Source organism: Apteryx rowi, unplaced genomic scaffold, assembly GCF_003343035.1.
Source record: "Apteryx rowi isolate R43461 unplaced genomic scaffold, aptRow1 scaffold_125, whole genome shotgun sequence".
In the NCBI taxonomy this organism is placed as follows: Eukaryota; Metazoa; Chordata; class Aves; order Apterygiformes; family Apterygidae; genus Apteryx; species Apteryx rowi.
Window position 1 is genome coordinate 705,756 of NW_020447475.1, and position 72,089 is coordinate 777,844.

General features: G+C 40.4%; 1 protein-coding gene across 1 annotated transcript; it reads right to left on the reverse strand.

The window, feature by feature from the left end:
- Positions 1-16,391: 16,391 nt before the first annotated feature.
- On the reverse strand, positions 16,392-31,992 carry TNFRSF11B (TNF receptor superfamily member 11b). The gene is made up of 5 exons (XM_026055696.1): positions 31,932-31,992; positions 22,315-22,684; positions 18,487-18,681; positions 17,938-18,162; positions 16,392-16,781 (listed from the first exon to the last, which is right to left on the reverse strand). Exons 1-5 carry the CDS (start codon positions 31,959-31,961, stop codon positions 16,393-16,395), a joined length of 1,209 nt encoding a protein of 402 aa, XP_025911481.1. The 5' UTR covers positions 31,962-31,992; the 3' UTR covers position 16,392.
- Positions 31,993-72,089: the final 40,097 nt, after the last annotated feature.

Here is a 72,089-nt window from a genome sequence, read left to right on the forward strand (position 1 = left end):
TTTCTGTATGCTGGTCATTCCCACGGAGGTCAGCTAAATCAGGAATATAGAGGGTACTGTAGTTTTTTTAATGTTTCTCTTCTTTGCTAAAACAGACTACCATAATTCAACAGCCTGAAGTCTGGGGAGTTCACATGAGATACAACATATTTCAGTGAGGTCTGTACTTTGCATTCAGACTGTGTACTTGAAGATTGTTCTACTCCATTGCAGGCAAGTGCCCTCGTGCCAAATTATTGTCTGTCCTCAATTAGGGCTCTTGTAGTCTCTCCTTTTGGAGCTATTCTGCTTTTCCTCACCAGTGATATCTTCTTTGGAGCCAAGAACTTGAGTCTGAATCACCCACACTCCAGGTATGTGCCTTGATGAACAGGCTGTCGTGGAGAATGAACAGCTTGTTTTGCCTGGAAATTCCAGGTAGGCACTGTGAAACTCTTCCTGGGAAAGCTGCTATGTGTGCTCCCACAAAAATGGGCAGGTTTTGACAAAACACACTCTCTAACATAATGGAAAATTCCATGCCACCCTGTACTTCCAAAGATGCAGTTCAAGTGCAATTTACTTGAGTCAACAGTGCAGTAGTGCCGAGTACCTCAAGAAAATGAAAGAAAACAAAATGAAAGTGAAATGCAGATACAGCACTCATAACACACGGAGCTAAGAGCGTTGTGGTCAAATGACCAGGCAAGATGACAAGTTACACTTCTTTCTGAACTTCATGCTCACTTTTGATGACAAAGATCACGTATAGTGTTGGTCTGTTCCCACTCTCATATGCCAGGGGTCCCTTTGCAACCACTGGGTGATGAGATCCTCAGATCCTCCTGTACCAGGCAGACAGCAGATTTTTCTCCTCATCCCTGTTTGATTTTCTGGTCCTTAGTTTGATTTCCCACCCAATTTTCTGTGTTCTGTTTCTCCCTCTTCTGGAGCCCCCTCACCAGAGGCTGCCTGCTGCTCAGGTTGAGGGACATCCATCCACTGGAAATAGCTTTCAAGTTGAAAGAACATAGACACAAAATTAGAGTCATGTCAGCAAGCAAGGAGTTCTGCAGGAGGAAGAGGGAGGAAGAGTTTGAAGGAAATACCCTAGCCTTTCTCCTCCATACACGAGTGGAGTGGCATCGCCAGGGGAACAGCTCTCCACAGTCCATTTTCCTCTTCTTGCCCTACTCCACTGCTCTAATCTGCAAACGGCCTTCATCAGGCTATGCAAGCACTCCAGCATAAGAGCAAATAATCAGGGGACTGTTTAATTTGGAAACAAATAAGAAAGGACAGTCAGGTAAAGGACACCTTATTTGCCTTCTTGCAAGAACAAGGAGATATTCAACCATATTTAAAGCAGTGTAGTGTAAATCTTACCAAAGGGAAATGATTTTACATTATGCAGAAGCACTAATGCACAGCCACAGGATTTCACTAAAGCCAAGGTCAATAGGAATAAAGAGGGGAATTCAACATTTGTATGAGTAATAAGACTATAAAATTATGTCTGATGGGAATTTGTGTTTTGTTTAAAGAAACATTAAAACAGCATGTTTTTAAAAACCATCCGAGGGTGTTATTAAATATAACTCATAAAAGGAGCCAGTGAGAAATGGAGAAACGACTAATATGCAGAAGGAGAAGGGGAAACTGATCTGATTCTCTTCAAATATTTCAGCCTGTGCACAGTACAGGACAGAGCTCCAGACTCAAACATCCAGCTAATCTGTGTGCACCGATGAAAGAGCTGGCATGAAGCACGTTGTCATTCTGCACTCTCTCACCGCCGTTGCAAGGTGCTTCAGTCTGGTCAAGGTCGCAGTTATCATGGCCTGTTACACAGCAGAAATGCCTAACACCAGAAAAGAGCATCTGGTCTTTGTGTTCATTTTGCCAGATTACTGGATTTGTCACATCTTAATAAATAGAAATTTGAACAAAATTTCCTCAGTTTCGCTTTCTGTAACATCTTAAATAACTGTTACACTTGATTTCTTAACCCATCTTAATTCTTGTATTTCATTTGTTCTCCATGTAAACAGATTGACAAGACTTAGCTTCCTAATGAGGTAGAATCCCCTCATCTTAAATCTCTGGAAGCTTCTACTGTCTAGGAAACAGGCTTTTATGAGGAATGATTTCATTCTTAATCCATTTTTATCACTACTTTATCTTAGTGAAATGAAGAAAACATGAAAGTAGTTTAAAGTTAATTACTTAAGCATGTTTTATTTGAGTAAATGAGGGATTTGTTGAAAAATATGCCCACAGAAACTGTAAATTTGAGGAACATTAAAAAAAAAAAACAAGACTAACAATAATATAATTCTGCATGCATCTATAGCTCCTCTTCAAGCATATGTTTCTGAACATTGATCTGAATATAGACCACATTAGATCTACATTGTAATTGCAGCATTAGAATTGAAGAATTACGGATAGCGAAGTTTGGAGTTCACTCCATCTGAGCTGAAATTTCACATTAGTAAAAAAGCGAAATCTTAAAAAAAAACAAGCTATATTTATCCATCTTCTTTTAAGCAGCTTTTGCGCGTGTGTTAACGAAGTAGACAGTGCCGTCAGAATAACAATCATTCTGAGTTCTGGGTGTGTAACAGGAAGGAAATATTTTTTTTTTTTTTTGTCCAACAGAGAAAATAGAAAGATTTGCCCACCCTGGTGCTAAAAATACAGAATAATTATCAGCTGAGGCAAATGCACTTCTGACCTAAGCATACATGCACACCATCTATTTTCAAGTCCACTTTGTTATAATAAACAGGAGAATTTTTCCTTCAAGTACACACTTTAAAAGCAAACACAAGTGACTCTCCTGAGGAAGGGAGACTGATTCCAGAGTAACGGAGAAAAAGGGAGTCCAGCCACCTTCAACACCATGTTGTGCTATTGCTCCTACAGCAGAATGAAGGCTGAGACATATACACCACAGTCTCTCCGGAGACTGTGCCAGGTGATATGGGCCTTAGACCTTCTCCCACATATGGCCTTCTGGCCAACGTCCAGCAGGTTTCACAGCATGGACATACTTGGTGGCATTGGGATAGTCTGTCTGGTATTTTGCTATTGTGAAGGGTCCAAATAATCTATGCTATGAATGAAGGATGATTCCTGATTTTCAACACCATCTAGGGCAATACACAGCTTCTCTGATTTCCTAAGTGGGTACTAAACCTTCAGAAGTCCAGGATTGCCATCTGTAAGTAAGTAGGTGTAAAGTCAATGCATAGTCATCTTGTGTGTTTCTGGTAAAAAAAGGCAAAACTTGCTGCTTTCTTTCTTCTGCTTGTACTGTTGTTCACTTTGTCAGTATGTCTCAGTTCTGCTTTTTCCCAGTTTTCTTTCTTAGGGCCCAGCTGCAGTCTTTACCTCTAACCATGCAGAGCACAGACAGCCTTCTTAGGAAGACCCTTTAAGACCAACATAAAACCAGACATTGGAAATACAGAGTCTCTAACAGGCATCAAATATGCCTTATGAGAACTGATCACAGAATACAAAAACATATTGCCTCTTTAATTATATTGTATTTTATTTTATCCTGGCTTTTCCTTCACTGTTGCCTACTCCTCCTTCAGAATCTCTCTTTCAGGAATTCTACTCTCCCCCCTCTCCCTCAGACCTCGTTCGCTTCTCAACTATTTCATAACAGAAACTTATTTAGCAGTGCGAGTTAAGCCATGGAGCTGCCACTCAGCGTGGGCAGTTAAATGAACTGCCTGCCGGAGACAAACATCTCACAGTGCTTCTGGCTGCCTATGAACCCAAATGAAGCTTCAGACTAGAAGTCAGGATTTTGCTCAAACTTTCCCCATGCTGAGAAGCTGACAGGTGGTGGAAGGAAGAGGCTTTGCTGTATTTGTTCGTAGACACCAGGGTAGAGCTGCAAGCTCAGATCCTAATCACAGTTTTGCCAGAATGAAAAGATGGCTCAGACCCAGGATATGGGTCTGGGCTCAGCTCTTTTTAATATGTTGACTCTTCTGCAGCCTCATTACATCATTCCTCACCATCTATTCCAGTGCCAAAGGAAGAAGGACACACAGGTTACACTTCCCAAGTGCAAATACCCTTTTTTGTTCAGGGCCATATGAATGCACATAGACTGCTAAGCAAGAAGTTCAGCAGTTTTTAAGAAACAACAGGCCTCTTTCATAAAGTGCTAAATAACTGATTTCCTCAATGAATGCGCTTTCCAGAATTTTTACAGAAGTGACAATTATTCATTTGTGCCATAGAAAAGAGCTACACTTTTGAGTAACAGACAATGTTATACAACATCAAATAAAAGCCTCTTTCATTGTTTGTTGAATATGAATCAAGTAATTTCTGCCTGAAAAAAAAATAATGCATAACCCAGGTGAAAAAAAGCAAAGTAAGTATGTCTGTCTTTGAGCTCTTTTGAAGGTAATCACTTCAACACTTGGTTGTTACTCTTTCTTGTTAAGAAAAGCTCCTTTTGATATCTTTTGCCAACTCTCTTAAAAGTTTGGCTTGTTTTCTAAAGAGATACAGAAATGCAGGAAAAATCCTTCTTACTTTGTCACTTTGGGCCCTGTTGGTTTTGAATGTCATGATTAGTGAGTTTAATTTACTAATTTGACTTTAAAAAGGGGCAGTTCCCAGCTATGCCACAAAGAAGAGCCTGTAACGCAGAGAAAGACAGGGAAGCAAGCACCAGGGCAAAAACTGGGACAGTGGAACCGTATAAGTTTGGATGTACCATGATGTAACAAATTTGGGGCATTTTTAGAAAAGGGATCTAAGCCAAGTGGAGCTCTAAGCCACTTTCTCCACATTTCCTTCCCCACCATCGTCCCTGGCAGAAGATGGAGGCAATCAACAGAAGAGCATCTGCCATAATCAGGGACGTATAGATGCTTTCAGTCTCTGTCATTTCTAGTCCTTCTTTACAGTAGGCAGCACTATTTGCCTTTTTTACACAGAGGAATTAAACAGTTCGGTGCCTGCCCCAGAAATTGTCTGTGACAATGCCTACTGAAGGAAGGGTTTCTGTTTCCATTTAATCTCAGAATATATATCCACAATATTTACACAGTATAAGATATAAGATATTATTTTCTGTCTCTCAGTCTTCTAAGCAATCAGATCTATCCATTCGTTGCATAAACATCAACATATTATTTAATTATTTCTAAAGGTTTAAATACAATTTATATCCTTTTCCATTTTTTACAGTGATGCACATCTATTGTGTGAATTGGAACTGCTGCAGTTACTGAGTTCAAGTAGTGTGGGCTTCCATTTTAGCTCAGTTTAGCTCTTTTATGCTTAGAAAATGAGAATGGTTTTATGAAAAGAATTGATTTTTTCTTGCTTTTTTTGCATATTAATTTAAGTTTTAGGTTGAATATGTTAAATTTGCTCTTGCTTGGTTTGGGGGGGGGGAAAAAACAACAACAATAGAATTGCTTGCTTGATTTAAACTAAGTGGGTCTTTCCAGAAGAAGTTTAGCTTAACTGTGGGCTTTGAATCCAAGAGGGCTTTGCAATTTTCCCATGTGAATGACCTAAAAGTGACAGTAGAGTATTCTCAGTTGGGACTCCCTCAGCCTTTCCTGACAGAGTAAGGGGAAGTTACACACAGGGAGAAACGCTTAAACACATTTAGCCTCTCTCTGCCAGCCACAGCGTAGCAAGCTCTGTAACCGTGGTGGCTTGGTGGTCGTGAGAGAGGAACAGAGCACTGCACCAAGCAGAGGCAGTTAACAAATAACTAAGTCAAATCTCTCTCTTTTGCTGTATTCAAACAAACCGTGGCACCAAGTCTTTCTGAGCACAAATGTATTGGGCTGAGCAGCTAAATGTGAAGTGTTAAATACAGTTAACATGGAGAATATGAAATACTTGGGTTTCCCTCTTGTAGTGCATTGATATTAGTTTAATTAAGGATTTAAAAGGAAAACAAAATTTTTTCTCAAGTTAACATAGAAAAAGTGACCCACGAGCTGAAAAAATAATGACTTTAGCTGAGATTTTTTTTTTCTGCTCCTGTCATAAGCAAGCAGATGCTAATTGTTTCCCTGGAGTTTCCCTACTTGCTTCCAGCAGTGAATAAGCTTCAGTAAAGGAGTTCCCAGATCACTGCTCCCAGTGGTAACCACTGTTTTCTCCTCTAGCTAAAAATGTATCTCCAGGAAGCAGATAGTTAATCTGCTACTTTTTTGTATTGTCTGTGGCTCCTTACCACTGATGGAGTTCCAGTCGTGTGAAGAAAGAGATTGGTATAGGTTAGGTTGTGGAGCCCCGTCATTCCCTTACACTTTGAACAAACGAAATAAAACTCCGAATTAAGGCATTAGAGCCTGCAATACCAGTCCAAGCAAGATTAGAATAAGGCTTCCACTGAAAGATTCAATTTCTATTTACAGAGAAATTCACAAAGAAAAGAGGAACTAAAACAAGCACAGAAAAGAAAAAAAAAAAGTCTGCGGAGGCTAGACTGAAACCAGACAGATTAGCATAACCCAGAAAGTCTTTGGGCAATCAGGTGCCTGTCTCCCCGGGCTCAGAATTCCCCTTCAGCGCAACCAGCAAATGCTTGTCTGGGAATGATAAGTGAAAAGCCAGTGGATCTGCAATCTGAGCTTCCACAAGAATTTCTTTGGTTATTGCTCGGTGTTGGAGTCAGGGGATTAAAATGGCTCCGAGACAGGATGCCGAATGGCTGGGCTGGCTCCCAATGGCTGCGGTTATTGCTTGGGTAATCCTGCACGGTATAGCTGAAGTAAAATTGAATTGGATTCATTTCGCATTGGCCCATCTTTCCAGAAGCAAGATTTTCTTACTCCAAATAAACATCGAAACAGCATTTTTCATTATAATTCTCTGTCTGAAGCCTGGAGCTGTCATATGAAAAGTATTTCCTTTAGTAGCAATAAGTACCTATGCTGGCAGTGGTACAGACTGACTATTTTACTGCCTGTGGCAAATTCTTTTTAAGGGGGTGGCTCTTTTCTTTAGAGCATTCGCACATCTTACAGAAGTATGTAAGCCTTGGACGTGCAAAGAATACTGGATACAAACCTTAAATTGTAATAAAAAATCTTTAATAAGTAAAACTGCTTTTTTGCTCAACAGGGGGCTAAAGATTGCCTTCTGCTTTAGTTAGTGAGCTGTTCTACTGATGTCAGAAGTGACACCACACCATATATCAGACGTCCTCCCACAGAGGGCAGTTCTAAAACATCCATTGTAAATAAGTGTTTTCTCATCCATTTCGGGTTTCACTCATGGAAAGGAGGATTGCTTGGTTTTCAAAGTCTGGGTAGGGAGAAGGGAGGGGAAGATTTAATTCATGGCATGGGATAAGAACAGAGCTAGATGCTCCACAGCATAAGAGTCAATACTGAATTTGTGTTCTTGAGAGCATGAATCAGATACATTCATGCAGATCTGCTATACCACAAGTGAGTTTAAACTCACCCTTCTTGCAGGGTGTCTTTAATCGCAGGAAAACATAAAGTTCTTCTTTCCTCAGACCTTCCCCTTGCTTCCCATATCTATAGCTTTCTTCTTCCTGTCTGAAAAAAGCAACTCTCCTACTTCTTTGTGTTGGTGCTGTGTATGGAGCCATCAGTATCAGTGAGTCAGCATCCTTTCCCAGAAGATTCAATACTTGGGATTTTTCAGGAAAACACTGCCAGCTTGTTATGCCTCAGTGGGAATTTTTTTGGAAAACACCTTACATTTGGAACATGAAGAAACACTGCTGAGCATTACATAGATGACAGCCAAGGACCCATTATCTCCAACAAGGATAACTTACCAACAAGGCAGTAAACTGCACAGGAGGTGGGGAAATTACTCCAAGCCTCCCTCCAGTGTTGACAAGAGGCTCCCTCCAGGCATCTCTGAATTCGACCTATTGAACATTAACTCCCTCCAGAGCAAAAGTGAATATCACCAGGGCCCAATTTTAAATCCAGTGTTCTCCTACAAAAGAGGAACACAGGTGGCTATTAAAGAATTGTAGGAATTCTTCTTATTGTTATTATTAGAATTGTAATTATTTTAATATACAGTTTAAGTTGCCAACTTTGAAAGCATATATTTATTTCTACCATTAAACTTTCTCCGGGAATGGTGTCTCTGAGGCTTAGAGCAAACCCAGGAAATTGCTGATTAAGTATTTTCAGTGCTGAATGGGCCTGTCAGGATTTTAGCCATAAGTAAGACTTACCAGGCAACAGGACTGACCCTCTTTGTGTCAGATTTATTGTTGATCCAGCAAACCTGAAGCATATGTCTTATAATATCTGCACCGTGGGAGCAATGATGGTTCTTCCTAGGATTGTATTTTCCTGGCTCACGAGTCTTACTAGTCATTACCCTTCATATAACCCAGGTTTTTTGGTTGTCCGATTCTTTTTAGCCTGTATTCTGTGGGTGTTCTAGTTTGTCCTATACCCTTTAGAATTACATTGTGGGATATTGCAGTAACCATCCTCTTACAGTGGTGTCAGAGTGAGAAGGGAGATTTGTGTGGGAATAGGTGCAATTTCTGCAATTTCAAAGGAGCTTGTAAATACAGCATAGCACAAAGCAATTGCACGGTGCTGATCACCCGTCATGAGCCACTGATAGAGCCTTTACATTGACAAAGTATATTGAATACGTTCAGTTATTTAAGGTGTGGTGGCTCTGGGGCTAAACCAACAGCTCCCTGACAGAGCTAGTGTTGCTCCTTGCAGCATCAATTTGTGTCTTGCAGACTTTCTGCATGGTGACAGGAGGGTGATGGCATGGCTGGATGGGAAAAGGGTCAAATGCAGCGTAACAGTAGAGCCGTTTACACTCCCAGAGTGGATGAAGAAATGACGTCAATAAACTGTCAATAGCAGGAAAGCAGAAACAGTGGTAATAGGACTCATCAAAAGTGTCATCAGAATGGTTTTAAAGCAACAAGGACTAAGTGAAGTGAACAGAACTGCRTGTTTCCCACTGAACAGTTTCTTTTTGAAATGCTTCTCTTTGTGGACATAGAAATACTTTGCTGTTTGTTTAATTGAAGAGAACACTAAACTAATGGTAGCTGATTCTGAGTGTGAACTTACAATGATGAACAGAAGCTTTTTGTTACTTCCTCAGGCAGAAGTCCTACATTTAAACCTCAGTCCTCATTACAGACTTTGCCCAATATTCCTTGCTCAGTCTGTGAGATAAACTCCCTGCCGATTAGGCTGGTATGGTTTTGATGTGCCAGAATTCCACATTATTACAGTGAGAGATTAGTTTGTTCTAAGAACTTTCTGGAGTTATTCTGACGTTCTTGTGTTTAAAATAAAGAGATCTTTTTTCCTTCATATTTAAAAGAACAAAGAGCAAAGTGTTAGGTCTTACAATCCTTCCAGATTTGTGCAGCCATGTAAAACACCAATGTTCAGTACCCTGCTCCAAAATCTTAAGTTAGTCATATAAGAACTCCTGTGAGTTGAATAAAACTTCACAGATGCCCTGGAACAGGATATATTGTATATCAAAGTATTATTAATGAAAATGGATTACGTGGGGCAGTTTCAAGTTTACTAGCACATTAGGGGTACAAAATTAGCTACAGAACTGACTGTCTACTCTGGCTGCTAAATGAATCCACCCCTCCTAGAGTGAAAGATATTTTTCTCGCCTCTAAAAACTGCTGGCTCCCCAGGGTCTCTGGAATAAGGTTTTGGGGTTTTGCCTTTTTAAAATTTTACTTTAGATAGACTTAATGTCCACTGAGTTCTGCAGAGTCACTCTAGATTTACACAGGCACAAATTGCAGGGAAATCAGGTCCACAAACTCCTTCAAATGGCTCCTATAGCACCGGGCCCAATTGTGCTGGCCACCACATCTCGCTGCCCGTATGCCATTGCCATCACCTTCATCCAGAGCCGCTGGGACAAGCAACTGTCCGGGAGGCACAGAGCATCTCCAATACATGCATGCCTTCCCACATGCCCACCTTTGCCAAGAGAGGCTGCTGGACTCACTCTGTGCCGGCCAGATGTGCTCCAACAGGCCCGGTCCCGCAGGGGCAGCCACCCACCCCTGGTGCTGGGGCTGATGGGACCAAAAGCCATGCTTGGGAGCGCACCCTCGCCACACCGTTGTTTTCCTCAAAGGCCAAGAGTGTTGCAGGTCCCGGTCCTGGCTCCCCATGCTGGGTATGCCCTTATTTCTATGCCTGTTTAATACAAATGCTGCTTTTGGGGTGGCCCCATTCAGCAGAAGAACGAAGGCTGGAGCATTCCACGCTGTCCCCAGCCTGCACCAGGGCTCTTCCCTGCAGCCTGTGGGCATGGCCCAGGAGGGAGGGAGGGAGGGAATTAACCCCTGCTGCCTCCTTCCCAGCTGAGCACTTTCAGCATTTGGAGGTGGGCACTAGCAGCCCCACATGTGGCAGGAAAGTGAGGCAATTCCTGCACCCAAAGGGATTGCTTGGATGCCTCATCCCACCAGGAGCATCAGGCTGCAAGTCCAGGTTTCACAGGGATACCTAAGCCAGCAGCAGGGCTGCGGAGGGAGGGATGAGGGTTTCAACATGCAGCCCATCTGCAGCGAGTCCCTCGGCAAAGCTGTGCATCTCTGTGGGCATCCAGATTCATGGGTGACCCCCAGCCAGGTGCAGAGCCTGGGAGAGTCGCTGTGATCACCGCTCCGCAGCTGGGCATGTAACAGCTTTGGTGCTGCCATCGCTTATCTGCAAACACACTCTGTCAGCGTAAAATTAGCTCTTGGTCATTAGCTGTCAGAGAAATCTCTTTCCTCCAGGGAGGAGATATTTGCTGTCAGTATCCCAGTTTCTGTGATTATTTCAAGAAAGTCCGATTTTGAGGCAAAAAGTGTAATTTCCATGCACGGTTCTTCCAGCTTCCTGAGGTTTCACTGTTGACCTTCTCGGACTTTCAAAACAATTCAACAGCAGTGACAGCCCATTCCTTGCATCCCTGCTCCAGCTTCCAAACCCACACCGCATCTGCCTCACCTCACCTGCCTGCCAGCCACTCTGCAGCTTATTTTGTTGCAATTAAAAACATCCTTCTTCAAGCACTCACCCATCTCCTGGGCTTGGGCACGCTTCCTGAAAACATCAGGTTTCCTTCTCTCTGACCAGGCTCCTGCAAGCAGTGAGGTATTTATGCACCCTGATCTTTGACTTCTGTCTCTCCTCTTCAAAGGAAAACAAGAATCTGACCCATTTTTTACTGACATTGAGCTTCCACTGCATTAGGTGGGAATAATCATCCCCTAGGATCTATTATTTCACTCATCTTAAGTGTCATAGACCCAGCTAAGGCACAATACAAATACTAAACCATCAATACTATTAATAGAAATAAATTCATGTTTTGTGTGCTGACAAAATTTTGCACATCCAGAATGATATATGTCTTAGTTGCTGGTAAGTTTATTTATTTAGAAGTGAATGAAGACTTTCTTTCTTAGATTAAGAAAAAAAGAAGAAAATATTTTCTAGAACACTCTGTATTCACAGTTATTGAACCACGCCCTGTCCTCTTCATATATGAAATATTGCCAAAGCCACAATCTTTCATCATGTGGTTCCTTTTAAATAACCTCCTAGGTACTAAAGGTCAGGATGATTTAAAAAAAATAACCTGTTAGCATGAAAGAACTTTTTTTAAATACGAAAAAACAAACAGAGGAATCCTACGCAAACTTGCCATAAATATAAGACTGAGGATGATAAGTGGAATAAACTACTTTCGCATTACAATCACCTGTTTTGCTTTGTCTCAAGCTTTGTTCAGTCTAAAACTCTAATATAAAAAATGAATTATGAAATTCATTACAATTATGAACCCATTGCTATAGCCCTAGCCCATAGATTTGTCCTTTGAGTCCACTGGAAATATTCACTTACTCGAGGACTACAGTGTTAGCTTTGTAGATATTTTTATCTCCTTGTTACTCAGCATGTTGCCAATATTGGTTCTACCATCTAGTTAAGATGAAGGAATAAAAAAAAAGTAAAACTCTTCTTTCAATTATTTTCCCCCAAATTATTTTGCTTCTCCACATTATTTTTAAAGAAATATTTTGGAGGATGGGTATTTCCCACATGTGACATTTCCCCAAAATTTAGTAATTTTTGATAAACTGCAAAATAAATAAAAAATTTAAACAAGTATTTACTTATTTCTGAGCCTCAGTCCTGAATTACGTTAAGGCTCAGAAGTCATACACTTGCAAGGTGACTTGCAAGCAGAGCAGTTGCCTCTGCCTCGGAGGTGGCAACGACCCGCACCGGGTCATGCAGGATGGGTACCTGAAGGCAGTTAAGGGTCTTGGTAATTTTACTACGAAAGCATCAACGAGTCAGTCAGGGGCCAGGAATCTGTGATGTCCGCTGATAATAGAAAATAGATACTGAGGTCCTTAATTTTGCTCCTACTCCAAGACATCCTTTTTTTCCAAGGCCCCAGGCTCTGCCTTGCTGGGGAGAAGTATGTATTAAACAAAACTACAAATTGGGACTGTAGAAAATTTCAAAATCCTAAGGTCCTGCTTTAAATTTGTGATACTTTAAGATAGACAATGCCCTTTTGATAAGCGAGGGCTGCGTGGGCTGCCCAAGAGCATGGCTGGAGGGACAGCGGTTGAAGCACCTGCCTCCGAGAGCCAAGGAAGAGCCCCGCCAACACCACGACGAAGCGTCCGGACCGCGAGGGCTCGGCCCCCTCCTCCTCGGGAGGCTTCGTCTCCCCTGGATGACCACAGGGCCTGAGCGCTCCTACAGAAAACCCCGTTTCRGGGGGAAGGCCGCACGCAGGGACGTGCCCCCCTCTGCCCCGCTGGGGCGGGCGCAGGATGGCTGCCGACCTCGTTCGCTCGCCTTGCCTCTGGTTTCGGCCTCCCCTTCGCCCGGCAGTGCCCCCACGGCCCCGGGTTTTGGCGGCAGCTGGGCAGGACACAGCACGGAGGGACACGTGTGGGGCCAGCGCGAGCGGGAAGGGGATGAGAGCGAGCTGAACCGCCCYGCACGGGGCCAGGGGCGGCCGGGCATGGCGCCGCGGCCAGCACCGTGGGGCACCGCCCGGCAGGAGCGGGGAGGCCTCCGCGATGACGGAGGCGCAGCAGGGAAAGGCCTCGGGACGCCATGAGCCGGAGCGGACACGGCTGCTCGTCCAGGCAGAGGCCCTGCCTCCCTAGGAGCCATGTTCTCCCACGTCTCCAGGTCCACAGCRCGCTGGGGCCGGAGGCAGAGAGCGGCAGCGGCCCTACCGTGGCCCCCGGGCACCAGAGGCCCCCGGGGAGAAGCCGACACTGGGGCAATCACCRCCCTACCGGGAGGCAGCAAACACATCTCTCCTCCCCTTCTCCCCGAGGCCGGGCAGCCTCGTCCCTAACGCGCGGGCTGCTGGAGTGGCGGCCTCTCCTGGGGCTTGCCCCGAAGCCGGGCCGAGGCGCGGGCGGGCACCCCAGGCAGCTCGGGGCGCCYGGGGGGCGGCAGCCCTGCCTACGCCTCCCTCGCCCGGTTTTCCCTGGCGGCCTYCCCTCTCCGCCAGCAGCACCTCCTCGGAGCCGGGGCCCCCTCCCACGCCCGCTCCCTCCTGCCGGCTTTCCTTAGAAAACAAACAACCCCCAAACCCACATTTTTATTTTATTTTATTTTTTTCCAAGCAATCCTCCCACCTTCTGTTTGCCTCACCTCTCCCTCATTATCCTGGGTCTTGCTTTTGTTTGTCTTGGCTATTTTGGGCTGCAGGCTCTTTGGGGAAGGGAAAGCGGCCCAAGTATTGTGTGCGCGTGCTGTTCAGGGTTTGATTCCTTCCAGCTGAGCGGAGCTCAGGTGATAAATCAGGCATAAACCAACTGAGACGTGTCAGCCTGGTTGGCTGGATCAGCTTTAAAAGGTATAATTCATTAAACAGCCCTAACCTTGTGTTTAGGCAAAAAAACAAAAAAAAAAAAACCCAAAACAAAAAAACTACTCTATCTTAAAAGGCACAAATAACAGTTTAATGCTGAATTTTCAGAGAAAATCCAGTAAAGGCTGTACTCTCCTGGAGTTAAGTATAGCATATTAGTATAGTAGCTATAGCACACCTAACTGTACTCGGTGGCTCTGACCATCCCCTTCAGTATTGTCACCCATGAAGGACCACAAACATTTACAATGTTATTTATAATGAGAGTTGCATATAATTGCAATAGGAAGTAAAAATATATCCGTTAAAAAGGTGAAAGCACTATGGAGTAATAAGCAAGAAGCAACTGTGCTTTCTGCTATCCAATTAACTCTGTTAAACTGATTCCATTTGCATATTTTTTAACCATATTGCTATTTGATACTACACTACCAATTGCTAAAGAGTTGTATTTACAGGACTTCATTTAGGAAGGATTAGAATGAAAATGTTTATGAGACATTTGTGGGATTCCTCTTCATACTGCTGCCAGTAAATGATTATTCTAATTTTATATAACATCCCAAACTTCCACACCCAGCAGCATCATGGAAAGATCTGAGTTCTGCTTTCCAAATTTGCGACTCTGTTGCGATCGTCTTTTAAACTCTTTAACTATACTTTAAACCAGTTTTTGCTGTGAAAGTATGTAAATGATTTAACATGAATCAACATGAAAGTAGATTTTTTTTATGTGTTCAGCACCATTTTTTAGAGCTACACTGATAAAGGGGATTCTAATTTATAGCATGTGATATATAAAAGGGAGCGTTGTCTTGCATACTTGCACTTTGATGCAAAAAGTGATGAGACATTCTAGGGAAAATTAAAACCAAGTTTTTAAAGCAATATGTCCTGTTTGTACTTTCTGCAAGGACACTGCTTTTGATGCTTATTTCCAAACTTATCATACCTAACAGGAATCTTTCTCATTCTTTGCTTAAGATCCTCTCATCTGTTATATAGGAATTTTTGACATATAAAGCTAAATGCAGATAGCTTTTCTTTTCCCCTTCTCCAGGGGAAAAACTATATTGAATACCCCAGGTCTGTATGGGTAGTTTAAAGAAAAAAGAAAAAAAATCCCAAGAGTGCAGTCTCTCTCCCTGGCCGCCCAGTGCCTTGGCTTGCGGTGTGAGTGATCAGTGACCCTTAGCGTTATTTGACCTTTCAGTAACAGCCGCAATGTTTGTGACGCTCTCTTTCCCCTTGTTTTGGGCCCATCTCTCTATAGATGCCTCATTCTGCAGCTGAGGGCAATGGGTAGTGATTTTTTTTTTTTTCAGTGTGACCTCTCTGTGCTCCCTTCCTTTAAACACAGTGGCAATATATGAGGCATTCCAAGCCCAGCGAGGCCAGTGCATCATCTTTCCTCCATGAAATTACAAGCTGTGGTTAGGGCAAAGGTTGCGAGCTCTCCAAGAATGACACTGGGCCAGGAATGACACTGGGCCAGATATATCTATGGAGTTGTAGCTGGTTGCAGCGCATCTGGCTGTGCCCCATCAGCTAGAATCTTTCACRCTTTTTACGTTCTTTGACACCTGCACAGTGACCGTGACAATCCAGTGTTGGTCAATATTTACTTGGCTCACGTATTAACTACTAGACCAGGCAGGGGGTAGTAGGCAGCCAAGCCCAAGATAAGCAGCAAAATTCATGCAGCTTGTCTTTGTTGTTCCTGCCCGCTTCAGAGTCAAGAGTAAAATGTCAGTCAAAAAGTAAACTGAAAAATTTAATGGTTTTATAAAATAAGATTATGAAATTCTGTGTAAAAATCCAGCTTCTTAAATATGGTACATTCACTTTCTCACAGAATATTTAAATATTCAGGTCACTTATGCTATATTTTCACCGTATTTGAGTTAAAATCATTGGATAAATTAAAACATCCCTACCAAAAGATACCACAACTTATACAGATAAAACTAAGCAATTATACTTTTCAAATATACAATGTAAAGAAATTAAGAACTTTTAGAGCATGCTACAAAATTTTGCCAGAAAAATATAGGAGATCATTTTTGTTTAACTAGACTATATACAGTGTGCTTTTCATTTCTCTTCCTGAAATTCAGTCTCATACAATTTCCATTTAACTTAATAAATATGTACAACAAAAATGTTTATACCTTAAAGAATATAAATAGCAAATACTGTATTAGAGCCTGGTCCAGCATTCTTTTCTCATCTAGTGACTATAGTGGGGCTTTTCAATTCTGAATGTGCAAAATGCAGAATCAGGCTCTTAGTGTTACCAACAGGTTAATAGCTTTTACAAAAGTGATTTTATAAAAAAAACTCCAAGAACACTGCAAAAGACTTAGAGCTATTCCAGTCAGGCATTTCTATAAATAGTAAGACATAATGTAGGGAAACAATGTTCCAGTTTAATTACTGCTGGCAGTAATTAGGGAAAAATAGTCAGTGGAGAATGAAAAGTATCTTGAATTAGACACATCTTACTTTCACTGATTTAACTTGGTTCCCTATCATTTCTAAAAACAGTTTTTGGTATAACCTATACATTGTAAATCTGTGAAGAAACTTTATCACCTTCTTCAGACTCTGGATGGTTGTTTTTGGAAAGTGGTACGTTTTCAAGTGCTTCAGTCCATACATTAAACCTTTAATGGTGTCTTGGTCTCCATTCTTTATTCTCCACAGATTGAGCAACTTCAGAATTTGTTCTGTAGGTTGGCACAGTTTCATTGTGCGCTCGATATCTTCTTTTCCCACTTTCTTGCCTGGTAAGCTTGCCATCAGTGTGTTGAGATGTTCAAAGGTGAGATTAGGGTGGCCAATATGTTTTAAGACACTATTTTCRCAAAGATCGATATCTATATAAAGCAAAAAGAAGAGCCATAAGTACAATGCATTACAACTTTATGGTGGTCTGCAAAAAAACTTCCAAAGCATCAAGGTGAATATTCCTTCTCAATTTTTTTTTTTACTTTATTTCAAATAATTCTATTAACAATGCTATTTTAGGTTCCAGTCTTGAATAGCACTGAAGATTGTAATTAACTTTGCAGATACAAACAGCCCCAAACTACACAAAATTACTAGCGAGTATTTATTTCTATAAGCTTTTTTTCCTGCATCTTGTAAAATGTTCTCTAGACACGGTAGGACTCCTAATGTTTGGTTCCAGAATGAATAACTTGCTCTTCTTACTTTGGAAATGTCTAGGCAAGCTTTGCTAAAATGGACACTGTCATTTCAGTTTCTGAAGCATTTTAGACACTTCACAATCTGACATAAGCATACATATTCAAAAGGTGAGGAAAAACAGCAGCATTTTTCTAGTCTATTCCTTGTAGACAAAAGGTCATTAAAATGTGGTGGTTGTTGATGGTGGCTTACATGAAAAGAGGTAGCCTGGCTTTCATAAAAATCTCAGTGCTAACACTGCAGCACTGTTTCACCTTTGACACCAGGTATTGGCAGATTCAGCACAAACAAAGCAGTGAATTGGCATGACAAATATCTACCAGAAGGCAAAAAGAAGGGAAAGCACTTCAGTTGTATTCCTTATTCCCATGTTGTCCCCATTCTGCAAATACATGTATCAGTCTGAGCTGTCAATCAGCACTAGTAGTGCTTTATTTTAAAACAAATTGGACTCTCAGTTGTATATATCCAGCTCCCTCTAACCTCAAAAGCTGCTGCTCAGATATAGCTGCAGGAAACGTTTTTGTAGGCTGTACAGTCCCCAAAGGGGATCTAGACTCCAACACCACGCGCGCTCCCAAAGGGGCCATGTGTGGCAAGTCTGGGCAGAATTGAGTGTAAAAAGCTGAATCCTGCTCCTAGTTACACCTCTACAGCTGCCCTCAGCGTCAGTGCTCCTGCACCAACACTCCTCAGCCAAACCCACCCCTGCACCTCCCCGTCAGGGCATACCCCATCACCAGGAGGAATCTGACCCCCCACAATTTGTAAAATGCCATTTAGAAGGTTGCTTCTAACATATGTGCTATCAATATAAGGCACCTTGGATAATCTTCTTGACCGTATCTTGTTCTTTGTTTTGCTGCTTCCACAATTTCAAGAGTTGGAAGGTCTGCTCTTGAGAACTGTGCCTTTGTTTAATCCTTTCTATATTTTCTGTGTTAACCTTTGTCCCAGGCAAACTGTCTGCTAGTATGTTCAGCCAGTTAGGTGTGAGTTGATTAGGAACAGCAAACCTAAACAAAGCCTCCTCGCACAGGGTTACATCTAAAATAAAAAAGAGAAAAAGAATACGTCAATTGTTTTGATCTTGGTTACACTGCTTATCTCTGAAAAAGAATAGTATGCAGCAAAGATGATAAGAAAAGTGCTTAAAAAACCATTAAAAACTAAAGAGTGGTCTTCACAGTTGCCCTCTGTGCTTGAGTTCCATTCGCTCTGACCTACGGTAATTAAAGTTCTACTATGTCCATCACTATAGCAGGTAAATGACTAACCACCTAGATGCTTTTATCATAAATGGTGATACTTTCATTTTAACAATAATCAAAGGTATGTTTTCAGGGCACTCTTCTGTAATATGATACACACCTATGCCACATTTTTGAGCTGATGTATCTGTATTTTCCTGGCACACGTTGTCACGAACTGCATTTCCCTTCAACGCTGTTTTCAAACCCAGTGCACTACAGTTTGTGTGTTTTTGACAAGCTGCTTTGGATGATGTTACATTCGAGAAAAATCCTTCTGGACATCTCTTACATATGGTGTCACTCTCAGGGGTACCTTTGGAAACAGGAAAACAACACATCCATTTACATATAACCTGAATTGTTAAAAAAAAATACAGGACTACAAAAATGCCAGAAAATATCCCTCCCAAAATTGTGACAACTTCTGCTTTTCACGTTCCTCATGTAAGAAAGAAGCACATTTAGACAAAGAAAAGCTTTAATTTTTGAAAACAAAAAAGACTTTCAGAGAATGATGTTCCTCCTGGAGTAATAGAGTAAATAATACTCTTACATATATCCCTGTTACCAGCATCTGTAAGCTCTTGTAAATCAGTAATTACTTGAGTCTATTTAGACATGATGTCTGACCTTCATCTTTCATCCATACAAATATCCTAGAAAACAACGAACTGGCACAAGACACTAAATACTACTCAGTAATACTTGTGCAGAGCATTACTAGAGTGGATTATTTAGTTCTAGCCAAAAATATAACTCAGCTAAAGATCAACTAAGACCCTCTGAACTGTACTTTCACCTTTCAAGTATGAAATTATACTGAAAAATATAATTCAAGCAATATTTTTGAACTTTTTCTTGGATTGAAAAATAACTATTAAAAGCAAATAAAAGATATCCAATACAGCAAAAATTTTTAATATACATAGATATTTTTACTTGGTGTTTGGCTACCATAATCACATGGTTATTACTCCAGAATTAAACATATGATACAACAACCGAACAATATTTTATGGTTCTATTGAATTGACTTAGAGGAAGAAAATGAAAGCATGAGATCTGAAATAATGCACTCTAACCACCAGCGACAAGAAAATTACAGCACCAGTAAATGCTTTATATTCACCCCAAGTCATCTTTATTCATTGAACACTTATGCAAGTGTCTAAAATCTAATATCTAATATTGCATTATTGAATATGGACTTAAGCGCTTAAAATTCTTTTTTATAATTGGAAACTACATTTGAATATGAAAATGCCTCCATCTAGTGTATTTTGGGAGTATTTACATGTGGATGCTTATTTTAATGTTAGCTTTTAAGTAAATTTTATATTTTGGGCATTTCTTTAGAAAAAAAAAAAGACTATGAATCTCAAGATTTCTGATAGCCAAGAAATAAATAATAATATTTGCATATACATGATCTAGCACTTCATTCAATAGATAAGTGAAAACAAAGCAGGAATTTTTAGTTTTTGTGCATCAAAAATCAGAGAGCCTATATATTGCTTAGAAAACAAACAAGCTCTGCTTCCAGCCCCCAACAAGCAGCAGCAGCAAACGGTGGAAGGCTGCATGCAGGTCCGCCCTTACATTTTCCTGTACAACATACGCTGCTTTTGGATCTAGATTATACAAAAGTCCAACCAACATACGGCTGTCTATTGCACCTGCACAGGGAGCAATTAGCATTTTGGGGAAGTCTGAATTTTTAGTAACTCTCCCTACTACAGACATGTTATTCTTGTGTTTCAGCAGCTAGGAAGGGGAAGAAAGGAGAAAGTTCTTGCAAATGGTTGATCTCCCTTTTTAGAGTTTCCCGTGTAACCTTCTCCATACAAGAGGGAAATAAAACGGGTAATCGTCAGCATTCTCAGGGTTGAATATAAAGTAATCTGCAGCATTTGCCAGCTTCTTCTTCACTGCTTATCTGGTGTCTTGTGTTCAGGGCACAGACTGTCATGGCCCGGCCTGGCCGCCCTTCTGCCGCTCCTTTCAATTTGCCTGGAATCCCCTGTTCTCTCAAGGGGAACAGCAGATGCTGCAGGGGAGATAATGCTGCCTTGTAGCAGTGCTAATTCCCAAGCAAATTGCTACCAAAAGCTCTGCCAGGCATAGGGTTGGCCACTGCAGAAAGGAACAAACCTTAATTTGCACTCACAAATGGGGACTACCGCAGTAAAGTGATCTGCCCAGCATGATCATGAGCAACTGGCAATGGGGAACCACAGTCAGATTTCCAGTTCTCTAAGTCCTGAAAGAGGCACTGGACCACACTATCTTGCTATGTTGCAGTGCAAGCTTATTTTTATACACTTAGGCTTTATTTTACCCGAGTTTACAAAGGCATTGTTTCATGGTGCCACATGGCAGAAAGTGAGAACACAATGTGGTTCATGCTTATTAAATTCTTATTCAATGCCTCATCTCAAAAACTGAATATTGACACAGGGGGACACAATTATTATTACAATGTTTTTATTCCTTGTTTGACGTCTGCTTGGGTTTAGTCTGTTCATTCTGATGGGCTTTTGGAAGCCAACTTTCCAATAAATTACATGATTCAACAACTTATCTTCTTCCAAAGTTTGCTTCATTTTGAACTCAGGGATCCAAATTTGTAGTCATGATTTCAATATTCTTTCAGGGATACAGCAGGCTGCTTGCTCGATTTATTTTGTGCACCTCTCACGTGGGCTTTCTGAGAACTTTGTTTCTGTCCCCTTTTGACTTGCTGCTAAGGTGCAGTGAAACCTCATTGACCCACGCCCTTGGATAAAACAATTTAGGTGAGTGAAGGTTTCTAATACTGGAATGTGGTAGCTGCTGGAGGAACTGCATGGAAATGCTTAAAAGTGTCATGAGCAGATGTGGCACCAGGTTAGCTTTTAATTAATCAATTACTCAGGGAATAGTGACGCTCTACAGCAGCTACATTACTCATTATATCAGTTGTTCTCCAGTGAGATATAACTGGAGAAAACACTCTTGACCTACTACTATTCAGTATAGCTCTACAATGTTCTGGTTAGCCCTAATGTTTCTTACTGCATATACACAATTACTAGGGAAGTAATTCTGCAGCTTTGGAGATTGGCTTCCTACAGCTTCATGTCTGAGACGCTTCTTGATTTTCTGTATTCCCTTCCTTGGTGTTCTTCTCTGGGCAGTGATCAGTCTCTGGCACAATGACAGTTTACAGTTCTTTTAGGCTGTATTAAATACTGAAACTAAACTGGGCCATGACATTTGCCAAATGATAAATAATGTATTTTGCTTTGAGAGAAGAACTTATTATTGGTTTAACAATTTAYGTTGTCTACAATGAAGAATACACTCCACTGAAAAGCACCACTTCATTCTATCCCTGCCAGACATACTAGTACCAGTTTGTTTAACAAAGAAATGGTTGGTTTTTTGATAATAGTAACAATTTCCCTAAGAGTTCCACTTAAGACATTGATAATTAATTACTACCACATATTGCTCTGATGCCAGAGTTATATTAATATTGTTATAATTATACACTTGGTGTCAAAGCACTTACTACTCCTGGTGTTTGTCAAGATATACTGTTGCTTGAAACAGCAGATTTCAAAATGAAAACATTATTATTTATCACACACACAAATACTACATTCCAGATAATGTTCCTTTAAAAGGGATAATCCATCATGTTTCTCATTAGAGTGCAATTTGCTACATTTGCTTCTGCCATTAAGTAATATATTACAGTAGGAGCAGGGGTATTCCACTGAGAAATGTTCCTTTGGCTACAGTCCAAACAATGCAGACCAGTAACAGGTTCAATTGGCTTTACAATTTACCATCCTGTAATTTCATCTGGACAAGCCTGCTTCCTAATCTTGTAAGTGCCACAACTCTTCAATGCATCGTAGAACTCTCATTAATTCAGTGCTTATTAAGAACAGATACGTACCTGGCTGTGCAACACCAAACCCRGGAGAACACTCCGTGTGCTTTAAGCAAAACTCTAGCTCGAGGTATCTCCCTTCGATGCACTCGCAGACACGGTTCTGTGTGCTCGTGCATTCTTGCTTAACATACTGCAACTCTTTGCAAACAGCGTTGCAGTATTGGCATTCATCGTTGCTGTTCCAGTCTTCGGCATAGTACTGGTCCGGACATGGGGCGCACTGCGTCTTGCTGGTAGCTGTACAGTGCCTCTTTACGTAGGATCCAGGAGGGCACTGGTCACACATCAGTTCACGAGAAGTTCCTGGGTCGTAATGGAAATACTTTGGAGGAGAGAGATCCTGGACGCTCCACTTAACAGAAATATCCAAGAGCTAGTGACAGGAAAATAAAACATCGTTCACTTTAATCCTAGGTGGCAACACAGTCACAAAGAAACCTAGATTTTAATGAGTTTATGAGTTTAATCCTGTCGCTATCTTCAATCAAATGTTTATGTTAGAAATTTAGAAAATATTAGCCAGCTTCCGGACTCTCCCATGTCTATCTCTGTATGGGAAACCTTTTGGATCTTATCCAGAACATCTTACCGACATAAGTACTTCCTTGTTCTTAGTTCATCTATGGCTATAGATTCAATTATTCTCCCACTTACACCTTTTTAAAATCACCGGGCAATGATCTTTTTTAACCTACTGGCAGCAGAGAACCTGGTCTATTAATTTCCTTAGCATCATGCTCGGTGCACAGCAAGATGGGAATTTTGCACTCTTAAACATCAAACACTTCAGATGCAAAAGAAATGGCAAATATCTGAGTATACAAATCTAACAAGTGTACTGCCCTATTTACTGGAGGTATCTTTAAAGGATAATTCCTTACAATATTTATTTTTGCTGGAAATGAATGGATAGAACAATATGAGTTACTTTTCAATGCCTTTCATTTAATCTTGGGATAAAACGTTGCAACTGCTTCAAGTATAAAGATGTAGCTTCAGASAGAGGTAAAGAATGCTACAACTGATGGAAGCTGCATTAAAGACTTAGTCACACAAGCCGGAACAGGTCAGGCCAATGCTTTCACTTCCTATCCAAAAGTACACTCAGGGAATGCTTAACTCTGTCTGGAGAAATTGGTTCAGCCCTTACAGAAATCATGACAGCCACAATCCCTTCAGCTTCCCGCAATAATCTACATTGTTGGTGCGATTTAGGAACTAGCGGTCTGAGATGACCCTGCCCTTCCGTAGAGACAGCTTAGAGATCACGTCATTTTGGTCTACTCTAACTCAAAATTTGGTTATGTGATTCTCACAGCCCTTCAAAAACAGAACTCTCTTGTTTACTTCCCTAAGAATAGCCCCGAGCCCCACAGGGTCAGCCCTGAGCTGGGACTTCAGGCTGAGACCTCAGCTCTGCCCGAACGCTGCACAATCAACGTGCTGCTTCTCTTTAGAACTTGTTCATCCTATAAAGATGAAGTAAATTGGCTATAACGATGAAATTTTTCTATGTATATGTCCATTCAAATTAAAGATCTGGCTGACTTGTCTTCATTGCTATTTTAATCCCAGTTAGCTAATACAGAGTTGCCAATTCCGTTTCAAGAGCACATTTTCCTTTTTTTCCAATGTAGATGTCCCCAAAGAGTAAGGGGAATTAACTCTTTATATTCATTCAGACTCTAACTTTCCTAAAGAAGCTTCACTTAAGGGCCTCATTTCTGCCACAGAGCTGCACTTCTTATGTGAAATTTTTATTAAGACTGGAAAGGACAATTAAATCACTAATCTGCACCAACACAAGTCTCAGCATTTGCACCAACTAATATTAGGTACCTTAAATAAGAACTCTTACCGACTAACAGAGAGTTCTTAATTGCAGTCTCCTGTTGTCTGTCTATGAATCCACTTTTTATTTGGCTATACCTAGACTCACTTCAGAATGAAAGGCAGATAGTATGGATATCCCCCTCAGTCTCTTCTAGTTACCCTTGACTAAGCCCTGTAACTTGTCCAATTTTTATCTGAGATTTCCATAGGTGGAGAATTCACTTTTTCTTTTGGTCTCAATGCACAATGCCTTCATTGTGAGAAACTCCTTATTTCTCATTGAAGGTCGTTGATGATGTGCAGCTCAATTTTTCTTAAATGCCTGGATCTGTTTCACGAGATCTGTTTAATTAGAGGGTGCAGCGCATTTTTAAAAAGTGAATGTCTTTCTGTTGATGAAAAATGCACCCACCCTTAGCAAATCTGCAGCTATTAACCTAGTAACAAGGAAGTCCTTAAAATCCCATCAGTTGTTGATGTTAACAGTCAGGTTTTCTTCTAGGATTTTTATTCAGTAATAGATAATATAGCAAGAATTAAACGTCCATCCCACAGATGCCAAGGCTTGCATGGGCACATGCATTCTCATACAGTATTGCAGAATATCACAGACTAACACGAGGCACACATGCTGCAAAGACAAGCATAAACCAACATGTCATGCAGATGTCTATGGAAATCCAAGAGCTTCAGACAATACTAAATGCAGATGAAAATCTGACACTGTGAAAATGATTCAGGAGAGCAGCCAGATACCTCAGCATGTCCTTGTGCAGAAACGCTACTTTTCCCACTGTGTGATGCGTGAGTCCACAACAAACCCCAAGCTGTCACTGCTGCAGCAACAGACCCTGCTCCTTGAGATCCTGCATCCTCTGCACTCGGTCACGTTTTCAGGTGCTCAACAGTTTAGGTCCCATATCATGAATGCCCAGCTCCCCTTGTAATGAGGAGGAGTAATAGCAACAAGATTTGTCTGTTTTCCTTACTTGACAATTTCCTTTGGAAATCATATATGAGAGCCAAGTAAGAGATTTTGCTGCAGGGGGTGAGTCCGGATTTGAAAGAGTTCAACTTCAACAATGAGGATATGAGAGCATGGGGTTTTGTGGGGAAAAACAGAGGCACTTGCTTCCTGAAGAACCAACCACTATATGAAGCAATTCAATAAGAATTGAAAACAATTTGACTCAGGTCCAGAAAGAAATTGATCCGAATTTTAATTATATCACTTAGGAAAAAAAAAAAAAAACCACACCGCAAAGGTCCAGACTGAGAGGATCAAAAAATATGTGAAAAATACATGTGTGAGACTATGCTAAGTTTTCCCTTTGGAAGCACAAATTCCTGTGTATTATTTCTGCTGCAGAATACTAGTAATCCAAATGAGCATAACCAATAAACATAAACATAGGATTAATAAATCAGCATCACAAAAAGGACTGTTGGTCTTGGCATTTGATTTGTTTCTTAGTGTTTTTAAAAGAAAATCACATTCCAGCTCTCTTCTCTTCATTCCCAGAAACAAACATTATGTAGCTGCAATAATCGATCAATCATCGGCTGAGCCATAGGTATGTCATATAAAACTATTCTATTTTGTAAATATTTATTACCAAAGACCCTTCAGTCCAACTAAAGCTAGAAATGCAATTAATATTTCAGTATTTTACCAGAACATTTTGTACTTAATTTTGAACACAGAGCTAGATCATTCTTCTTACTACAATATGACTATTACAATCTTATAATCACAGGTAAGCTGTGGAACTCCTTGCTACAGAACATTGCAAATAACTGGTTTCAAAAGGCAATTTGACAAAGAAAGGGAGGAAAATTCTAATAAAGCACTGTTAAACACAAACATCACTTCTTGGTCAGGAGATCCCAAACCAAAAATTGCTTAATTCTAGAAGAGTGCTTTGGAGAAATATCACTGTACGTTCATTTTTTTCTTAAACTCTTCTCTATGTGTCATTTATCAACTTCTGTCACAGAGAGGATATGTAGATTTTTAGGGTTTTTTTTTCATGGTTTTTTTTCTTAGACCCAGTAGAGACATTTGTATATTGTTAGGTACATTTCCAGACTCTAATCGTATATATCATAATTCTTTGTAAAACTACCATAGGTCCCCTAGTAATACGTAGATAATAGATCTGTAAGATTGCCTTCTATGGCAACAGAAAGCAGCTAGCACTTCTGAGTATTCTGAGTATTTAATATATAACCTGAAAACCAGAAGTTAGCCTCAAACCTACATTAAGGGCCAAAGTGAAAGCAATCAATTTTTCAGAAGTTTTACAGAAGAAAAAGGTGAGGATGTTTCAAGGCAATTAGGTGTGATTTCTAATAGTTTTACTGAAGTAACTTGGACCAGAACTGGTCTGGGAACTTCACAAACAGAATGGAAAGACCACTTGTGTCCCCCAGCTCAAAGAGTAAACTAGTGGGGAACTTCACTAACTTGTCCCTTCCCCTGGCCTGTCACACAGTCAAGAATACCCTCAGCTATGCTTACATTAGCAAGTTGTGTCGCCTGTAAGAGCAGATTTGTAGAGCAAAAATGGATGGTGCAAAGAAGCTGACATCCCTATTTTGCATGTTTTGGGGCGCATGTGTGTGTGGGGGATTTAGACCAACACAGGTCTGGTCCCATAGACTGAGCAGCCATTAGTGGTTGGAACACATCTGGTGGGTCTCTGGAGTCTGTCTTTGGATTTACTTTCATCAATCCAGCTTACTTTTGTAAATCCACGTTGTGCACTCCAAGTTTGCTCTGATGTGCAAACTAAAACACAGTAAATGAAGATGATCTGGAGAAGCCCTTCAAAAGCATGTTCCCGATCCATATTAAATGCTAATTAAATGCATTTTATGTCATTCCTGACATTTCTCCTCCTAAGCGGTACTAGGACCAACTTGGTAGCAAATCCTCACTTAGCTAAAACCTCTGATTGAACTGGATGTCTGTACATAGGGGTGGGATAAGTACTAAATACCTCAGTCTCCGCTTTAAGAAATAGCACTATTAGAGCATATGAAAACCCAACTGGTTAAAATATAGTTCTTGATACATTTCTGAAAACAAATTATGAAGTTTGATTTCCTGGAAGAGCAGGGTAATGGACTCAAAAGATCTATGCAGTTTCCTTCAATTTTATATCCTAAGCGTATCCTTTATAATCCATTTTGGAAGACAATGATACTTGGCACCTTGTTCATCTCAACAAATTAACTGTTAGTTTGATTCAGAGTGCGCTCATTTGGAAAGGGTTTTCCCAGTGAAAAGCAAGGCTCAATTTTAAAAACAATCCCAATGGTTATTTTGTTATATGAATAGGAAATGTTATTAGTAACAAAATAATCTCTAAAACAAAAAAATTTAATATCATCAGCTACATCTATCAAACTATCAGGTGAAATTTCCCCCCACCGTCATGGGCCCAGTTCTGAAAGGACTGAAAAACTCAGTCCTCATCGATCTCTCAGGGCCAAATCCTGGCTACCTCTCAGAAGGGACTTCTCTGTGTAAACAGTTGGGATCAATTTTAAATACTGCAATGTAAGTCAGTGTCATAACTGTAAGCACTGCAAGACACTTTAAAGCAGGGTTTGCTTATAACCATATCGGAGCCTTTAGCTTAGAGAATGATGTCCAAATTGGATTGGCTAATATATTACATATTCTTGAAGTTTCATGGGTTTGTATTGTCACTTACTGTATTTAATATATTTTGACATTTTACTCAAAATGAGTTACCCAAGGTTAAAAAGCAACCCTTTGATTGTTGATCCTCAACACATTAGGCCTAAAGCAATATTTTTCCATACCTTCTTTATGTCAGCATACACAAACCCATCAATCGTGACATAAAAGGCCTCTACAGTCCATTTCTTTAAGCCTTTAGAAGATACTCTTGAAAGAAAAATAATGCGATTGTGCAATTTCATTTTGGATCTTGGGCATTAAAAGAAGTACATGCCCCTTCCTTTTATCTTCAAATGTAAGGCAAAGAGCTACTTGCTTTTTCTTGTTGAATTAAAATGAACTGGAAGACAAAGCACATAAAGCAAAAGTCCTTCAAGCATCATCCCCTTAAATCAGTGCTTTGTGAGAAAAAAGATAGTGGTTTTTCAGCATATGAAAATATTATTGTATAGCTTGGCTTTGTGGTTTGGGGTTGTAGACCAAAGGAGAATGTTTAATTTGCTGAGAAAGATAAATCTGTTTCTGCTTTGCATTCCACAGTCATTCTGAAGAATATTTTCCTGCTTGATAAATAATCGTTGAAGGCATCTGTCAGATTGCTGCTAGTGTTTGCACTGGGTTCAAAGTAAAATCTCACAACTCTCCTACTTTGCTTTCTACATCAACTATCTGGATAAAGCTAAGGCAAGAGGCCCTGACCTCCCCTCAGGTCGTAGGTAGAATGCCACACTGAAATGATGCAAAGGTCCCAGTGAAACCTGAGCAGCAAAATGTAGTACTGAAAGATATTAGATAGGTCCCCATAATCAGTAGCTTGGCAAATCCAAACAGTACCTACAGTGTTCCATACAAGACACTGTCATGCTGGATCAGATCCATGACCATCTATTACAAATGACTGATCTAAAGCGAAATGACTCTCATTTGTCTGGTCAGCTGGGAGACGCTCAGACCTCTTCTTCCTCGCCTGGCTGTTTTGGGGACTCCATGCAATCACCAAGTCTGACTTCTCTGGGATGACAGCTATGGAGAACTATGTACACCATAATTCACTGTGGGCTCACTCAGATTGCAGCCCAAACTAAACGCACCTTTTGGCAGGCCACAACTGAGCGTGCAGCACACAAATGAAAGATAAAACCAAGTCATTTTCACCGGTCTGAGATTCACTTATAAAGCTGTTTCACCACTCTGTCAGCTGTTTCAGTACAAAAGAACCCATCCACTCACTTTGGACATAACAGGGCTACTTTTGAATGGACGATGTTTTGTAAAGATGAGGCCTCTCTTTTATATGAGGGATATAACTAGTAACTCTTCTGAGCCACCTGTGTTCAAAAACATGGGTGTCAACCTCTGTCTTCACATCTCCATAAGTAAAGCAATACAGTAGCAATTCAAATCTAGCAGAGATTTTGTGAGGCACAGTTAGCTGTCATTTAGAAAGCAATTGAGAGGTCTAAACTACTGTTTCATTTTTGGTGGTAGGAAAATGACATTCAGCTGAAAAGCAGTTTTGTGTCTTACCAAAGAAATGCTAAACTGAAAGTCTTCATTTATGTGAATTACATTTTCCTTGAGGCTTGTGGAAGAAGAAAGTAAAAAACACTAACCAGCTACGCACCCAAAGATGTATCTTATCCATAAATCATATTTTGGAACATTATTCATCAGTGAGAGCAAGATTTAGAGCTAACCCAAACCTGGGATGTTACTGCCATGACTACAGTCTGCCTCTGCATTGAAAAGGATCACTAACAACTGACCATCTACCTAGAGAAACAATATGTCCAGTATTATTTGGAAACAGGTGTTTTTCTCCAGGAAGACCGTGAGAGTAGCAATTCCACTAATATAAAAGTTAAGCACAAAAGGAGCAAAACTAAAGTTTGCACGAGATCAGAATAATGGGTGTAATTCAAATCATGACAATATCTTTTAAAAATTCTTCTGGTAACTTCAGTGTTTTATTTTTAACCAACAAACACACAGACAGACGTACAGAAAGAAAGAAGGAAGGAAAGAAAGACAGACAGACAGAAAGGAAACTCCTACCCTAGAGGGCTGCAAAGCCATTACTGCCTACACACAACAAACCCAACAGGCAGGCCAGAAAAAGCATGTCACATGCATCCAGAGATCCAAAATAGAGAAAGGTCATGTTTAAGGGTCAAGATAGTTACGTGACAAGTAACGAGATCCAACTCTGGGGAAATTCTTTCAATTCAGCCCTGTTTCATAATGCTCCTCTGTTTGTAAGCAGTTTTAGTGTTCCAGCAAATAGCACATACATGCACGCTCTACCACAGCAGGTCCCCTTTTTTTGAAATGTTAGTAAAGAGACCAAGGCTGAAAGTACATCAAGTCCAAACTGTCTTTTTTACCTCTGGTGCCTCCAACCCAAGCTTAAGATGTGTGAGCCAAATGCACGCAACCTTGAACCACTCTTGTGCCTACACACCTTCTTATGAAACAGGTACTACAACTACTCTTCTGAGCTCTGCTGCAGCTGGCAGTGCTTAAACTTCACGATAACATTAAATAAATTACTTTTAATTAAAACTGTAGTTGAATCCTGAAGCTCTTTGATATATACTCCTGTCATTCTGACATGTTTCAACTCAGCTCATGAAATAAATCAAAAATCACCCTCCCTGACAGAAACAGCTCTAAATAGGGATTACACTGAACTTCACCAAACACTGTTACTTTATGAAAGAACAGGAATGGGCACATAACATTTATTTAAGACCAAAATGCTGATGTGTTATTATTTTATGACAAGCAAAGATAAGAAGGCACACTGATAACAAGCTATTGCTGAAATTCCCAAATTAACTTCCTGTGCTTTTGTATAGACAAAGAAGGCACAACATCACACATTAGATGAAAAAGTTACAGTCCTGCATTTCAATTTGCCGACCATGAGTCAAACAATTTTTGCTTCCCTTGCACCATTAGTTACTTGGGCTTGTTTCTCAAACAGCTCTTTCAGAAAGTTATGCAGAAAGCAATAAACATGCATTACTCATTGGATCCTGGAAATCTTGCTACATTTATGAAGAGCTTTCAGAATAAATGGAACTCAGTTCTAATGTCCTACCACAACATTAATGTCACTGTACTCATTAAAACAAACTAGAAACAAGTTACTGTGCAGGCATACATAACAGACTACTTTGAATATTATTTTTATTGTTTTTCTTTAAATATTTTCTTATCCAAAAGATGAATACTCTGCAAATAGATGTTATGCAGTATCTGTCTGTACACAGTTTTAAATTAGTCTGACATCATATAAAATTCCATACAGCTAAACAGATTAAATGATATTTTGAAAGATTTATTTCACTGCTGACATCTCTAAATTTGCACTTGGAAATTTCTCTCTAAAACAGCAAGTAAACAAAAACTTATTAAAGCAGGGGCTTATCTAGGATTTAATAACACAACCTCTTCTGTAATAGTTACTGACATAGCTACTAATTCATCATTTTCTTGCACATGAAGCTGAATTTTCTAAGCCAAAATAAGCACCACATGCTTGTGCTTTTCAGATCTTTCTGGAGTCCACAGTGGTTTTTCAGGGTAAGAAAGCCAGCCCAGCATTTGAGATACTGACCAGTGCCACTGTAAAAAAGATTACACATATAGGCAAGGATGGAGCTTTTTGTAAACCAAAAGCAAACATCCCAGCCTACATTTTCTAAAATTCATTCCTAGATATGATGTTTTATGCTGGCCCAGCCCGATGAAGCCTTACAAAAGTGAGTGGAAGTTGAGAAAGAAGGCATAAGAAAAGCAAACCATGCCACTACCTTGAGAATGTGATCAAAATCTCTGCTTCCTTCCTGAAGCTGCAAGTGTCCATCTCACTTCAAACCTCACCACGAAAGCTCAGTGTGATGAAAACAAAGGATTCACCAGGAAAGCGGAGAGAAGACAAAAAGAAAAAGAAAAAAAGAAAAACAAAACAAAAAACCCTCCAAACAGAAGTCTCCTTTATGTCTTTACAGCCTCATCTCTGAAGCTGTAATGCATCTTAAAGCCTATCTACCTCTCTGAAGGGACTTACCACAAGCATGCAGCACAGGAACTTGTTCATTGTGGTCGGTGGAAGAAACCTCAGCGAGCGAGCTGGGAAATCAGGCAGGGAGTCAGCTAGTGCTCCAGTCTCCTAGCAGCCTGCTTGCATCCCCCAACATTAAAGACACGATATATATATAGTCCTGGTGTAACAGGAAGCTTTGGCTCAGCTTTGATCACTCATTCCCTATCCATGACCAAACTTTTCTCTCTCTCCCTCTTCTTTTTTTTTTAAGGAACCTGTAAAACTTGATGACTTAATGGAACCCTTTGAGCGCTGTAACCACAGGCTGGAAAATGCAGGAGGGAGTGTCAGGGGCTGGCCAGGGGAGGGCTTAATTGGGCTCTGTCTGTCTGTCTGTCTGCCGGCCCCCCTTCCCCGASCAGCTGGCTCGGAGGGGGGACACTCGCCTCCAGGACAACAGCGACTCATTCAGCACCCCGGGCGCGCAGGAGACACGTTTAAAAATAGCTCCTGGAGGCTGTGCTCGCTGCGCCGAGACCGTGAGCCCTCACGCGCCCCGGGCTGCCGTTTCCCGCGAGGAAGGGGGCTGCTCCCCGTTTGGCTCCCCAGGGGTTCCCAGGAGCGGGGCTGGCCAGGAAACCGAGGTCGGGAAGGCGGGGGCCGCGGGGAAGGAGAAACCCTGCCGATTTCCCTGCCCTGCTGCTGCAGGAGCGCGAGAAGCAACGCGTCATCTCGCCGCCCGCCGAGGCCGCGCTGGGTTCCCGGCTGCCCACGCCGCCCGCCGGCCCTGGCCCCGAGGGGCTCTGCAAGGCCGGAGGGGTGATACAGGGCTTTCGCACTTGCAGGGAGACTGTGATTTTCGTGTGACATCAGGGTCTAAAAACAAAAAAAAAGGAAGTCTTAGTGCCTTTGGCAAGCCCTCGTCCACCAGAGAGGCCCCACTCAGGGGCCTGTTCTTCTACTGAGCATCTTCCCCTGACCCCCATCCCATCTCCCCCACTGCCGTGTGGCATTTTAAGGTAGAAAAGGACATTTTCCTAAAGCTACAATGACCAAACGCTGCTGGTCCTGCATCCCTAGGATTCTGGGAGCAGCTCCGTGGAGCAGCTCCGGTAACCGGGACTCTGCATGTACCCAGCATACGGGGTCCTGGAACGGAGCAGAAGTTTCTGCACAAAGGTGCAGAGAAAGTATTTCTTCTCCCAACCTGTAGATATTCAGAAAGTGATTATCATCCATATTTCAGACTCTGTGGGATCCCAGGGTAGAAGCCAAACCCAGATGTGCATCCAGTTTTCACAGATGGTTTTCTCTCCTTTTTCACAGGCCAGACCAAAACCTCAGCTCTGCAAGGTCCAGCTCTTGAGCATTTGAAATCTGGGGCCCACACTGGCTCTGAGTTGTGCAGTTTTGCCCCTTTGAGTCACAAGACTGTGCGGGATTGGCAAAAGAGGGAGGTGGAAAAAGCTTGCATATTGTTTCACAAAAAGTTAGTTACGCTAAGTCAGGAAACCATACYCTTCAACAAAGAAAGCCTTGCCGATGCCTCCTCGCACATCTGTAACCATTTGAACACCCATCAAGCACACCCTAAAATTGAAACAGATGCTGATTACACTTGGCAGCACAATAGAAATTCAAAGGAAGGCACTTGAATTAGTGATACGTTCTTTGTGAGAGGCTATATGAAAACTGGAAGGAAACCTCACCACCCAGAAGAGTATTGCTGGCATCTGTTAGGTAGCAGTCACCACCTGACTATTTTTGCACCTTGAGTGGATGTTGTAACTGTTCCTGTAATCTTTTCAGAAGCTTGTATTACTTTAACGTCTATTCTTAGGTATATTAATCAACCTACTGCCCAGATAAGGGGACAGATGTAGGGAGACATGCTACCTTTGGTGGAATAGTGCTGATTGACAGTAACTGAGGATCTATCTCTAAATTTTCTTGGTGAGGTGGGGGGAAAGACTATTTTCTACATGGCCATCTTTGACCATGTAAGGGTAGCTATGCCAGAGTTGAATTCTTCACACAGAGACCAACTTTAAAGGTTGCTCACAATACCGGCCCCATCAGCAGAGGTTCTTCAGGCCAAACTAGCTTTATCCTCTCAGAGGCTGGGTGCTGGGGCACAGCAATGTGTCCTGCTCCTCACTGGGAACTCCAGTGCTGGCTCAGAAGTTACGGACACAAGGGAAGGCTGACTACTCCATGCTGAGAAAAAAACAGAAAGAAAAGCAGCAAATCCATATCTGGCTCCCACTGTTAACTCAACAGTGTAACTGAATTTCAGTGGGCTTTGGACTGAGCTGTGTATTCTCATCACTAGTGCAAGCCCTAAATACACGACAGCTGGGTCTATAGAGAAATAATAAAGCAACTCGTAAGCATTTTCTTATACAGGTTAATATGTATACACAATATTGTTCATACCAGAATTTTCTAGAGATCAAAATATTTTATGCCAGAAAACAAACAAAAAAGCCATTAATATTGTTTAGCCTAATATGTGGTTACGGTTAGAAAAGTAGCGTCTTCTTCGGCAGGTCTGCTTCAGGTATATTTGTGTTCAGAGTCAGATTTGCTGATCTGTAGGAAAATAGATTTTACTCCCATCAGAAGGGAAAACCTAACACAGTTTAATGAGAAGAAAACAGATCTTCTTTAAGCTCATACGTCTAAATGGAAAGGGGCCAAGGTATATCTGTTTCAGTGAGGACGGCAGGTTTGGACAGGTGCTAAGGGGACCATCATCTTATGACACCTGAACATGAAAGTTTCAACTTCCTAATCTCACTGGGGTCTGGCTGCAGATGTTTGGAGGAAACTACATGGTTGTACTTAGCATGTTTGATCTGGAAATCACAAATAGACAATAAATACAGGATCCCCCACAACACCATTTTTAGTGTCACTTTTCAGAGAAGAACTACACTTTTACAAGGCTTAAACTGCAGTTTCAATGTTTTCACAAGTGCTCTGCAGAGTTGCCACTTTGCCTTTGGGAATTAGTTAAGATGTGCTTTGCAGAGCACAGAATCACAGGACAAGGCAACAACCCTGTAATAAACACTTGTCCATGCTACAACCAAAGTGTTCTCAGCCGTGTTTAAAAGAACCACGGTTGTGACTACATGCCATAACAGGGAAGGAACACTGCGTAAAATTATTTTTTAAAAGTTAAATCCCTTTAATTTCTCACTATCCACAGTAGAGTTTGCAAGCTGTAATAGGAAAAGGAACTAAAAAATCAGGATTTATTCTTTTTACTAACAAACCTAGCATGGTGAATATATGCACTAATAGACTATTTTGGCCTCTAAAAATAATTAGTTAACAGTGATGCAGAAACAGCTCTCTAGTTAACAGAAATAGATCATTGCAACTTTTATCAGTACATAAAACTGGAGAAAAAGGGCCACTTTTGTTGCGCGGGCTGAAAGATACTGATACCATAGGGCTTTCAGTCTTTAATGATGTGCTTTTGGTGGGACATCAGCTTATTGATTCAGTAGTAGTCATATTTCCAGACAGATATTTATCTTTCCCTGTTTTTTATCCTCACTATTTGTATTGCTGTCCTGGATGTTATGATTGTTATAAATCTATTTTTTTTCCCATGCATCATTATAATCACCAGGTCTATAAATGGCTTTGCTCTTTAAGCCTGTCTGCTATCTGGAAAAACTCACAAGTCCAGACCAGTGAGTTGGTGCTGGCAGGTGAATGCTGTGTAGCTGAGTCATCTCAATATATCAGTGGGATGTTTATTGAGCCCAAGCAACAAACAGTGGGAAGACTGTGGCTTCAGGCTTGGGACTCCAAGTTCACCACACATTGCATTTAGAATACACTCAGGGCTTCGTCATTAACAGATTTCTGTCAAACAGAGAGGAAGAAGAATCTCAAAAAGATCAATTGCCTCTGAAAGCAAACATATTAGTAGCTGCAAGAAGGAAACAATCTGGCATTCTACCATGCTGTTACAACAGTCCCTTCAAAATGAATCTATGTATTGAAATTGTAAGAGCTGATGACCTGAACCATCCTGGGAAAACCTTGAAAATGGAGTCTTAAAGAAACCTGATAGTCTGCAGACAGTGTAGCGGTGCAGTCAGCAGGAAAGCATGTTTCAGATTTTGCTGATGAAGTTGGTGAAAACCCCCTCCAGATATTTCCCTATCCCCATTCTCCCATATGACTTAGAAGACCCAGGGAAATAATTTCATGCCAACATATACGGAAGGAATAGAAAAGGTATTTAGCTAATAAGGTCAAAACAAAATGTATACCTAAGTGTATATCTTTGTTTTAATTACGTGGCTTGCTTTATCTTGTAAATGGTTTTGCCTCAGTTTCAGATTGAGACCTTGGCTCATTTCTCTTGTAAATCTGAGGCAGATATGAGGTGCTAATAAGCCAAAAGGAAAACCTCACTTGTCCAACTATGTATCCAGAGAGGGAAAGATGGAGCTCATCCTATCAAAACAGATCTTGATTTGGATTACGAGATTTGAAGGTTGCGATGAAGGAATTGAAAAATTAGAATCACAAAATGTATATAAAATCACCAGCCATAAATACAAACCTCTCCTCAAACTTCAGAATGAAGAAGACCATATACTCTTTTCCATGCAGGGCTTGCCTACCTGGGAATTAAAGCAGCCTGTGAACATAAAGAGTGCTAGCTCTCTGTATGGACACCGTTAGCTTGTAGATAACATTAACTACTCTATCCCTCTTTCAAAGTGGTTTCATACCACCTCAGTTGTCTGGATTTGTGAATTTGTCAAAGCGTGTAAGCAGCCTGAACCAGACAGGACAAGACTCCTAACTTTCAGATGGCTGTAGTTAAGAGAGAGCCTACCACCAAGCTGATGACCTGTGAATTTGCATCCTGGCCTACCTCACAACCTCTCCCATCTATAGGCAAGCAACAGTGCATGTAAGGAATACTGGAGGGGAGCTGAGGAAACGGCTGCTTGATTTATTCATTCCTTCCCTGGYCTTGCTGGCCTTGAATTTCTTCCTAACTCGATCTCCCTGGAAGCAAGAGGTTTCCTGCAATGATTCAGACCCCTCCATCACTCAGAAAGCTTTAATGTCTTCTGAAAAACTCTGTCACAATATCCAACCATTTGATAAGAAGGAATTCACTGTTCCCAGAATCAACATTTCCAGTTAACATCAATACTCCAAAAGAGACGACACATACTTTACCGAAARCTAAGGAAATTGGAACCAAAACAAGACAAGCTTTAGCCAGTAAGATTTTCTGGCTAACAGGTTTTTCTTTTTTGTCTCTACTAATTTGCTTGCTACTCTGTAATTGAAGGTCACTGGTTAAGGAAAATGGTCCCGTTAGCTCATGAAGAGTGGCTGTAATTTCATTGCTTTCAGTCTGACTTCATTGTGTATATTTGGGTGGTATTAACATAGCACCAATTTTCCTTCCTTTTGGTTTTCCACATACGCAAAGATGTCAGGCCAGCAATGATGCCATGCTCAATCTTCAATGAATTTTGCATGGACATCTGAGGTTTTGTGCTACAGGCTCTGAATTTTTATCTCTCAAACACTGAGTTCATTCAACTGTGTGAACCAGCTATCGGCTTGTGCAACTTAATGGATGGCCTATATCATTTACATCGAGATGGTTTCATCTCCTGTGGATTGCTATGCTCTGCCCTTCCAACCAGGAAGGTAGTTAAAGGCAATTATCATTTACTAGAAGAAGCTGGCTGCTTCTTGTGTCAGTAATCCTCTACAGTATAGCAGTGGCTTTGAACGCTGAAGAAGCTGAAGCATAGACTAGATAAGAGACTGGAACCTCAAGTATAGACTTTTACTGAAGAGAGTTTGACAGAAAAAGCGCTATGGGAGTGCAGACATTTAAGAAAATCAGCTGGAATAAGAATATTAGGTATATAAGCAATACCTTCCACTTTCATACATTGAGTGATCCTTATGCCAGTCCTGTGAGGTATGTAGATAACATTACAAATTCAGTAATTTAAGACATATATTGCATTCCTTTTGCCCTTATTTCTAAAAAGCTTCTGAGTGCCCTGTGACATATCAATACCATGCTCCTTTGAATCTCTCCAATAACCTCTCCTTTTCTCACTGAATTTAGTTAAAGCTACTTGTCCTTACGTTTGAGAGATACATGGTCCTTTCTTTTCCTAATTATCCTGATGTTTCTTTTCATGTGGCTTGTGTTTATTTCTCTGTACAACTGAGGTGAGCCTSAACTTGCCCATTTTCCCACAACCATTTCTGTCTTCACCAGTGCTGTCCTCTCTTCATGTCATTGCTCTTGAATGAAGTTTGAAGACTCTTCACTTTCTAGTCCGTCTGTTCTCTCTGAGAGCAATCCACTGCCTGTAAGAGACAAATATTTGAGAGGCAGGTCAGGCTGCTATAAGTGAAGGATTATTTTTATGTATATAGTATATGTATGTATGCATAAAAATTGAATGTACTTCTCTGCCTTCTAAATGATGTACTTCTTAAGTTTTAAAGTTTCTTAGGAAGGTACACTGCCTTCCTTTGCCTTTGTTCAGCACCACCCACCAAAAKCCCCAATTATGACTCTACACAGAAACAATCACAGTAAAAGTGGTAAAAATGAAATTTCCTTCACAAAAATGCTATCAAAATTTGTTTCAAATTCCTCCTACGATGTCAGCTCTGCAGTTGTTGTCTTGAAAGGAAACGCAGTGGTGTAAGCCAAGAAAAAAAGGAAGGACCTTCGTGAAGTAACACAGAAGGAATATGCAATTCRTGGAAGATGGCAGTAGTCATTCAGGAAGCTTGCCACGTCTTCTGCAGAAATAGCACATGCTCATGTAGTAAATGCTCCAAAGCATCTTTTAGGTACTTTTGCCTGTGGCCAAACTTCAGGCATAATAGAGCTTTTGTCCTTTTCTTGGCAGAGAAGGTTCAAAAACAGAAAGTGCAGGAGGGAGAAGGTGGAAAGAATTTCCGACTCCTAAGGAGAGGCAGTCTAGAAGAGCGGCTGGGCTACGTTGTCGCTGGATGCTCCAGGACATTCCTCTGCTCCCTCCGGCCAGACATTTTCTTTTGTTTAGTCCATCAGGGCCTTGCAAAGCATGTTTTACCTCCTCAGCAGCAAGGAAGGCATTGTACAGCCCTCTCTTACAGTACTGAAGTTTCCATGGAGTTAGCAGTTGTCGTACATGCTGCTCTTTACTCACTGTGCTAACAGAATTATTAATTATTGTTATTAATTTTTCTTATTCAGGGCTGACAAGTGAGCTAAATCAAGCTTTTATGGAAGCCAAACTGTGCTCGTAATTTCATGCATATTTAATCCCCTTCCCCATTGGCACAGCAGTGTGGCTCCCTGAAAGCAAAAGCACAAATTCCAGGGACCAGGGGTTCAACCTAGAGGTTTTTAAAAAGATCGTCCAGACACAAACACCATTTGTCCACAAGGGAATGCTGGTGATTTGAGGGTGTTGCATCTACCATACTGTGCCTCAGTTAGCACCGTGAGTCTGCTATACTGTATTTCACACGATGTGAATTGTAACCACTGGACATCAGACTTCTCTGTGTGTATGTGCGTGTGCAAGATATAACTCTTCCTTGAATTCACTTTTATTCACTTCTCTAACAAATCCTCTAGGCTTCCCTCTAGGCTTCCTTCTGAACTTGTCTGCTGCCAGTGTTTGGGGCATTTTGCCTTTGAGGTTCCCCTTCAACTTTTTAGCCTTTGTTCTTTCTTTTGCATGGGGATCTTCATACACTTGCATATTTCTAGGATTCATCTGGTCTGCTATCAGAGTAAGCAATACAGCTTTGCACTGTGAGATAATTTTGCATATTACCACATTCCCAATGAATCAGGATTCAAGAGTATCACTACTATGGAAAAAATTGCAAAAGCAGCATGCAGTCTGTGGTGGTAGGCCATGAACTGGGTTTGTCTTAGTGAACAATAACATTTAAGGCCCCTCAAGACTGTGAATAGGAAACCAATTTTTTAGCAGGAGCAAAGGGAAACTTGCTTGATAAATGCATTTATTGCAGGTGATCCTATCCACTTGATCTTTCAAGAAATGTTGTTGAGCATGTTCCTGCAGCTGGTTTATCTCAGGAAGCTGGGGATATGACTCCTTCACTAGGGCTGCTCTTGGACTGGTTTAAGACACTAGAGTCTGAGAAGTGAAAAATAAATAGAGAGGAAGTGAATGTTCTCCCTATTAAAAAGGATTAACATAGCAGAGATGAACATGCTTTTTCCTATGTATAAGCAGATATTGCAAACAAGAAAGAATAATAATAATTTTTAAATGCCCTTTCAGTTAAAGAATTCAATGCTTCTTCTTTAAACTGTTTACGCTGAATGCACATGGAAAGCTAAGAGCACTCCGATTTGTTTTGAGAACTTCTCTCTAAAATATAAAAGCATTTCTTATCAGTAAAAGCATTTTCCTTCTCTGCTTCTGACTCCTTTTTTCATATTACTATAAAAAGGCTAACAGTAAACGTCAATGAAAATGAAGGCAATGTGGAAATACATAGAAACTGCTGCTCTGTTGTTTTTTTTTTCCCTGTGAATTCTTTTAAATAATTTTGATCTGYGTCCAGAGCAGTTTATTGAGGCACAAAACAGAGCATGGAACAGCAGGCAAGAATGTGGAGTGAATACTAATGCACTCAAACACCCTCCCCCAAGCTCTCTAAGCCTGGAAAATCCTTCTGCAGCAAAGCTACTAGTTCCTGTAGGGTTTGCTTATATCCTCATGGAGAAAAGTCCTTTAGCATTTAATAGAAAATGATTATCTTTTCATACACTTTTTGAGCTGAAAAATTTAATACAAAATTATATCCTCGCGATATAGTAGTTAAAAAAAAAAACCCTTACAGACTGTCATGAATAAATTCTAAAGGGTTTTTAGAGTAGATTTTGCAGAAGCATAATACTTTTTTATAGGACCTGCTTGAGTACTTGTTATTAAATACAACAGGACTTTTTCATAATGGCAGAATCTTAAGGTAAACAGATTTTTCCAGGTAAATTTACCCGGGCAAATTTTGGCCTTTAATGCACGAGGAGAACAGAAATGGCCCACCCATGAAAAATAGAAGAAAATTTGAGAAAAAAAAAAGACTTTTTTTCTAGAATAATATTAGTTCTGGAAGCCCAAATACTTAAATTATTTAAAGCTATTGCCAGTTGAAGTCRTTGTGTTGCACAGGATACAATTTGGGACCAAACTGATATCAGAATGTTTTATTTCAGTAAACCATGAAGCTTGTGAAAGGGATCATATGATGTGTGGCTTGTGATAGCAGAAGGCTCCACTCAGTGACATCCCCTTTCTCAATCACCCCATATCCCTCCTGAAATGTGGTTACATTTTTCCTCCCAGTCCACCCAGAAAAACACTTACACATTCAGTCAGAATAAAAATGCACTTAGGTAGCAACACAAAAGGGCAGAAGTGAACTTTCCCTGTAAGTGCCCATGGCTTGACTCTCTTCAGGATGCCATGACCCTGAGGACAAAGTGGCTGCTGTTTCTGCTCGCAAGCAGAGTTTGAAGTTTTGAAGGGATAAAAGGCATCACAGTTCCATAACTAAATGCAGCAAATTTGCTATTTATAAATCTTGCATGTGGGTGGCATGCTCTATTTACAAGTGTTTGCTAAATTGAATGTTGGGCCTCATGCCTATGGGATTAGCACTGCTTGGGGATTATGAGCATATACTTAAAAGGAGAAGGGAGAAACTTTGTGTTACTTCCCCAAGGCCATTTCTCCACAAAAGGAAGGGTGGCCCAACGTTAGGCTCCTGAAAGAGCTGGCTCCAGCTCTCTGCCCTGGCACCCTTTCTCTTGTGCAATCCCAGCAAGACACTCAAAGTGATCTCCAAGTTATTTTGGCTCAGCAAACAGAGATGAGATCTGAATACCTTGTACAATCTGGTCTGTCATTTATTTTTGCCTTGGTTCTTCATTCTGTTAGAGGAAAAAGTCATAAACTGGGATTGTTAACAGATTAATGCCTAAAATGGTGATGCATTGGATTCTGCAGTAAAAAAAGCTATATAATTACGTCGGGGAGGTAACTAAGAAGTGGTGTCGACATTTAGTGCACTGACTATGACAACGGAAAGATTTATTCAAAACTACTGTTTCATTTAGAGTCTGTATTTTATTTCGCTGCAATATGCTTCTTGGTGCTTTGCTTTGTAGCTTATTTAGCAAAATAACCTCCCTGTCGAATATATCAGATGACTGCGAAAATGAGTTAAAAATCTATGGCCTTCCACAGCCTGCATAGCACAGAAAGCAGAAAAACAAACTTAAGCCAGGCACACAGACAGGGACGGATGGCAAAGGAGATTCATCATCCACAACAGCAACCAGACAATGTGCTCATGTCCCCGTCTCCCCTCTTCATGCCGTATGGCGTTAGGAGCTAGATTCAGAGGGCAGGTTTGGCCATTAGAAGCACAACCTGTATCAAGGACCTYTGCGTGCTCGAGTGGATTTTCATTGCTCCATAGTGAGTTGCTGTTTTTTTCTGGTATCTCCACATCTTCAAGCAGCTTTGCTACATTTCCCTCATCTCGCCCCTCCCTCCCCAACCTTWCCCCATCTTCCCCCCCAAAAGGAAGAAACACAGAGTTATTACGTCACTTGCTGCTCTTACCTTGTTCATCATGCATGTATGTTTTATCATTTCTTTTGGGCCTTGTCTTGACTATTTGCATTGTATACTTCCTGGTTTTATGCCAGTCACAATGGGGCTGTGGCCACTTGAATATTACTGTAATTAATAGGTTGATCATCCCACACATCAATTAAGTGTGGCAGGCACTCTCTCTGACATCAAAGCAAAATTTAGGTGAGATTCAAATAATGTGCCTGTCCCACACCCCCCAGCTTGTTTCACTATATGTAAAGCCATCACTCCTGAGATATGGAAGCACACGTTCAACGGAAGTGCATGAGGAGGCCCACTGATTTGAATAGGTTACTCACACTATGAAGTGTCTTCTGAAACTGGGACCTCAGAATTAAATTAAACAATGGAGAAAAAAGCTTTTAAGATCCAGTGAAAAAGTGATAATTCAAACCCTAGCTAAAACGTAGGCTAGCATGAACTCATCTGTGTTATTTCTACAAAAAAAGAGGAATATATAGCTGCCCTGGCAAAGCTCACTTGTTATTGAATTTGTTTTTATACTGCAAGTTACAGGAAATTAAATAATACCTCACATTTTTCTTTGTTATGGTAAAAATGTGAAAATATTTCAAGTTAACAAACTCTAACACCATTTGGTAGTCTTAAAATGTACTTAGGAAATTAACATTTTCCTTTATAATGGTTCTAATTAAAAATCACAGGAAGACACAACTTTCTCCCCAAAACAATGGGAAATCATTTTAAGTAGTGCATATCAAAATCCCGTTACAAGGAAAGAAAATGCAGATGAAATGTAAAGGTAGATGGTTTTCTGATCAAATAACATTTTTGTTTCCTTTATTGTCATCCCTTCTGGAGATATTTTGTTTTCTTGTATGCTGGATGGTTGCTTTGGACACATCACTCTTTCTGAAGCGTGCATGTTTGCCCACCATTGCATTTGTCCCATGACATTTCTGTGAAACCACAGTTTGTCCCTCTTACATATTCACAGAGAAAACTTTGTGCATCATTTTAGGGGTGTTGAAATGACTGAAATACAGTAAATAAGAGACATACAGGAATCTCCCTCATCAGCAGAGATGAAGTAAACAAACAAGAAAATACAATTTCATCACACACCCAAGGAGGTCGGAGCTGGGTCACCACCTCAAGCAGTGAGGAAAGAATAGCTTGGTTTCCATGACCATTAAGTACCCTTCTTCTCTGCTGAAATTGCAAGTAAGAATGCTAATTAGCATTTGCCATTCTGCACTGGATTGACATTGTGAACTCTCTAAATACTCATCTGGCTAAAAATCTGCAGTTTCTTGTGACCGAAGTTATATCGRTATCAACAGTTTGGAGGAAAACAATTCTATTTCCCCTTTTCGAAACCTCTTTCCATCTTAAGATGCTCTAATTTTGCAAAAAATGGACAGTTAATTCCTTTAAAAAAAAAATCACTTATTACTGCAATAGTGCACGTTGTTTAGAGGATCAGAAGACAGCTGTAAAATTTTGTACTGACGCTATTGTGTTGGCTTTGTAGAGCCAGAAGGAACTATCAGATGAATGGACTACAGAGTCAGAGAAATCATTTTGCTTAGCAAACCTGATTGCTTGTGTAATACAGATCATGCATATGCTCTGAACTGACTTAGAGAAGATCATGTGGAAATACATCAGATTTTGATTTTAACATTGCTCTCTGAAACCTTAAGATGCTGTTTCATTGATTAATTGCCAACAGTGTAAAAAAAAAAAATGTGGCTTATCTTCTCTGCATACATGTAGCTTCAGCTTATCTTTTATGCAGTGTAGATCACTGAACACCACTCTGCTACCTCAATATTGAACCCAGCAGTTTTTGTCCAGTTTTTTCAAAGAGTCATCTAGTCTATATTCAAAGACATCAAGAGATGGAGAATCCACCGGTATTCTTGGTAGTCTGTTCCAATGGTTAACCACCACCAAAATTATTTCCTGGCTGCTTATTTTCACTATCTTTTGATTTAAATTATGCAGACAGTTCTTCCTGATGTCATTTTGAACAACTAAAGCTTCATCCAACACCTATTTAAATCAGGGGAAACATTCCTATTGATTACAAAGAATATTGAACGAAGCTCTGAAWTATATATGACACTTCTTTGTGGTTTATGTGATGAATGTTGAAAAAGTCTGTGTCAATTTCCCAGCAGAAGGAGATGAATGATAGAGAAAATGCTGCCCTCTCATGGTTTAATGGATGAAGGTGTTCTCATAATATATTATAAAAACAAAACAATATTTTTAGGCTGCTAGATGATGATCTATTCTCCTTTGTATAGTGCAGTAAATGGAAAACATGTAAGAGGCATAATCCCTGCCACAATAAATGATATCAAAGCACTGAAAACAAATCTTGTTAATGGCATTAATGGCAGTGTTGTAATGAAGCACAATGAGAAAGGGTGATGCAAGAGGCAAGTTTAGGATCACTGTTTTCCAAAAGGCATTGTAAACTGAAGCTGGCTGGGAAGAGGCTGGTACTCATTCTGCTCTGAATACCTGAAATTGAGGGACCTCACATCTTCCCAGGTTGGAAACTCTCTCCTCTGTTGTCCAGGTGGACTGTCTCACATGCCGAGCTTTCCCTGCTGGATGCCACAGAGCAGAAGGTACAAGAAGTCTTCCAGTGTAAAAGTGAGTCAGTTAAGGGGTGTGTGCCCAAATTACTGCAATCTTGTTCCTTCCCAAAGGGGCAATCTCCTATGTATGCATAAAGGAATAGGAATAGGCAGAAAGCGACTGCAGGCAAGACAGGGCTTCCTCCACATTCTTGGTAGATGTCATGCACCCAACGTACCCAACATTTCCAAAGTGTGCAGAGTCCTGGGCAGCTACAGAACTAACCATGAGTTCAGAGCTGCTGTTAGCCTTCTGTGCCCTCCATCTGCACTCTCTGCCTGGTTGATAATTTGACCTTTATTGTCTCCACAAGCAGTGGAAATTTCACAATGCGAAACACAACATCAAAGGAGAATACCCCATGTGGTGATCTCCCYGGAAAAGGATTCCTGCAGCCTATTCAAAGAAGCCCTCTATTTTTTGGTAAGAACTGGGTATAATACAGTATAACCTCAGACCATGAGCTCAGTCATGTCCCACATACTGCGAAGTCCTTCATGTGCAAAACCATGAAAGAAACCACATCAAGATGTGCAGACCGTTGAAATCTTCAAGTAAACACTATCCACATTCATCTATCACTTCCTTACTAGGAATAACCAAATTCTGTCTTGACTAACTGCTAAACTATGTTGAATTGGAGGAAAAAAAATGCATAAAATAGCTAGTTATATTTAAATGATTCATAGGCCAGAATAGAACATTAGATCATATAGCCTTGTCTCCTGCATAACACAAGTGATAGAATTTCACTTAATTACTGCTAATAAATTATGTTTGACTATAACATAATCCTCCAGGAAAGTATTGGTGTGAAAATTTCCTTTGATATTTTGTTTGTGGAGGTTAAATCTCCTTTTCTTAAGTGTTTGAGTGTTCTTCCCTCATTTCTGACTGGAATGTATCTGTCTTTATCTTTCAGTCATCATTTTTATGGCCTCATTGTCAAAATATTTCTCTTAATTTTACAAATATATGATCTTGCCAACAGGTGTTATTCAGCAGATTTTTTTTTTAATGAAAGATTTCTAAAATATCATGGCTTTGTCTCCATGCAATGGTATTTCTTAATAGTTATGGGTCTAGTCATGACAACATACTGTAAAATAAGTGCCTTTTCTGATGTGGGGTGGCAAACTCATGAAATTATTGCACTGAAAGAGGAACTTCACCCTCAACACATTGTTAATGATATGACTAACTCATGTTCTCAAAATAGGTCTGAGAAGTCTCGGTCTGGCCAGACTTGTATTGAATAGGAGGCTAAAAAATGTCTTGGATACCAAATATGAATATTTGACACATTTCCAAGTACTTTACTTTAGGGCAGGTTGTAACCCTGTAAGGGGGTGAAACGCAGCAAAGTAATTCTGGTTTCCAGTTTGTCTCAGGGAGGAAAATCTTTCGTCACTCTTCTCAGTCAACAAGATACTTCCCTCTGAGCACAGACTGGATTTTACTATTCTTGAGTGTCCGATAGAAACTGAGAGTCCAGGCTCTCATAGGGACTTGTCTCTCTCTCTGCCTGGTGCCAATGTTGTACATTATGCTAAACAATTTTAATATGTCAAAATAAAGGCAGAACAAAAATATATTATAAATAACTTTGCCATTTATCTGTGACAGTTTTCTGGGCTTCAAGAGTCAACCCACAGATAATAATATATTCAAAAGAGCACTTGAGTAAATCCCAGTGTCCCTTCCCAAAGCTATGGCACCAAAAAAAAAAAAAACCCACCCAAAAAACAGAACAAGAAAAGCTTATGCCTCTTTATATTGCTGTATAGACCAAAACAATGTGTATGTTTACTTGGTGCATGCCTACCCAAGAAGAAAGTTCAGGCTAGCTCAGCACGCTTACCTCTTTAATCTTTCTCAAAACTGAAGTGGAAAAGGTGTCTGGCAAAGCTCTCAAACCCTGCTTTGGGGAAAATCAGGGATCTCTCCCATGTTCCCTTCCAGGAAGAGATCTGATGTTGGCAAACAGAAAAAGAGATGCACCTGTAGATATTGCACAGAGCCAAAGGGAATTCTTCACAGATCTGCACCTTCTCTGATCCATATACTGGTGTAACAGGGCTGTGACTCGTTCAGACACTCAGCTCAGTAACAACAATATCTTGTTACACATGTACTCTGGGTAGAAATTATAAACGTTTCCCTAATAGAGGGTTACACTGAAATATGACCAGATTGCATTTCTCCTACTACACTGAAAATGCATATTAGCAATGGTGCTAGTTAAATAATGCTTGTCAAAAACTACCCTGACATTTTGATTCACCCAATCTGCTGGTAAATGTTTTTTTCTCTCCACAGATTTGCTAAATACAGCATGGTACATTTTTTAAATTCAGGCTTGGAAAGCACCTAATTCTTTACATCACGCATCTTCAGAGTCTTAACCAGAAATATATTTCTCCAAATATCTATATTTATGCCCGTGGCTAAATCTAATGCTACAGGGAACAACTTCAGAAGACCTGGCTATACTAGCAAATGATATGCAAGCTCTGTAGCCTGAAGCTTTAGAGAAGTGGTTTTTGGGCAGTATTACAGACTCACCAACTTCCAGGGGATGCTGCTGCCACTAAAATCCAAGTTGACAGGGAAAATAAATGAAGTTGCTCCAGAACATCCTTTTGGTCAGTATTGTTTTGGTCAATAAAATTTGARACCTGTTGCTCTAGAGGACACAGAACTACTCCTGAAGGAGCTGAAGGAGGAATGGCCATAGAGCTATCCACCACCATGCATGAACATAAGCTCTAGAGAAAAAGGGATGAACAATGGGAAACATGGCCTACTCTTGGTTATCTTTGGGTGCAGTGAGTCCCACTTTTCCCTCATTCCTGACTTTAGCACTGTGCCAGAGAGTACATGATGGAGATTGTGTGCCAGTTGTACTAGACTCAGGTATTTGCACCATATTTTAGAGCTGCTGCTCCTCTCTGTTTACTAGACTTTCAGAGCTGAAAATAGCTGCACGGCTAAAACAGCTTTAGAGCTGTAAGTCTCTACAAAATAGAGACTTACAATCTCCTTTACATATGTTTTGTATTATCTGTGTCTTGGGCTTGTTTTTTTACCCATACCTCATTCTCCTTTATTAGTATGGATAAAGGAGATGATGATTACATGGATTATAAGATTTTTATTTAGAATCTCTCAAGGACTTTTTGAGAATTTTTGTAGCTATTTATCAACTAAAACCAGCAACTGAATGGACAAATGAAAGGGAGAGGAATGAAGCATTATGCAAAGAAAGGACTGAAAGAACTGGGATTCCTTAGTCTGGAGAAGAGATGAAGTTGATAAATCTTCAAAAATGTAAAAAAGTAACACCAAAATTAGCTGTTCGCTATTCATACTGAGCATAGAAGAAGAAGAAATGAAGTTAAATGGCAACAAGAGAGAGGTAGGCTGAACATCTGCCTGAAGAATAGTTAAATACTGGAGGAGATTGTGYGGAGAAGCTATGGCTTCTCCATCATTTGGGTTGTATAAGAAGTTGCTAAATAAAACTTTGTCAGCTATAGTTGATTTATCTGGAGACAGCAGGAAGCATTGATTGCCCTTTGAGGGTCCTTTCTAGCTCTGGAATCCTCCACTCCTGTTCTCACCCCTGGATCTCCCATGGGAATCCAAGAGATGTCCCCGCCTTCACCCAGGAGGGAGCAGAGAGAGGTTCTGCTGGGGCTGCCGGTGCAAAGGGGCTTTGCTGGAGCCACAGGGAACAGCCCCAGTCCTGGATAAACTTTAGTAACTTCTCTCCCTCATCAAATAAAGCTGAAATCACATGAGTTGTGGAGGTATAAAAGCCTCAGGAAAGAACCAAGGCAACATTTCCAAAAGGTTTAGGGCGAGGCTTCCCAAGTACACCTGAAGACTTTAAGCCTATTATACCCACTGACACCACACTGTGAGAGAGGGTTAGCAGACACGGAAGGATGAAGTCATGTGGTTAAAGGACATTTGCTATTGGATGTTTACACCAGGAGACAGGAAACCAAATTAACAAATTCCTGGCAAAGTTACCAGGGGAGAACATTTTATTTATCGTTCATATAGATGTACTGCTGTTTTCTCCCACTGAGGCTGTGTTCCTTTTCCTCCTAACACAGTTCCAACAGTTTCCTATAAATTCTTGTACTTGGAGGCAATGATGTTTTGTGTGTTAGGGGCACATCAGGAGGGCACAAATTCTGCAGGAGAACTTGAGCTGGGGATATTGGTTTCAAAAGAAAATCCACCCAGGATCTATTTAAATCTGTCCCTTGTTTTTGCCAGTAACACCAGAAAGAAGGCTTACACACAGAAAATCACTTTCTCGTAATAGTGGCCAGACGCCATTTTTCAGGAAACAGAGAAGAAAAATCTCTCCCTGCAGAGGTGTTTTTACTATCTCCCCTAATAGTGCTTTCCTAGCAGATCTAAGAAGCAGTAAGTAGTCACAGAACACAGATTTGAAATGCTTTGATTAGATATGGAGGAAGTAGCAAAGCTCAGATTTTCAAGTAGCTCAAAGTCCAGGATCGTGCACACTGAGTTTAGAGTCTGTCTTCTCCAAAAAAGGAGGGGGAGGGTGACATTCATGCCAGCCAGTTCAGGAAGCTTAGGCAAATGCACATGTGGAGTCCAATGTCTATAAATGAGTTTATATTAACTTACATCCTCTGAGTAGTTTGGCAATAGCAGGCGAGCATCTTCCTATAGACCCCTTATTCTGCAGATTCCCTTGAGTCAGCTGAAAGAAACCCAGATGCACACCTAGAACAATAATCTTTCTCCTGGCTACACCAATCCTTTTGGGGGAATCAGGAAGCAAGTTCACAGATGGTTGTGGCTCTTAAATACACACACAGTGCTTTTATCTAAGCTTGAGCTATCTGCTTGTCCCAGGGGCAGYACCAGGTACTAAATTTCCCAGCAGTAATGTAGTGTCTGTCATTCTCAGCACCCAGTAAATTTTTCCAGTGGGCCTTTTTCATCTTTTCTGAGTACTTTAAAGCAAGACTCAACCATTTGCTGCAGTCAGAGGTCCTTTCCAACCATTTCTAGGATTTATCCCATGTGCACTGCAGACATGCTGTAGGCTCTGCTCCAAACCATGTTTCAAGGACCATTTGTTTCTGTCATTTCTGGGTTAGTCAGGACCTCCCAGCATGGTCTAGTCCAGGCACTTGCTCTCTGAACACAAAAGAAACTCACTGTGCCAAGACACTGTCTTCTCCACCCCTTCTCTCCTGGGTGAACTCCTTGTCCCCAAATCATTTAAATTTCCCACTTGGCTGAAGGATAGCAGCTGCCTCTTCCAATGAAACTAAAGTCACTGGCAACCAAAGCTTCATTCCTGGGACTAACATCAAGAACAGTCCATCCATCTGTTTCTTGATCATTTGGGGCTGCTATCAAACAGTTGGAAATGGGAGATGGAAGGAGATGTGTTCTTCAGGCACAGGAAATTTAGAGGGCAGGCTCGAGGAGAAGAGAAGTAACTTGGGGGAAAAATGATAAAAAAAAAGAAATAAAAATGAAATGAAGTTAATAAAATAAAATAAAATAAAATAAAATAAAATAAAATAAAAGCGGATGTTTGATGCAAGAATCTGAGTGGCATTTATGAGCATATAGGAAAATACTAGTGTGTGTGGTCTACATGCTTTGTGAGTATAATAAAGCTAATATGGATTCAGTCCCATCTCTAACATCGTGCCACAGCATGTTATTGCTAATTCTTGAAGATTACACCAGCCTCTGGCTCTCATTCAGTAGCCCAGTATATTTTGCAGGCTGCCAGAAAATAAACAAACAGTATTAATTGGCTTCTGTGGTGGTGTTTTCTCCAAGAACGGCTGGCAGTATCACTTTAGCTGTTGCAAGTTCTCAGCCAAGGGCCACAACTAATTGTGGCCCCTTTTTTCTGATTTCCTACAGTCACCACTGGTATATCACTCCATAGTGATTTTGGTATTAAAGATATTAAGACTGGACCAGATCTAATGAATTTATTCAAGCATTAAGAGCCTCATCTACAAGAAAAGTATTGATCAAGATATCCCAAGGTTAAACTTCATCAGCAACTGGCAGGGATTTAAATCCACTAAACAGTGGAATTCACACTAGAATTTACAACAGCCTTCTTCCTGTTCTGGGCAAGTTTTTGACTGGTGACAGTGTTTTCTGGTTAAAGAAACTCAATGGACTTTCAATCTTTTCTTGTTGAATACTCTTTTAATTGTTCATAAACTTATAGTTACATTCCATGGAACTGGAAAGCTAAATAAACAAAAATGTTGCATTAACAGTTGAGATTTTTTTTCCTTTTTGTTTGTTTTCTAAAACCAACTCAGATACAAGTTCCCAGCTTTCCCAATTTTCTCCATAATATATTCCTTACAGGAAAATCCTAAGTGTGGTCTTGGATTCAGACTTATGTATGCTTGTGCTCTTTCCAGTGTGTGAGGGAAACAACTCATTTCCAAAGTTCCTTCAACATTTGTATCCTAGTGGTAATAACTTGTGTGTGAGATCATTGCACACACCCAGCCTTTTCACTCCGAGGCTATTCATGTAAGTTATAATAAAGACAACATGTTTTGCAAACTGCACTGTTTCCAGGCCCCAAAGGTTATAATTCTTCACGCTTTGGTTAGTATTTGACATCTGTTTTCTATGAACTTTAGACAGAGTGGTAAGAGGATGCATCAGGTTGTGTGGAATATTGACATGATTCTTTGATGACAGAAGAAGGGAGGTTTTCAAATGAGATCTGACAGCTGTGAGAACTTACGTGGGTAGAAGTGAGAATATGGATCGGAGTATTGAATTTCCATTGTGTTTTGTTAAAAGTAAAAGGAAGAAAAAAGAAAGTGCTGAGATGCATAAGCTGTTAATTATTGTGGATTAAGGCACATGGAAAAATATAAAAACCCTCCTTTGCACTACTTTAAAAAAAGGTGCAGCTTTTCACCAATGTAACCAATAAAGTTGAGTAAACAATTCATATTGTGTAATTTACCCAACAAATGAGTGCTGAGCAGTTCTATCTAGAATGAAAAGTGTTATGTTATATTCCATTTATGAGATACCTGTATATTCTGGAAAAAGGTTTATCAGGACCTCTCCTTGGGAATTTAAGCTCAATGATATTTAGTAGCTGTCCGAGAGAGAAAGCAGGGGACAACAAATAATGCAGATCTCATCATTTAGTTTCCTGGCCCTTAGACTTTTTTTTTTTTTTTCCTCTTTGGTCTCAGTTCTGTGTAAGTGTCTTGTCACTACCACTGGAGCTAGGATCTGCACCAAGAGAATTCATGACTAAATGTTCAAGAATTAAGTACAAGCCCACTTTGGTTTTCAGTAGTGTGACCTTTTCTTGATTCATGGCTTGAGACCAGTGGTCTCCGTAGAGAGAGGAAGAAAGTGAAGGGTGTCAGTCCAACCATGTGAATGCGGCAAGGAGGTGGCTTGCAGCCCCTTGGGTACTCTCCGTGCAGCAGAGCACGCCTTGGCTTTGGCAAAGGTGGACGGGCGCGATCCACCAGTAGGCCAGCACTGTGGCAAGCAGGGGCACCGCTGCTCAGCCGGCCTCTGCTTCTGAGTGACACGGCCATCCCGGCCTTGTTCATGCGGGTGGTCAGCGCACAGCCACCTGCCCACGACGTTTGCAGTGCGATRCCAGTCATTCAAACAGCAGCAGCATGCTGTGCTCCCACGGCGTTGGACCACTTTTCCAGAGGATTATTTATCCAGTGAGCTGCATGAGGATTTTTGCAGCAGCAACTACTTTATGCATTTGTTATTTATAATGAGTGCACTGCAGGAGGGCAGCCACRGACTTCCTTGTGGCTGGAGTTTTCTCCAGTAGGAGAAATGAATCTCCTAAATCAGATGAGATGGTTTCTGGTTTCTGTTAGTTTTAGTCTCAAACTCACATGACCTGTTAAGAGAGTTACCTAAAATCTTCTTCTATGAACAGTCTACGTCACACACCCATTTCCTTTCCTCTCTGATTTCTGTGACTAAACCTTGCTTGCAAGAGTAGGCAGCCTTAGTGCACGTTGCAAGTCCTCTCCTGCCTATTTTGTTTGTCACAATGGAGTCAATAGATATTGGCAGATTTTTAGGTTCTCCAAGGCTCTCCTTTGGTTAGAAGAGCTGTTAGTTTCTTCCCCTTTCCTTCCTGGTGGTGCAATGGTTATATTATGGGACCAGGACTTGAAGGTTTCCTTCTATGGCATCTTCTCTATTTGACCTTGGGCAAGGCTGGGAGTCATCAGGTCACAAAATAATCCTTTTCTCGCTACTGGCAAAAAAGCCCCCAAATCCAAACCTCCCTCTCCTCAGATTTAATAAATTAGGCAGAGGGGGAACTTATACAGGTTCTTATCAGACTTGTGGTTGACCTGAATGGAATGGAATTTAACTAGTATACTGTTGTGGTAAATTTTAAAAGGTTAATATTGTAATACATTAATTTAAAAAATCGTATAGGTATACACAGGCTCACATACAGGGCCTAGCAAGAAAATATTACTGTTTAAAAAATAAAGCCTTTGAAATAAACCCAAATCTTTTGCAGCAAAAGTGAGAGGAATTTTTGTGTTCAGCAAAGGAAATACTTTCTGCGTTTTTCCTTAATGGAAGCGACACAAAGAACAATTCGTACTGAACTGAAGTTTTGTGGTGTCTCAACTTTGCTTAAAACACTTTGGAGAGTCCAACTTTACACAATCTGGTAGAGAATCTATTTTTCAATCATTTTGCTGACACACAGTGTGGTCTCATTTTAAGGATGCAGAGCAGCCAGAGCAGTCAAAGAGCCACTGCCTTTAAAACTAGAACAGACATAATACTCTCCTGAAAATGCCTCGTCTCTTGTTTATCAAAATACAAAAATTTCTTACTCACTTAGATAAACTCTGGGCCTCAGAAGCCCTGTAAATAAGTGTATTCTTTTTTTAATATCTAAACAAGAAGAATGAGTACAGCTATTCACACATTGGGTGACAGAAATCTTGCAATTAAGGAGAGCTACTTCGACTCCTAAAATGCAACTAAAAGTATGATATTTGACCCCTGCATTCCAAGGAGTGATCCAGGAAAGCTGCACTTAATCCATATGTGCACCTGCAGCTGGTTGGCCACCTCTAGTTATTACTTATGCTCACAAGAACCACTGCCTTGGCTGAGATCAGCATTTAGAAGTCCATCTCCTGCCTAAGGTGGTTTGGGATTCACACATAAGGAAACCGCAGCCATAAATTGCTTGATTCATTAGGTGTGCTCAGAGTGTACTCAACACACGGAGAGCGCATGGAGATCAGCCGTCACAGCTACCTTCACTGAAAGATAGCAGGAGGAAGGAAACTGCACCGTAATCCAGAGTTTACATTGGTTGCCCAAGCAGGACAGTCGGCTTGTGGACCTTCTGTGGTCTAAGAGTGCCTCTCAACCCACAGCTCTTGCTTCACATGAGAGAGTCTGACTATTCAGCCACAGGACACTGAGTGAGAAATACACTTTACCTTCTTTTTGAAACAGGGACACTCTGCAACCCAAATTTGAGCTCCATGAGGCCAGAGAGACAGCAACAAGGGGAGCTAGAGTCGGTAACACAGCAGCTAGGGCACTCTGCCAAATGCAGATTCAAGTCCTTTTCCTAAGATTACGTCTGGCAGTTTTTTTCTTCACACAATGACTGGACTACAAGAAAAGTGAGAATCCCAAGGCTCCCACACAAATGCCCTCACCACCATGATGCAGTTGCACAGTCACTGCGCTCCTAGACTCAAGAGTCTTTTCAGGTCTGAATCTCTCTTCTGTTTTCTGCAGGCTACTGTGGGCATCCCACGGAGCCATGTGCCAGGCTTTGCAGATCCCTTCCTAGCTACCAAGCTGCTGATGACCCAAAGCAAGAACCTAAGCATCTGATCCAACATTGCTGCTTCCCCTTTTGAAGCAGGGCCTAGCTTCCAGATGTTCAGTATCAAAACACTCAAATCTTTATGTCTTGTGACCCTTCTGCCTCAGAAAGAGTAAATCTTCCTGCAGTGCCACTGCTTTGTAATATAGGCCAAAGTCTGCTCAGGCTGGAACTGGATTGCAGTGAAGAGCCATTACAAAGCTTAAAATAAAACACAATTATGCTAATAAAATTATCCATAACCCGAAAAAGTTTTCTTCCCACCTCATCCACATTTCCTTTTACTCTTGTTGGGGATTCTTACTAAAGGCTTAGTGTAAGGCTGCAGACCACTTATATGATTTTCCTTCATGGGGTAATTTAAAACTAACTGCAGAACTAAATCATCATGAAACGTCTAAGAACATAAACATATAAAATTCATGGATGCATCGTTCATTTACCATACAACATAGCCAAGCATTCCTCCCTGTTATTGCTGTCTTATTAGTGGGAAAATGCCCAGTTCCGCTCATTCTTACAACTCAGCAGGTTCTTTTAACCCAAAACAGTATTTTAATGAGATGAGCTGGCAAATTTTATTTTAAATTTTCGTTAACTTATTTCATGTGACCTTGGTGACAAAGTACCTGTTAAATAATTTCATATGACTATGATGATCAATGCAGAACATTTGCAGACAGTGAGTTGGTAGAAATTGCTGCACCTAATGTTGAAACAAAGAAGCTCATTCTTCTAGGGGAAAAAAGGGACACTAATTTGCCATCTCTCTGGTTTTGCAATAAACTTTTCCATTTATGCTGTGCTGTTTGCTTCTTCTGCACTGGTGATGAGTTAAATTCAACAGACAACAACAACAACATCCTGAATATTTCAAACAATGTTTTATTTTGCTTTAAGTCTATTGAAGTAGGTAGTGTTAAAGGTGAATGGATGGGAACTGGTGTAGCATGCTGAAGAATCAAATCCTTTGAAAGCAAAGACAGCGAAGAAATAGAATTTGCCATTAGAAACACTTTAGCAGCAGGCTGAAAGGAGCATTGCAGAGACACATGGAAATAATAGAGTATTTATTGGAGTTTGACTGCAGTGAGTCAAATCAGATAGGCTTGGTGGGTATTTCCAGCTCCATCTTCTATACTTCAGTCACTCAGGGTCCTGGAAGAGTGACTTTTCTGACATTGCATCTATTTTGCTAGAGGATCAGCAGGCTGAGTCAGATTAGCAGATCTTAGTAGGCAGAAAGCTAGCAAGCAAATTCCCATTATATCCTCTCAGCCAGTGAACCATTTATACAAATTGCCTTCATAAAGGAGTGAAACCATTTCTACTATACAACTTCAATAATAACCATCATGACTATATGACTACTTAATTTGATTTTGCATTATTAGTTTCTCATTGTGTCTATGTTCATAGCTACCCACACATTGCTACTTTCAACATGAGAATAACGATAGAGAAATTGTTCCTGGTCTTGGGACTGTTTCAAAGCTTGGAGTGCACTGCCTGGACACAGTCTGGCTTGGGATTTGGCAATAAGAAATACTATAAACCCGCAGTATGGTTTTGGTGATCTATAAGTAAAAATTTTGCAGTTTGGCATCTAGATTATTCGCTTTACTGCTCATTCAGGAACGAGTGTACACTAGAATAACTCATTCCGCAGTTAGCTCTGCCTAACATAAGCTGTTGTTCCTCAGCTTATTTATAAAGTAAGCTTTCAGGGTATAACTGATATGCCTAGTTTCRCTTCCACCCTGTTACATTTCGCAAAGCTAAGCTAGGGACTGTAGAGAGCCCAGCAATAGCTCTTCTTCAGCAGTCAAAATAAGAGAAGACTTGGCAGAGAAGCATCCATCAAAACAGAATTCAGTGGTGGCAGACAGAAAGGGATCCTTCATCTGCAGTCCTGTATATATTACAGACCTTGGACCTCCCTGGTTTTCAAGATCAGAGAGACTAAAATGTGTGGCAGGATATGAGGCTGTATGTACTACTCAAATCCTCCATGTAGGACTGAAGTAGGATTGAGGTAGTACTGAGTTTTATGCCAGCTTCCTGGGCAGGTGTGCTCTTCACCCTGGTTAAAGGACATAATATTTGCTTAACTCCTGACAATTGTGGAATGCATTGCTAACCTCACCACAGCCTGCCACAAATATGAATGGCAAACTACTACAGCATGACAAACCTTCCTCCGTGTCTAGCTTAGAGCCTTCCTTCTCCTTCCAGCCACATGCAGTTTGGCAATCATTCAGTCCCTTACTGTCCCTCACCTGCTTTTTGTGAAAACAATATAATTTCCATTACTGGCATCCAAAAACCAAGGTTATAAATATAAAAATCGGATGGCTATTCCCTCTTTCTTTATGGGATTTTCCAAGATTGTCTTGGATATATTTAGTATTCATGTGTAATGAGTCAGAGTGTCCACCTGTGGTCTCCATAAACCGATTTTGTAAATAGCATTGACTGATGTGACTCAAAAAAAAAAAGGCCAGTTTCTGTTTTCCTGTTTTAGTCTGAATTCAAACACTGTTTGCAGTTCCAAGAACTCTGTGGGTTTCATGCTCTGGGTCAGTGGGTGGGGAATACTGGAAAAGGCACACTCCATCCTGTCCCCTTGTTCCGCTGGGGTGGAGGTCTGCAAAAAGATGACTTTATTTTATAGCACAGTAAACCACCTTTTCATTTAGAAACTGTTTAATATGCAACTTGTAGATGAGATCCTGGCATACATAATTTCCTGTGCTTGGAGATTGCTATTGAAAAAAGCCTGGATTTTGCTTCAGCACAAATGAATGTGCAAAAAAGAGCTGCAGTCTGGTTTTCACAGGTGCCGAAAAACACTGAAGGACCTAAGTCTCACTGACTTTTCAGTAACATTTTGAAGAATATGGGAGAACAACTTTACTTCAGTGTTACTTTAGGTTACCTAAGCTCAAGTTAGCCTCACGTGAATGGAGGTGGCCACACTGTGAAGTCACACCTGAACGGCATTTTCTGGAGTCGTGCGTGTGGTGCTAAACCCTTTGGGGTCATTCTTTGTGCAGCTGGACTGTGGGTCCAGGACACTTCTGAATGAATTGAGAGGGAACTGCTGGGCCTTTCTGGTGCAAGGGAAAGGTTTTGGGAAGGTGGCAAAAGACTAGTAGCAATGAAGAGGAGGCAGCTTGTGTCCTGTTACTATCTGATGAGCTGTGTTAACTGAAGCTTAGATTAAGCCCTCTGGCAGATCAATATTTCAAGCTAAAAACACCATCACACACAGGTTATGGATCCAATGTAGATTTTAGTTCACAGTCACTATAAAAGGAGAACTGAAATCAGCTCTGCAGTGAAAGTAAGCCCAAACTCCAGAAAAAAATACCTGAAATGGGACCCTATATACCGTCTTAAAATTTGGCATTTATTAAGACATTAGCTCTTACATTAAGATATGGGTTCATCTGCATCCCTTGCAATCTTTGCACAAAATCAGCAAATAGGCAGCTGTCACATAGTTGTCAATGGACAGTATAAACCCAGTTCAGATAAAGGTGTTAAAACAACACATATAAGTGCATGGGTACATGCTTTAGAAGACTGTAAATATCCTATTTTAGCCCAAAATAACTGAGGAAATAAAGTAAGAGGATATGCTTGCTGAGTGCTTAAATGTTCTGTTGACTTTAGTGGAAGTTTTGGCAAAAGCTGAAGGCAGGCTGGCCCCTTACTAAACAGAACTGAGTGAAATAATTTCTGATTATGGCAATATCAACTGTGTTTGTTTTAGGGTTTATATGAAGTGTGCTTTGTTTAAGGCTTAAAAATAGACTCCCACTCACATCACATGTATCAAAAGGCCCGCTAAAACTCACAGAACTTTTGAACTTGTTCTGAGTTGCAAGCTCAGTAACATCACTTAATTTTCTTTCATCAAAATTTTATGAAATTTAGTTTGCATGTTTTCATTATGAACGTCAAAGGAAATGTGATACCTTGAAGGATTTTTACATTAATGCTTCAGAAACACTTGAATCTGGAGCTCAAAGCTAACGTCAAGGCTTGCAAAACCACCTAGATCAGAATTCAAAAAAAAAAAAAAAGGCAATAGTTTGCATGAGTCTTTGCCAACTGAAACCACTCAGCACCACATAGATCGATTAAGACATGATTCTGCCAGGTGCCAACGTGTCTTGTGAGTCACTGTGTACTCTCAACTCTTTGAAATCAAGAGAACCAAGTCAAAAGACACTTAGTACTTACCAAGATCAGGTTCCTAATAAGTCAATAAATGGGTGTTTTCTGCTATATGCTTTGAATAGAAGAAGAAACTCAATACACCCACTCTCAGACATCAAAATTAATAAAATTACCAAGGAACCAGCATTTCTCTATATCATAATGAATGCCAAGCAAGCAGCTGAGTTAGCAGATAACATGAGGCATGTTAATTTGGAATTACAGCATCATTTGATAGCAAGGCAATAGCTAAAATTCTATCAGCTTTTCCATTATACACCACCATAAAAATCTACAGAAAGCAGATATTTGGTATACAGTTTCTGAGCCTTGGAGACACTCTAAAATTTGCATTTGATTAAGTAGTTTTCACTTAAAATGAATCTTTATAGCATTCGAGATAAAAATTCAACTTAAGTTTAGGAGAATGAAGGATTTTTTTCCTTTTTTTTTCTTTTTTTAACCTAGCGAACTTTGGTCCTTAGCATTAATTGCAATGCTTATTATTCCATAATTGTAACACAGACCCTCCTTATTTTAAAAATAGCCTGCAAAGGAGTGGAGTCACTGTTCATTCGTCGTGAGAGTCCATGCTGAGCGCTCCTGATGTAGACATGTGTGGCTGACTTTGCTGGTAGCGTTAAATAATGCATAAGAAATAAAATATAATAATTGGCGCAAGCCAAGTATGTCTTCTAAGTGGGAGTGGAACCTTCTATCTATTGCACTTTTTGCTTTTTAGTGCCTGCGATGCTATGTCAAGATTATTTTTATTTATTGGCATTGCACAAATCTCCAATGGTCCTCAGGCTAGTAGTATTCTTATTTTGATACAAACCCCAGGAAGCTGGGCATTTTCCAAATACAAAAGCCAGTTCAGTTTTTGTTTCAAAAATGTCACAGGCTAAAGTATGACAGATAAGCAGCAACTCATCAGTCACTGAAATCTAGCCAAGTCCCTTTGGGCATCAAGAAAAGCTAGTCACCCCTAGAAACACAGCAGGTATTATAACAGTGCCAGCAACATGACACAGACCCAAGGGGAAGGAAGTACAGATGAAAGTACCATCATCAATTAAAGCAACCAGAACATTAATGTAATTACCCAGTTTGTAATATAGCCAAGAACCAGGACAGATGCTGCTGTTCYTGTGACAAGCATTATCCAGTATTTTATGTCATGGAAATGGTAGAACTGGGAACCTTAGTGCTGGGATATACCTTCAAGGGAGCGCCCCGGCAGGGTAGCAGGGTGTTGCTTTATGACTGACTCAGTGCGAAGAATGTCATCTTCTGAATCACAGGTACCACTTCCTGTGGCATTTTGTTTTTCTCTCCAGGATTCCCATGACTGTCTAATACTAGTTGGATTGCAAGACCTTTGGAAAGCCGAATATATCTAACAGTTTGGATCAAGCTCATGCCTGGTGCAATACAGTCAGCATTGCTGGTTTTGCTTCAGGGATGAAGATGAACCATTTCATTTCCTCTAGTCCATATAAAGGTAGGAACGGTAGATCTAATTTTAAAATATGCCCTTGTTTTTGTTAAAGTGTTGCCTAGCCTTCCAGTTCCCTAGTCATTTAGGGAGTAGTCAGTATTTCCATTACAAACTCATCTTTCAGGGTTTTATCATTGTAATAAAAAAAAATAATCTTAGGACAGAAATACTCTCTGCATGAAATTTTCTGGTGAAGGAAGGTTAGTTTAATGATCCAGAATTGTTATGCCAGAGCAGGACACAAGAAAAAGGACAAGGACTGGATTCTGCAAAGAATGTCAAATGCTGTGTTTTGAGCATGTGAGCACTTTCATTGAGTTCCAGAGGTCTGCTTACACTTAAATAAACAAGCCCTGGGACCACAGTAATTAACAGCAGCTAAAAACAATTCAAAAATATACGGAATATAGTTATTAATACAGACGTCATACATATGCCTAGCATTCAGGCAAATACAGCCACATCTGCCCATAGGAGAAACAACAAAGACCCTAATCCTAATACAGTGGTACCATGTCTGTTCTGTCATGAATTTCAGGTGTGCTTTGCACCTTCAGGTCCTGTTCAGTTTAATGGTAAAAGAGCTGTATGGAAAGTCAAGCTGCTAAGAAAGAGGATTGTCTTCTACCCTCTGAAGGAGATAGGTTTGATAATGCAATAGAGCTTATGCTTTTTCTTTCTAACTGCTCATAATGTCTATCTTACATACATACAACACAATAAAATACTATTATATTACAGATACTGGGAAAAGATTAATCTGTGACAGAGAAAAACTGAATGACTTTTTTGTAGGTAGCCAGTTCTTCTGCTGAGGCTAGAACTCTAACCCAGCACTTCAGTAGTAGAAATTGCTCCTTCTCTCATTAATGTGCTCACTGGAATAATGCTTATTTTGTCAAAAGYATTTCCCCGCACAAATCTAACAGGACGGCAGGTAGAGCAATGCAGGTAGAGACAGACAGAATAAAGCCTGAAACTATTGTCTCTGGATAAATAAGCCAGTTACTAACACAAATTTTACTATGTGCATAGTTTGTTAAAGGAAGGATAGAAATTCTTACTTATTAGGATGATAGTTGCAATCCTAATTATATATCAAATGGGTTTATTCTAATATTGATTGTTTAGAGTAGCTACAAAAATAGTGTAAGATGTCCTCCAAAAATTTAGGCAGAAAAGTGTCAGACTGATCTTTATAATATGCTCAACATTGTGTACCATCTTTGTATCAGAGACTGTAGGGATTTTGATATCTACGTGCTTAGACACTGGTGCTTTTTTATTTCTTTCTTCAGGACAAAATTAAGAGATGAAGTACAAAACAGATAGTGATTGTGTTTATTGTAGAAAAACAAAATCTTACCTGTTTTTTAACATTGTAACTATAAACCTTGCAAGAAGCAGAGATAAAGATAAATTGATGGAAAAGCAAAGGGAAGCCAATGAAGAAAGAAAGATCTGTAGACATCTTGAACCTATTTGTCAGTGTTTGTGCCTCCTAATTAAATTTTCTACTGCAGTTACCACAAACCCACATCAAATATTCAAAGAAACTGCCATACCCAGCAGATTTAGTGAGCTGCAGGCCAGCAGTGTATGCCAGTGGAAATCAAAGAAAGTGGTTTTTGACAAGCAAGTGTACCAACATTTTATTATCGTCTCTCCTATTGAATTGAGCTGTAAGCACTGATAAACAATAGCAGTCATACTTAAAAGAAAAAAAATCTCGCAAAAGCATCCATTAAACCACATTATGGCAATTTTTGGTGTGTGTGTGGTCCATTGTCTCTACAAAAATATCCAGGATAAGAACACCCCTAGCACATTATAATACTGCAGCACACTTTCATTACCCAGGCAGGTGGTTTTAATATTCCTGAGCGGAATGAGGAGAACTGACTCCAGAAAGGCCTGTTCCTCTCAGCCCTTCTTAAAAGACACCATCTATCAGCCCTGGTATTTTGATCTCATTCCATAAATTATTCTTAGAAATGCCCATTTTTAGTGTAAACTCCTTATATAATATGACAAACTGATACATAATATGGCATGCTGAAACATCTGTTTTTCTGCCAACAAGAGAAGTTCAAGTTCTTCAGCTACTGCAATCTTCTGGGAAGAATGTGGMGTTTCCTCTGAGTCAGTGCCTGACCAAACTGCTCTACAAACTCAATTTTAGCAGGCTTTCATCAAGCTTATGGAGACCTTACTGAGACAATCTGTTTGATAGCTCAATTACCACAAAAGATAGCCAAAGAAGCTACTGGCAAATAATTTTGAATAAACTTACCAAAAAAAAGGTATTTTCACACATATGGACAGAAAAAACTAACAAAAAAAGAATATGCTGTGAATTGTACTGCTGTAGCTCCACAGGTAAAATTGTTGGGGCCATAGTATGTAGAATTAGGCTGGGTGCTGTATTATCTTAGAGCTAGGTGCCGTACCTAGGAATTGAATCTGAGCTGACTCATATTTTTTGTTTAACATATATGCTTGAGAGGCTGGAAGAGTGTCAAATTGAAAAGATAAACCAAAACCCTTACTGAAAATAATCTAAACAAAATATACCACAGAGTCTTTAAAGGAAGATTGCTTTAGAAATTTACCACCGCGTTAAATTCCCCTTTCTGTATCACATGCCTCTCTCTGTATCGCCAGTGGAAGAATACATATGTCTGAAGGAAAGACATCAGAAATACTTTTTCATTTTGTTAACTTAGACCTTCTTGACATTTAAGTTACCTAAACCTGCTCTTTTCTCCCATCTGGTCCTTAATACACTGGACAGTCTAAAGGAAAGTGTTCAGGGAAGTGAGAGTCACCTGAGAAATTTTTATAGGAGCTCTTCAAGATAGAAAGAGGCATCTTAATACCTAATCCTTTTTTTTTTTTTCAGCTAATCTTCTTATTAGCTCAGGAATGAGCTAAACTGAAATGAGCTAAATGAAACTGGCAGCAAAACAGGTAATAAAGCTTGACCACAAAGGGTCATGGGTTCCAGTATGCTGCTGAACATATCAACCCATCCTTGAGAGTTGTGAAGTCAGTGAGCTGTGATACCGGACAGACCATTAAAAGGTTTTATTTCCCTAGATTAAGTAAGATAAAGAGCACAGAATGAATCACAGAATCACAGAATGGTTGAGGTTGGAAGGGACCTCTGGAGATCGTCTAAGTCCAACCCCCCTGCTCAAGCAGTGTCACCTAGAGCACGTTGCACAGGATCGCGTCCAGGCGCATTGCTGGCTCATGGTTAATTTGTTGATGTCTCAGGCTTTCCACCTGCACTTCCTGAGCGGATTTCTCTTCAGAGCTAACTTTGCTTTAAATGCTAACTTAGTAAAGGTCATACAGAGGCTCATGCATGTGGTACCTACTATTATGCACTGGCAGCAGTGCTACCTTTCTTGCAAAGGTATATGTCTCTCCAAGTATGGAAAATGTCTACTTTCATTTTGTCCCACACATTCTTGCTGAAGGGACTAAATAGTCACTTTTTAAGAGTCACTTTGAAACATACGGTGAGAGTCTGGCTATGCCTCTACCCCCTTTACACAGAAGTACAACAGTGTGTTCAGTGATTTCATGTGTTTAGCAGCCCATCACAGGACTGGGTGTATCTCCAAAGCAACACAGGGGTGCACTCATTTTGCTGAATCAAATCCAAAACAACAAATCAACTAACTGGGGATACTCTGGTGAACAGAAACTCCATTTTTTCGTATGCAGGTATTAGGCTATTTCTTTTATAGTCAAATACAGTCAAATATAGTCAAATATATCAAAATGGTGCTTAGCCACATTTAATCTGAAAATGCTGTCAAGTGCCGTGCTGCTTCAGACAAAGAAATATTTTACAAGTAATAGAAGTAGCAATAGAAGTAATATCTTCTCAAAACTCAAGTCACTTTTAAACAGTTTAGAGTTACGAACAACAGGAACTTACATGCCTTTGGGCATTTGCGTCAAAAAGCTTTTACTGAGAAAGGGTCAGTACACTCAGATCCAGCAAAGCACTGCTGATGCAGAAAAATTTGTCCTATTTAGTCAGTGTGTTACAATGATCAAGAGCAGTTTGGGAAGGGCTCTGTCTTAACAGTTCAGCTGCACCTCTTCACCTCCACCGGTGCTGCAATACACAAAAAGTCAGAAGAAGATTCCTTGTAGAAAAGGAAAATAAATTAGGACTAAAGCCTTGTAATGTAATGTTATCATTAAACATAAGGACAAATCAATAGTAAAGAGACAATCTGCCTTAGAAGCCTACTTGTTAAGTAGGTAAAACACGGAATGGTTGGGTCTGCTTGTGTTATGCAGCAGATCAGTGACAAAACCAAGAACAAGGTGTTGATATGCTGTGTCTCAGCTCAGCACCCAAGTGTGCAAGACCCAAAATAAAATGCGTCTACAATATTTGGTCTACGTTTTGGCTGAAGGTGTTTTAAACTTCTCCACAGCATGCTTTGGGGGCCAGGGAGGGAGTCTCTTCCTGTTAATGTTAAAATATGTCAGTTTTCTTAGTATTCTGCTCTACTGTTAGGTATAAAGGCTGAATTTCCTCTTACAAGCCACACATTATTTGCTTTTCTCATTCATATGCCTAGGAGTTTACGCTAGCATTTAATTTTGTTGTTTGAAAAGTGACAAGTGCATATGAATGGACGAACTGATCCACTAACTGCCATAATGCAGTATTGGGAGCCCACAACCCGTTYGCATTGCTGATCCATTTGGATTGTTGGATCACATGAGCATTTTTCTACACTGTTTATTACTTACCAAAGAAAGAGCATTATGAGATTATAACAGTTGCAAAATCAAACTTTCAGAAGTTAGGAAACACATTTGCAATCACCCAGATAGCATCAGTTTTGACACTTCTTATGTTCAGGCTAGGCATGAAATGGAGAAGGGCTGGCATGCAAAGTTGCAGAACTAAGGATGCTTGGGAAACCCCAGGTTTGGTATTTCCTAATTTCTAAGTGTTCATTTTGCAACCAGACTATGCCTCAAATGAAGCAGGGCCCTGGGGAAGAAAGAATCCTTTATGAAGGCAATTGAGGACCATAGCAAAACACACAAACATGAGGCTGAATTTGAGTTGGCCAGATGGACAAATATCTGGCATTTTCCAGCTTCAGTGGACTTGATTTTCCACCTAAAAAAGGAATACCAGTTTCAAGTCTGCATTCCTAATCTGTTTTTTAAAAGAAAGCCTACTCTGTTCATATGCAATCACCTCATCTATATCAATGGGATTTCAGTGCTGACTTTTTGTGATCGCTGCACAGAAGCCAATCACTTGAGAAACTGGATTAAGAAATCTCAGCCACTGGCCCCAGAAACCCTTTATTGCCAGTGGGAGAACTGGTGGAAGAGGGCTCCTAGAGCGAGTCAGAAGAGGGACCCTGCCGCAACCCTCCTTCCCCAGGGAGCTGCTCCTGCAGCTCTTTAACCTGTTGGTTGGCTCAACATCGGCTCTCGCTCTTGTGGTGACAGTGGAGCTACAGGCATGATGGTGTTCAGTTGTGGTGCTGGCAAGCTGCCAGAACTTCCCTGAGCTCTGTTAGTGACAAATGGAAACATCTCTGGAAAAACTCAATTCTGCAAGACAAAAGAATGCATTTTTCTGCCTTAAGAGCTCCCTCCTCTTTCTCCTGCCATGTACATATGTGCGCACCCCACACATAACCATATTTCAAAGCCCTGTTGGAAGCAACAAAGGTGATAGGACTTTTCAGGATGAAGTAACAAGAACCTTTTATGCTCAAAAGTGTCAGGGTCTATTACAGTACATCACATTCAAGAAAAAGCTCTTCTCTCAATACCCAYGTTTGGGATTTTTGCCCAGTATTCATCCAGATTATCCCCCAAAAGTGCTATTACTGACTTTAGCATGACAGGAACCCTAGGCAGATTTATTATCTGATCTCCCTGAATGAATCAGAATTTTAAATATGCAAAGCAAATGCTGAATCTCTGCCACAACTATTACAGGAAGAAAAAAAACAATAATGTCATCTCTCTCAAAAAGCTTTGATGCCAGGAAACAAAATACCCAACTACAACTATTTTTCTAACTTGGTTCATCTTTGGGGGTTGCCAGAGGAAGGTCTTTTTTGCCTCACAGACCACCGCAAAGTTGAGACAAGGAGAACAAGTGATCTTCCACATGACTCTTCTGTGAAAGTTCTGGATTTTCCAAATGGCAGTTTACTGTTACATATTTATTCATTTTTCCAGTCAGTGAGTATTACAAAAATAAAGGAGAGAAGACAGAGGTTACGCTAATAGTTCCCAACTGACTATCAAGAACACGCAGTTCCAGTCTCTGATGTAGATGATAGATTTTCTTAGGAAGCTAAGGGAAGACACAGTTCTGGTTTATGGAATTACTTCAAAGACAATCATTTCTAAAATTTAAATTTATAAGGCCATATCAACAATTGTGGTTTTTGCTAATTCTTTGAATTATTCGTAACATTCATCACATTCTCTGACAGACACTATCTGTAAGAGGTATTAAGGAATTTTCATCAGAGCTGAAAAGCCCTTGAGTGAGCAAATACATCTATGATTGACTTTTAAGATTTTCTTTAAGAGTAAGAAACAGTACCAAGTTTATGATTTTCTGACCTGCAAACATATTCTATAGCTGAGGACTGACAATTAGACTATTTTTCTTTTTTATTAGGTTTTCTGCCTGAAGATCATAATCAAATTAATAAAATTCTGTGTAATTGATTAAATACTTAGAATGATGGCCTATTTTTACTGCTCTCCAGTGTAATTCACAGAATAATCCAATATGTAGTCTTGCTCCAGCAGTGGTGGAAGAAATTGTACCTTGGTTCCTTGTTGGGATGTTGATAATAGATAAACTGTTCATCAACATTAAATGTAACAACCCTTCTTCGTGATTTCTCCTATTTCCAGGTCTCAGTAATTTCTTAACCAAACTTAGTACAGATTGATGAGCCATGCCAAAATGAAGGCATTCAGGGACACAAAATTGTATTGCTGGGCAAAAGCACAGAGTTGTCTTCAACAGAAACTGTTCTGTGCAAGTCTCACAATCTTTATTATATTGCTTTTCACTTAAATTCAGCCTGTGTTTTCTCTGTGTTCCAAAGTAGGTGAAAAGCAATCACTTGGGATGGAAGGATTTTTGGTATGTCCACTCTTACATTCTTCTATATGTCGCTGTTTTCCACTGTCTGGATAGTGAGTTTATGTCATTTGTTGAAGTGACTGACCATGGTGAAGTGGTGGATTGGGCTTTACATATTTATGCACTTGACTTTCCATGCTATATAATTTACACAGGATTTGATCAAAAACTCAGAGAAGTTAATGTGAGACTTTCCTATTTCTCCATCACAGATCTTTAATTTTTCATTGTCTTTCTGCATGTTCACCTGCAAAACTGCCTCCTTGGAGTCTGCTTTTTCATTCAGAGATCCAAGAGAGAAGCTCATTGTAGTTCTGTAGCTGTTCCATATTTTTCCACAGAGAGGGAGCTTGGGATATTCTCTCTTGCTCCCATCTCTTTCCCAATTGCACCATGCTTCCTTCCCCAAACTCCTGTCACATGTTTCTCAGGTATAACAAAGTAGACTAAGAGAGCTGCTGGGCTTTCTTATTTTCATTTATGGTGGAATTTATGTTTCCTCCACATATAGGTACAAAGCCAAATGCTTTACAGAAAACTTTTAGAATCAACCCTTCATCTTCCAGAGTAATGAGAGAGCATGGACAAAGGACAAACGCAGACAAAAACTCCCTCTGGACCTGAACTCTTCTTGCATAAGCTTGGCTACATTTCTTCTGGACACAAATTAACTTGAGAAGCACCATTTTGGCACTGTGCCAAAGCTGCTTGCTTTGCTGGATACAAACTGACTCACAGAGAATCATCTTACYTCTCTGTGCCCACAGCACTGGCTGATCTGCAAACCAAATCATCTTCCTATGTATAAGGAAGAGACGACTCTTGGCTTTATCAAGCAAACTGTCAGTCTTATCTAAAAGGATATTCAGGCAAAAATGTCGAGGTTTCATTGCAAATGTATGAGCTCAGTTTTTTTCGTAACCAAGAAGTAAAGGTGCATCAAATGAGAACAATCAAGGTCACTAAGGACAGCCAGACAACATCTCAGACACCTCCCGACATGAAAGACACAGCGGTAATACTAAGGCCACCAACGTAAATAGCTGTGGAGTTTGCCAAGAGCACTGTATGCTGCAACAGGTTAAGAACACTGGACCTCAGGACCGTTATCTAATGGAAAGAAATAAACACAGAAGCATCACAGCGAGGCTAGGGCTAGTCATTCCCTGTCACAGCATAAGTTGATTTACTTAGAGAATAAAGATACTGAGGCTTTCTGAGGAAACACTCTTGTGAAAAATATGAAATCACTTCAGATTTAAAAGTTAAAATGTTTTACTGATTTGATGCCTGCCTGGATATTTATGCTATAAGAATCTGCTGTAATCAACAATCGGTGCACCATGTCTGCAGCATTCCTCCATTAACTCTTCATGCTATTAAGTACTGATGTATACTAAACCAACAGTGGACTAGCTGTTTTGTAATCAAGCAGGAAAAAAAATGTATGTGCCTGAAAGATCCCAAATCAATGACCTGGCCTGAAAAAGAATCCGAAATTTGCATTTGTTCAGGCCTACATGATAATAATCCCAGTAACTTTCCACTCTGAATGATCGTATATTGCTGTGTGCTGAAAAAAAAGTTCACTGGTGGGAAGTGTAATACTTCAGGATAAAAGGTGCTCTCTAACTGTGACACACTGTGTCATTATCAGGCTTTTAGGACACAGGACATAGAACTATTTTGCACATGGGCCTAAATTGATTTAAAGTAATAAATAGGTATTTCAAATACTCATTTGAATACTCTTAAGCAATACTTAATACTTAGGCACACAGGTAAAACATACTCAAATAAGTATGTATTACACAAGGCCTAACAGCCTGCAGAACGAGGGTAACTAGCCCCTGCAACAGGTTACCTGCTGCATTTTCACTCACTTGAAGCAGTTAAATAGAAATTCTATGTCTTTATACATGAAACTTCCCTTCACCAGCAGCAGCTGTGAGCAGGAATCACTCAGTGAAATTCCAAGGTTTACGTTATGTAGGAGGCCATCCTGGTTCATCATAATGATCCCTTCTTGTTTTAAAAGCTCTGAATATTTTATGTAATCCCTGTAATTAATCTAGCTCCATAGGTTTCTATTTACAAGTCAGTTATTTTGGCTGTCTGTATCAGGAGAAATAACTAGTTGCAGCCAGTCAGGGTTTATTGAAAATAGGGAATTACTATTTGGAGCTAAGTCTGCTTCTAAAAAGCCTGCTGTATAAGCCTATGCTCTTTGGAAACACCAGAGCTGATCTCTGTGACACATCCTATTTGCCGAAGGTTTACGGTAGATTGACTCATGCAGTTTTATGTTGTGCTCTGTTTAAAATACAATTTTTTTTTGGTTGAGTGGTAGCTGTTTCAGTGGTTACCTTTTGGTTTGATGGTTTGTTTTCATAGGGCAGAGAAATTTACCCAAATTACGAGCAGTTGCCAGTATTGCCTGAAGAAAAATGTCATCCTGACATTGATTTCTTTGGGCAATGAATCATGCAGCCATATAACTTTTAGCAGTGCTGTCTGTCTAGATTTGTGATCTTTTTTCTTTCTCTTAGTACAAAGTTTGTCACTTGAAACAATGCGTGATGTCTCGTCTTAAGCATATTTATAGTTTACCCTATGTTTACTAACAGTTCTGTTCTGTGTGTCACTCGCGTCTGGCATATGCATCATCAGTAGTTCCATTTCAGTATAGAAACCCATAATTTCATTTTATATTTTATCCATATGCATCATTTTTGTGGMTATGTTTTATTCATGATGGGGCATTACAAGGAGGCCTTCTTAATGATAGAAACCATAACGTGTCCCAAATATAGCACAGTATGGATAACTGTAGACAGGAGTTTAGGGGTATTTTTGGTTTTGATAATTAATGACTGCCTGCATGAAAGTTTTAAYGCATTGCATCACATAAAAACCAACAACAAAAACCAACGGCACATTCCTTTAGAGAGTTCCCTTGAGCTCAGCTAATCCAAAGAAAATCAAAATGGCCAAATCTTTAAGTCAGCATAAACAGAAACTCTAAGTAATGAATACAATTTAATGGATTTCTTCAGACCAGATTCTGCTCTCTTGAAGTCTTCCACTTGGGAGAAAGGGCTACAGAATCCCTGGAGCAGTAAAAGCAAAGTAACAGATGTTTCTAGTCTGGTTCTAATCCCTTGTAATTAGAATAACAGACTAATCATACCTTCTCATTTTCCCATCCCTGTTTTCTTTTTAAGAACAATTGATTCCTTTGTTTTTGTGCTCTATTATTGTGTTTCCTGGTTAGTTATTATTTACTAAGTGCTGGTTGATGCAAAAGTTTGGAGGCATAAAGACATCATGCCCTTGCTATGATGTTTAGGGGCACTAGTCAATAAATCTCAGTTCTTGCCCTTTGTGACCCTGAAAAAGGGCAGCTCAGAAATCAGTTTGTCCCTCCATTGCCCTCCACAGTATGGAGAGACGCTCAGTGAACCCGTGCCTGTGCGTAGGGTATGGCATGATAGTGGGTATGGTAATCACGTCTGAGGGAGTGAGCATGGAGCAGCACTGAGGACACCCTGGCATCCRCCCAGATGGACTCACAGTTACTGTCTCACTCCCCTGCCACAGATCCTCCTTAAAGGAAAACACGTGCTGTCTGTGAATCTCTTCCTAGTGCTAACAGACAGCAATTCATTTCCAGATTTATAAAAAAAAAAAGGTTATCACAGAAAAGAGGCCAATTCCAGCTGAGGAACTGGCACAGACAGGACCAAGCAGGATGTCAATCTAAATCCATTTCCAGTGCTTGTCTGTACCCAAGTGAAATCGGCTTTCCACTCCTGCGGGCAGGCGCTGCGCCTCCCAATGGCATGGCCGCGAGAGCGGGCAGCCAAGCGATCATGCCCAGGCACCGACTGTGGGCGAGAAGGGCATGACTCCAAGCCCAGGAATGTGGCTGCAACAGCAAGGCTGGAGCCTCTGCACAGACCGTGTCAACAGCGCGGAGGTAGAATCACTTCGGGGATCAGCCAAACAG